Raw genomic sequence first — 71,499 nt, 5'->3', positions numbered from 1 at the left:
CTGGTGAGGGTGGCGGCGTGACAATAAGAGCTGCACTTTCATCTCCACTCCCAAAATAAAGGCAAACAACGGCAAAACGAAAACATCAGACGGCTCTTTCAGTCTGCGCTCCACAGAAAGTCCTACCCCGCTGTTAAGTATTATATGTAGTACATCCAGTATGATACCGTGGCCCCCGACCGCATCCCAGCGCACACACCGACACGCACGTCTTGTTGGGAGGCCTCCTGAAAATCCAGCTAAAAACTCTGTTTGTCGAGACTGACAACGTGGAGCCTGAACATGAAAAGTTTTCACTCTTGAGCCTCGGTGGTAAATGACTTAAAACTGTTCTATGAAAATACCAGCAAAGAACAGTGTTGTGTTTTTGGTCTAATTTTATTAGAACTTTGACTTTATTGAAAAATATACTTTGTCTCTTTGTGTCACTCGATTCACCAGAACCACTTGCTGCAAATTTTTAAATGTACAACTTTTTTATTCATTTATAATAGATTTTTTTTCACTTAAATATTGCTAAAATTTTGCTCTGTGGCTGAGCACAAGCAACCTGTTATTATTATTATTACTACCATTATTATTATTCTTCTTATTATTATTCAACCCATATCATTACATCACGGAAAAGCTACGGCTCCCAATCCTCTGCTAAAATATATAATTAAATGAATTAAAATTGCATATTGAAGCTGTTAGCAGCGACACAGTGGTTCTGCCTCATAGTGCCTGAACTGTTTAGGCTTAGGTTCGAATCCGGCTCAGTCTAAGGCGGAATTTGCATATCCTTCCCGTGCGTGAATTTCCTGTGGGTGCTCTAGTTTCCTCCCACAGTCCAAAGACATGCAGGACTGTGAACTAATAAAGGTTGTTGACGTGTACAGGAAGAGGACCGGTGGCCACTCCTCTGTAACAGTGGAGCTGCCAGCAAAAAGTTTCTTATATAATGTTTTCATGCAAATGAGCCTTGGGCTGTGTTTTTAATGTGTTCTTTAGTACTGCCAATGACGAATATACATTTATTTCTTTTATTAAATGAATTTTATTGAACCAATTTTAGATTATTCATGCCGGTTTTTATTTATTTCAGTTAAAGACAGTACTCCAAGAAAAAGCAAGTTCGTCCACGTACGTGGAGCGAGGGTTCAGGGTCAAAATGTTACAATTTGTCACAGGTATGATCATGCAGGACTTTCTAATACAGAGGCCCCTCGACTTACACAAATGGACCCTTTTCCAACCCCTCACGTAAGTCGAAAGATACGTATGTCGTATTCCACGCCTCCCCCCCCCCCATCATTCAACATAATAACATTAATATTTTCTCCATTTCAATTATTGCACCTTCATGTTTCTTCGTTATTATTGCTGTTTTAGCTGATTCTTTCACTGCTCCTTTATACGTGCAGCATCCTTCATTATCGTATTTATAGTCGATACGACTAAACCTGGTTCCCGTGTTATAGACCGCGATCTTTGTCCACCTTCATACTTCCTTATTATTTTCAATTTCATCCCCAAATTGATTGCTGGACGCTTGCGAGATGCTCCTCGTTTTCCTTCAAGTGCACGTTTATCACCAGGCATTGTGAATAATGGAAAGGGTAAAAAATATGGGAATAAAGCACTACACTAACGAGAGGAGATGTGTTCACAGCTCAAAACACACGGGAACTTGGTAGATGGAGCTCCCTCGCTTCTCTGGCTACGCCGATGTCATGCGGAACCGAGGGAGCCGAGACGGCTGGACCCAAGTGCAGAATCATTCGTCTGGAGTCAAGGGATCAGGCAAGTTGTTCTCGGCGTCGGGGACAGGCGAAGGGTCGGTCGATCGGCGGTCGGGGTCAGAGCGAAGATCCATGGGCATGGTCAGGGGATGAAGCGAAGGGTCGGTCGAGCGGCGGTCGGCATTGGAACGAGGATCCGTGGACGTGGTGAGGAAACAAAGCGAGGGGTCGATAACCGGAGAACGTGAACTGTGAACTGTGAACTAGAGATGCGTGTGAACGAAACGTCACGAGGATGGACGGTTGTCCCTGATGAGATTCCGCAAAGGTATGGGTGCCGAGGAGGGTCTTTTAAAGGGTGAGCAGTGAGTCGGGAACTGGAGTCTGGTGCTGTCAATTGGGTTGTGTTTGCGTTTTCAGATGTTTCTGTAAATAATGTGTATGCTGGGAATTTTTTTATGTAAATCCGAATTTGCGTAAGTAGAAGGGTGTCTGTAACTTCCGGAAGGGTCTCCCGACCTCCAGAGTTCCCTAGAATTGTCATGCAAATCAAATGTCAATGTTTCAAGTGGGAGAAATTTAAACACTTTTGTCATCCACATGTTTATAGAGTGAACTCCAGGTGTAGAGCACAGGATTAAAGCATATTTAAGAAAGAGTTTGAAACAGACTGAAGTGACAAGTGGAGCAGTTATAGGTTATAAGGACAGCTTGGTGATGCCAGATGCCTCCGCTGTCTTGATAAAAAAAAATACCTTGATACCTGAGTAGTTTTTTTGACTTGATACATTTTGTACTTTTAGCTGATTAACAGATATATCTTTTTAATTTTATTTATTTTTTAGCAGTACTTTCACTGCAGTGTTGTTTTCTACTGCTTTACCCACCTCTGCTTTTCAATGTTGTTTCTTTGATGACTGACATCAAATCAATGCTCTGTTTCCCTCTACTGGTCATTTCTTGAATTTATTCACTAAATTGATGCTAGCTACATGGACAAAATAATGGAAACACCACATGAAAAAGGAATTTACCTTCCGATTAACAGTCCCAGTTACGAAGACAGATGTAAAGGTGAGTTAGCTATAAATGAGCTCTGACTGGCAGCATTTTAATATGTGAGTTTTCAAAAGCAAAATGTGGCAGAGCTCTAAAGAGACCAAATATTTATTTTGATTTAATATTTGATTTGATTTGAAGTGTAGGTACATCAGTCACAAAACTGCAAAAAAAAAGAGAAGTTATTTAAGATGTTAATGTGGGGGCACAGTGGTGCAGCGGGTTCGGCCGGGTCCCCCTCTCTGGCGGGTCTGAGGTTTGAGTCTTGCTTGGGGTGCCTTGCGATGGACTGGTGTCCCCTCCCGGTTGAGTCCCCTCCCCCCTCGGTCTTGCACCCTGTGTTGCTGGGTTAGGCTCCGGTTCGACGCGACCCCACTTGGGACAAGCAGTTTCAGATGGTGTGTGTGTGTGTGTGTTAAGGTGTTAAATATTTAATGTTCTCCAAACCAACTTATAATGTTAAGCTACCTATAATTTTTTTACTTGGGTTTTTTTTTTACTGGAACAATTTAGGGTAAATACCTTGCTCAAGGCTACTACACCCAGAAGAGGGATTTGAACCTTCCACCTTTGGGTTGAAAGGCAGCAGCTCCAACCACAGCGCTACCAGGTATAATGAAGAAGGTCTTATGGTATAAGCTAAGATTTATCACTTTTTTTTTTTTTTTTAATTATTTGGACAAAAGCAGTGCCACTATATTTGGTGACGACAATATCTGAGCTGCTTCTCAGAACTAGTGTCTCAAAGGAAAAAAGTCAAGGATTGAGAGCAGACGGCTCCAGTGGGGGGTCTGTTTCTGCGGTAGGTGGCAGTGTACAACAAGGGGCCGCACACCACAAGGGCAAGAACTGCAGGGAGTGCAGGAAATACTGAAAGTGTACTACTTGTGTGTGTCTGTCCACATACTGACAGCTGTGTTACCGCAATGCAAAAGTACTTCTTGTTGGTCTCATTGTCTCACTGCTGGAAATGCAGGCATTCGGTGCACCGGGACACTCTTTTTTGCGAACACAATTTATGCAGAGGGAAGTTCTTTTCACATTTACAAAGCCATGAATTGTGCCTGCAAGATAAAATATGTGCATAATTTCTATGAATTCTCCTTGAAGAACGCAGTATTTTTGGGGGTTTTTTTCTCATATTCCCACCAAGTAAAACAGGATTTTTTCCGTTTCGGTATTTCTCATTGGCGTGAAGATGAATGTTACTGACTGTTTAAGACTGATGTGCAGGACGGTGTCTAATTTCGGGAGTGTGTAGGCATGAGATGCCCATGGCTACACTTTTGAGTTGAGTTTTCTCAATAAACAGCAGGACTTTGTGATAATAACAGCAAAATAACAGCAAAATAGCAAAGTAAAAGAGACATTCCATTTCACCAGGGGAAAAAGCAGAAACGCAGAAAGAGAAACATAAAATACACAAACCAAATGTCACCAGTGTTTTTCAACCCTATTTAATGAGCATCTCAATTAGAGACCCAATAAATTGTTCTGTCCCTTTAAGAGTTTGCCCGTGGGCAGCTGTCCGTCAAGGGAGAGGGGGTGTGGTTTCGGCTGCTGCCTGCCACACTGACTTACTGTACATTGTAAAAACTTAATACTTGCATGACCTTCATTTGTGCACTGACTGCATGGTTTTTTTTTTGTTGTTTTTTTTATTATTATTTTAGCCCTTCTCATGCAGTTGGACTGTTTACACTGGGCAGATGTTCATGGGATATTTTGCATCTTGAGCACAGTCCGAATCAACAGCAGGCATCAAAGGACAAACGTGCTGTGGAGTGCCAAAGCAATGGCCTGATGGACACGTCTTGCTGCCAGCGGAAGGGAAGCGGTGCCAAAAACACATCCGCTTCGAGTGACCTTTAAAACACTTTAAAACACTGGTGTCACACTTTCCAGCGCGGTGTATGAAAGTGTCCGAGATATTAAGGAAACGCTGTAATTGGGCACCTTCTGCGGTTCTTACAGGGAGAATCAGTGTGTCCTGAGGGCTCCTCAGACAGAGCTGAAGTTAAGCAGTTCACCGGGCGTCTCATAGAGAATATAAGTATATCCGTCTGACATATGCAATATGCAGTATATTTCATACCTATAAACAGCTTCACAGGAATTTAAATTCCTTTTTCAGTTCACAGTGCTGCCTGAAAGTGTGTGCAGCCCTTGTGTCCCTTAGTTTTACCACGGAATGGCTATCTGATGAGAATCAGTGTTTCTCATGTGACATAACAGGTGTGTGACGACCGATTCCAGATGTGGCTTAGAGGAAATCGCGTGCGTAGTAGAAACACGCAAGTAGTGTAAAGGTGTAAAAACAAGTGAATCCCGACTTGTATTGGTTACACTAAGTAGGTAAGTAGAGTCAGGGGTGTAAATCATAGTCATTTATTCATTTTATCAGTTTAACGTTTAGATTATCTCAGTGTATTTGAACATTTCATATAAGAATATTTACCATGCCTATGGGGTTCACATACTTCCAAACAGTACTGTATGTATTCTAGTTTTATTGAGACAAGTTAAAGGGGTCACTTAATTGTGAAATACACACATTTTCTGAACCGCTTGTCCCATACGGGGTTGCAGGGAACCAGAGCCTAACCCGGCAACACAGGGCGTAAGGGGGAGGGAACACATCCAGGACGGGACGCCAGTCCGCCGCAAGGCACCCCAAGCGGGACTCGAACCCCAGACCCACTAGAGAGCAGGACCCGGTCCAACCCACTGCACCACCGCACCCCCCATAATTGTGAAATAAATTTTTTAAATATAAAAGAACACGAGGAAGGCCTCATGTATATTTACAGTAGTTGAAGAAGTAATGAGGAAAGGCACAACTTCCGGTGGGTTTGTGGTCTCGCACCAGGGCTCACGTACGCAGCGGTCGGGCTTCAGCAGTAGGTATGTTGAGTAAGAATGAACCCCTGTGTACGCGAACTCTGGTCGTGTACAAGTCACAATCTGTGTTCATTCAAACACGTGTGTTCATGTGTGTTCATATGGTGATGTAGAGGTTGGCCCGGTAGTACAGAGAGTAGCACTGCTGTCTCACAGTGCCTGGGTGGTATGAAAGGATGTGGGTTTGATACCCACTCAGTCTGTGTGGAGTTCGCATGTTGTCTTCATGGTTTTCCTCTGGATGCTCTGGTTTCCTCCCACACTCCAAAGACATGCTGTTCAGGTTCACCTGTAATGTGTGAGTGACAGAGAGAGAGTGTGTGTGTTCCACTGATGTATGGATGAGTGACCCAGTGTAAGTAGTGTATCTAGCAGTGTAAGTCACCGCAGTGAATAAGGTGTGTGGGCTAATAACACTACATAGAGCTCATTGGAAGTTGCTTGGAGAAAAGTGTCTGCTGAAGAAATAAATGTAAGCAGCTGTCCTCCGCTAAATGCCCATATGTTTTTGTTGCTTTTCCCCCTTTGCACGTCAAAGGCTCGAACCCCATTGACACGGAGAAAAGTTGTCCATGGCATCATCGGCCTCTCAGGTGCAAATCTATAAAAGCAGAATGAAAAAGGCCGCAGGGCTCCACGGGCCGTCGGGTTCCACAGGACGTGTTCGGAGTCTTCATCTCGATGGGTTTGTCACGCTCGACGAAGGAGGGGCGGTCCGTCTCCGGTTGGCAGAGACGCAGGGCTGCAGGGCTCCGGGGCTGCGCCGCGCCTCTCCTTCTCTAGAGCTCAGCTCGGAAATACGGGTTTTGAGAAATTATGCCCAAGAGGCAGCTCGGGCGTGTCAGCGTAGCACTGCGGCAAGTTCCTCCTACACACCACCACCAGCTGAGGGAAGCTCTGGATGCTTGTGGCCGTCTCCGCAGTTCAGTGCTAGACGGCTCCGCCGCGAGCGCCGTGGAGAGTGCGACTAAGGAGCCGCCACCTGATTGGTCAGCCGCACGCCTACCCCCATCACGCTCCCTGCCTGCAGCTCTGTGCCTGATCCATAACACACACTCTCTCTGGTCTCAATCTTCAGAGATCGTGTGCTGTGTGTGATTCATGTACAGTGCTGCTTGAAAGTGTGCGCGGCCCTTGTGTCCCTTGGTTTTACCACGGAATGGGTATCCGATGAGAATCAGTGTTTCTCATGCGACATAACAGGTGTGTGACGACCGATTCCAGATGTGGCTTAGAGGAAATCGCGTGCGTAGTAGAAACACGCAAGTAGTGTAAAGGTGTAAAAACAAGTGAATCCTGAGTTGTACTGGTTACACCAAGTAGGTAAGTAGAGTCAGAGGTGTAAATCAAAGTCATTTATTCATTTTATATGTTTATTTTAAGATTTAACATTTAGATTTTACACAGGAATAGTGATCATCCCTACAGGGTTCACACACTTCCCAGCAGCTCCGTATGTCGAGTATCGTCTTACGCCGCTCAAGGGACGTTTCCCTCATCATTACGGCACATCGTTCGCCCAGAGCTGCTTAAATTACTTGTGCTCTCAGCTTTCACGTCATATTCAAACTTCATTAGAGTGATTTAATTTAATGCGGTAATTTAGAGTCATTTTTCTACGTTTTTCTTGTCTGAAGCATAAAGAGCCCGTACACACTTACCATGGAAGTCGCACAGAACCGGATTCACGGTAAGGATAAGGGTGACACCAACTAGAAATGGGGATCTCTGCTGACTCGTCCATTTCCATAATCCCGTTTTCCCGGGCAACCTGGGTATTTGTCACGCCACTTGGCCTTGTGGAAAGAGAGAGTGAATTTCAGCATTAAAAGCAGAAGCTGTATCTCACCGGGGCCACAGAGGCATGGAAAAATGTTCCGGTGACACCGCCTTTGTACCTGGGGATTAATTTAAGACCCGATTAGTTTATTCTGCCAGGGAAACTGAAGGCTGGAATATATACTGCGTGCCGAGCTCTTGGGGCTCGAGGCCGATTTACAAAATCCCAGTCTTTACAGCGGTGGGCTTTGAAAACAGGGTGAGGTGCTACCCAGAAAGCTATTTATATCTACCACAGTTTACTAGCGAGAATGTGGAATGAGAGCCGAGGGGAGACGGTGTGAGCAAAAGAGGAAAATATACTTTAATTGTTGGTCCTGCGGAGACTTAGCGTGTTATTAATAGTTATTTAGCTATCAGCTGCTTTGCTCCTCATGGTTTTCAGTGGCGCAATAGCAGCTTTACAGCGATGCACTCATTTATACTGCAGGCTGGATACCAGAGTAAAGGGCACTGTGGCAGAAGCAGGAGTTTGATTCCGGAACCTTCTGACTGCAAAGTTACAGCTTTAACCCCCAGATGTGCTTATATGCTTATATATCTTCATATGTATGTTGTATGTATGTCATATGTTGTTTTGCGGGGCGAATATATGTGCCCCCCCAAACCCCACCCTCCCATGGGAGAGCTCTTTCCACACGCGAGGTTTTGGTTCTGGCTCCAATGCGGTGGAATGATTTCCCCCTTTTTCTCAGGACTGCTGAATCCCTCTCTACATTTAAAAAGAGTCTCGAAACTCACCTCTTTCGGACTCACCGCTCCCCCGGTCTCCTAAGTTCTTGATAAACATGTAAATGTTTCTTTAATAATATTTAATAACAATTAGTTCAATAAAGGAAAACCCTATAGGCACCTACTTGTGTGATGTATACTGGTTTGTACGGGGTTATGCAGGGGGGTGTGGTGGCGCGGTGGCGCGGTGGCGCGGTGGCGCAGACCACAGTTCTGCTGTCTGGTGGGTCTGGGGTTCAAGTCCCGCTTGGGGTGCCTTGCAACACATTGGCGTCCTGTCCTGGGTGCATCCCCTCCCCCTCTGGCCTTATGCCCTGTGTTGCCAGGTAGGCTCCAGTTCCCCGTGACCCCGTATGGGACAAGCGGTTCTGAAAATGTGTGTGTGTGTACTGCGCTATGCGATAAATTGAGTTACTCTAGAATCGTGTCTTCATCTAAAACCCTCCTGTTGATGTCATGCACTCTTTGCATTTTTCTCTGAGATGGACTTCCCTTTGGAGAAAAGCGTCTGATAAACGAATCAATGTAAATGTAAATGCAGATTACAGGCAAGGTTCTTATCCTGAATTGCTTTAGTAAAAGTTACCCAGCTGTATAAATGGGTAAACACCCCTAAATAGGTGCACTTGGTAGCATAGTGGTTGGCACTAATACCTTTGAACCCATAAGTCATAGGTTCAAGTCCCAGCTCTAGTACACTTCAGTGAGGTACTTACCCTTGATTGCTACAGTAAAATTACCCTGTTGTTTCAATGGGTAAATAATATGAAGTGCTTTGGAGAAAAATATGAGATAAATGTATGTGTGCTTTACTGAAATGTCCCAGTGAATATGATTGACCTCTAGCCACTTTCCCAATGAACTTAAGTGGAGCGGGAAAACCTGCAGCAAGAGAGCAGAGGTCAATTCCGCAGGGCTTTTTCACCTGCCACTCAGGCTGGTGTTTGAATGCGGAGGACAAAAGAGAACGAGGGATTGATCCAGAGCGACTGATCGCTCGCTCACTGCCAGTACAGCGACGGAGGAACAGCTGCGTAACGCGGTAAAGGAGGGTATGTGTAACGTCACGCTGAAGGACGTCAGCTTTTTGGGCATTACGACTCCGTCATGCATACGTACATGTGTGGAGTAAGACAGCAGCTTCATATCATTTGCGGAGAAACATCAAATGTATGAATATAGAGGATATAAATAAATAAAAAAAGATTTATAAATTAATATGTATTATTATATGCATTTATGAAATCTATTTATAAAAATATATGTATAATTTAGAAATATTTCTATATATAGAAATAATTCGACTAATGTTATTGAGCAGAAAGGTATCTGTGAGACAGCGGAAAATGACTCCGCAGGACCAATAATAAAGGTGTTGGAGCAGAATTTCATAACTATAACCAGAAAGTCCCTCCCAGTGTTTTAGTTTTGGTGGAAATGATATTAATTGTCTAAGTTAGGTAGCCCAAACTCAGTTTTGCTTGTGTTTTAACCCAGCACGCTTCCCTAGTAGTGAGTGAAACTGTCGGCTTTTTCGAAATTCTTTATCCGGACCCCTCATCGACACGCAGGCAGATTGCTTACAAACGTTTCAGGAACGTTTGTGTCGTTGCAACGACCACAGAGTCACCTTGAAAACACGGTACTGCATGTTTTTACTCCCACAGCGAGTGGGACACTGAGTGACTCATCCAAACCCCTGCTTAAGAAAAACAACACATGAAATATGTAACAAGTATCATTCACCGCATTCCCAGTGTATTTATTTGTTCATAAACACCTCGTATAAATATAAACACCCCCCCACCACCCCCCTGCCAATAAGAGAACAAATCCACAGCAAAAGGAACAGTTAGAAAATATTATAAATTCACATTCATACAGGCAGGCATGCATCGAAATTGGCATAATGACACAGGGCCAAGAAGGGAGAAAACACAGCACGCACTCACACACTCTCACACGCACTCACACACACACACACACACACACACACACACACATATAAAACACCATCACTGTAGACCAGCATGCCCTATCGACACAGGAGTGCTCCCTCACTCCAAGCAGGCACAGTGGGAGAACTTAGGCTTGAGTGAGATAAAACTGCCGTTATTATTAATCATTCTCATCATGATAAATTCGGTTACGGAAATATAATAGCCGTCATGTCATTTCTGCTGTATTCACTTCGATATGCAGTATGTACATCAAAAGCAGTAAATAAACTGAAACCTGTCATCGGAACACTGATTGATCTCTTAAAATTAGTTGGCTCAATAAGTATTTACATGAATCCTTTAAACGGTAGTGCGAGCAGTTAGCACAGAGTGAAGGGTGAGTGATGATGCTGATGATGATGATGCTGATGATGATGATGGTAAGGGATGAGCCCGATAGCTTGTGCACACTATATTATTCTTCATGTTAATTCCGGCATTTCTCATTTAAGTGGTTTCCAACGGTGGCAACGATTTTTTCTTGTCTTATTCTCCTCTTGCCTTTATTTTGTACACTTTTTGTCTCGATCTTGAGAAACGGAACTTCTCCTCGACGGTTCAGCAGCCATCCATATTGGCAGGGGACTGCTACCGTGATAAGAGACACAAGGCATACAGGAAGTGCGTTCCGCCAGCAACGACACGGGATGGGGGGCGGGGGGGCAGAGCAGCAGGTCCTTTAAATATGCAAAGTTCTTTCGAGATTCGACATTATATACACACACACACACACACAAAAAAAAAAAAAAACTGTCCATGTGGAAGATCCAGATGCCAGAACCATTATTAATAAGAACATTACCAGTTCTGGCAGCCATGGTAAATGCCTTTATTAATAATATTTTTAAGACCACTTAGAATTGTAAGCGGAAGCATTGCTCAGTTGACGTTATTGCAAGAGAACCATGAGGGACCTGAAGAAACTGGGAAGGTTTTGAATAAAAATCAAACGAGAGGCGTAACGTAAATGAATGAATAATATGATGGAAATTGGTAAGAAAAAAGTCGGGATGAAATGAAGAAGAGCAATAAACTCGTTGCCTATACAGGAATTGTGAGTAAATTATATAGCTGTAAAACAACCCGAACAAGTGCGTTTTTACTGTACTTTGCATTCTGGAGTGTACAGCAGCTGCCGGTAACGCTCCGGAGGATGACGCTTCAGTCGTGGTATGTGGATCCTGGCAGGTCATTCGTTAAAGTGTGCCAGCGCTCTATTTTCTTGCCTTTATTCTTCAGACAGTCCACCCAGTGCCGGAGCGCGTCTCCCTGTGAGTGACAGCCGAGGGACACGCCCCCTGCCGCACACAGACAGTCCCATTGTGGTGAAAGCGAAATTACCTCTAGACCTTAAATGTGAATAAAGCCAACCAACTGTTAAGCCACAATTTACCCTAAAAAAATACTGTACACCTTTGAAGAGAAGGCCTAAGCATATTTCAAGTAATTTTACTTTGATTACACTGGAACCCGCTGCATCATCATACCGAGGTCCCAGTATAAGGGCCCATAGCAACTGTACGTGTAAAATAGCTTCCATAGCAACAGCACAGCAACTCACCAATAAAGTCATTGGACTTTCCAAGATCGTAGTCCCAGACGGTGACTTCTAGTGTCTTAGTGGAGAGCTCAGAGAAAGAGATCTCGTAGAAGAACTCCTGCGGGGAGTCGTGAGGCCACAGCAGGTAAAGGGAGGAAGTGTGACGAGTCGTGAAAACAAGAGAAGGAAACCGAAAATGATCGATAATCAGTCCCACGGTCAGCGATACCTGCGTGTTTCCCTGGTTTTAAAGCACAGTGCTGCTTGAAAGTGCGTGAACCCCCATGTGTCCTTTAGTTTTACCATGAATGGTTATTGAACGAGAATCAGCGTTTCTCATGTGATATAATAGGTGTGTGACGACCACTTCCGCATGTTGTTTAGAGGAAATCGTGTGTGTAGTAAAAACACACAAGTTGCGCAGGTGCAAAAATAAGTGAAGCTCAAGTTGGATTGATGAAACCAAGTTTGTAAGTAGAGTCAGGGGTATAAATCATAGCCATTTACTCATTTTGTCAGTCTAAGATTGAAGATTTAAATTTCATAAGTTTATTTTATTTTGCGTTGCAATGAAAAAATATAGAAGGAAGCTAATAAAAATTGCATTAGGATGTAAAATATTTGGATATACAGTAAGAGACTTGTTACAAATACCTGGTTTACCTTATAGTTTGCCAATTCTTCTGGCTACCTTGTTAAAGACTCCCTATTTCTCACTCCTCATCTCCTGCTGCATGTCCCATAATAAAAGTGTCTTCTGTTCTAGTGGTAGAATTATGATGTGTCAAGGTGTGTACGATGATGACGATGTTTGACCCAGAAGATCTGAATATCGTGTAGAAAAGGGGGAATATCCTGAAAAGTGGAAACATGTGAGTGTACAGGGGACAGACGGACCGAGCAGGAAGAAGTCCTCTCCTCGAGACCAACTGTACCTCGTTAAATTCGGGATTCAAAGTCTTCTTCATGACAGCGGTTTTGTGTTTGGATTTCTTGTGGAGGTCTGGCTTTAGGTACCTGAGATACAGAGAAGGGGGCGGAGACAAAGGGAATTAGGTTGCTGTCATCAGCAGAACAACACACACACACACACACACACACACTTGAACCCACACAAAGAGAGATTTGACTTTGTTGTCTCTGTCCTGACATCCCGCTGACTTCAATGAAATTCTGATTTCGCTGCGTTTAGCATGTACGCACGCACACACACACACACAAACACACACACACACACACACACACACAGAGCTCAGAGAGGGACATGGCTTTGATCAGGAGCTCAGTGTGTAAGAGGACAGGGAGAAAAAGACAGTGATGTGTGTGGGAGTTGGGGGTGGGGGTGGGGGTGCTGCTGTCTATTCGTATACCATCTCGGCTTTTTTTTACATAGCCTGGGGCGGAAATAACAGATTTGGAACATTTATCTAAAGAAGTGACAGGAGGGGGGGAGGGGCAAACGTGTGGTGCGCGTAGCTGTTGTTCTAACCCGTTGCAGGGACACCTCCAGGACCCCATTTTCGGCTCCATCGTCCGATTTCTGTCACCTCATATCACCGTGGCGCTCCTCGACCCCACCCCCACCCTTCGCACTGTTTCAAAAGCGGTCGTTGCAGGAGACGGACCGAGTTCACCCGGACTCCTCCCTTCCGTTAGTCCCTGCGTCACCGTCCGCTTTTCCAAACGCGCGGTGCTCTCGGCTCACTTCCATTTTTTTATCCCCTGTTCTCTTCCTCCCATCCTTCTTCCATTTTTGGCACCTTAAACCCAAGGTTTTATTAAGGAACGCCGCCTGCAACGACATTTGTGATGACATTATCGGGGGAAAGGCTCCATCTCGTCGCAAGAGCTATTTGGGGGGGAAGTCGTTTGGATTCCGTTTGGTCGACATGGCACTCGCTGCTTCTCCTGCTCCGGTCACCTACGCTGGGAGGCAGCTTTGGCCATGCTTTGCTTGTTGCCGTTGTGTCACTGTTCATTAAATTCTTCATACTTCACCTCACCCACCCTGGTGGTATTTTGAGTGCACTCTACTCGCAGACAGGTTGCCAGCTGACTCATGCCCAGCTTGTGCGGCTCATTTCGTTTGCTGGTTAACGGTCGACGCACGTGGCCCGAGACCCATCTCACGAAGGAATGGTCTACAGCCAACTTCCCCGTGGCGGTTTACGTGTTTCGGAACAACGAGAGCCGGACGGCGCCGAGGCGCAGTCTTGGAACGTCCTAGGAGAGCGGCTCGAGAAATAATCGATGCGCCCTAGCGTCTCCGTGGACCACCGCTCGTGGTTCTCGCTGCAGTGAAGACGAGTAAATAAACTCCAAACAAATATTTGCTTTGTAGACAAACACCAACCTTATTCAGTGTGTATTACATTTCTTTCTTGTGTTGGAGTTAATGGCCACAGACGTCTGCAGATCACAAATATAACCAAAGGAGAAGGCATCGAATGCTTGTTTAATCCTCGTTTTGTGGTATTTCCTGTGATGATTTCAGTAGTCATGCTTTGTACGGACCGTATAAACAATGTCCGCTTGTTTCGTGAACGCAGACTTATTTGCGTTCTTTTCATTAACTTCTTTTGTTTGTCTTGCTCTCCTCTCTTCTGTTCGGTTTCACTTCAAAGGTTGGAATCATACATAAACGCTGAATATCACATGTATGTATAGAGACCCCTCGACTTACTCAAATAGACTGTTCTTCAACCCTTTACGTAAGTCGAAAGTTACGTATGTCGGATTCCCCCTCCGCCCCCACCATTCAACATCATACCATTAATAATTTTTCCGCCTCAGTTATTGCACCTTGGCGTTTCTTCGTTATTATTGTTGTTTTCATGCTAGCTGTTCCTTCCGCTACTCCTTTATACGTGCAGCATCTTTCACCATCGTATTTATAGTCGATACGACTAAATCTGGTTCCCATGCTATAGACCGTAATCTTTGTCCACCTTCATACTTCCTTTTAATTTTCAATTTCCTCTCCAAATCGATTGTTGCACGCTTGCAAGACGGTTTTAGCGCTGTCCATAATGTGTATGCCGGGAATTTTTTATGTAAATCCGGATGTACCTAAGTCAAAGTTATGTAAGTAGAGGGGTGTCTGTATGTATGTTTTGTTTGCGAGCGTTTGTAACCGTAAGTATACAGTACGAAATAGCTACGACAGAGGTGAATCAGTGCAGGTAGGCTGCCATACAGCCACAGAGTAATTAATGAGGGGAAATGTTCCTGTTTTGTTGTTATTCTTTTAAACTCCTGAAGTTATTTTCTCCTTTTAATGGAATTTGCTTATATTTTACCATAAATTGGCGTTCTCGCAAAATCGCGATTATCCGGCCTTCGGTTATTTGGGGAGATCCGGAATATGCAACAAATGCCTGGCGTACCATGTAACATCATATATTTCAAGGCGCGAAGATTAGGTCTGATACTAAACCAACTGATACGAAGGATGAGATAACTGGATGATGAGACTGACTGCTTAACAATAGGGCATAACAAGGGCGTGAACGTCCAAGTCTCTTTTTTCCCCGCATACAACATTTCTGTATTAGCCGATGTTTTCGGATATCTGGCCTACCGTCGGTCTCGTTAAGTTGAGACTTTTCAACATTTGGAACAGTGTTTCATGAAAATCGACATTTGTTCAGAAGGAAATCACCGGACTGCACACATTACATATGTGTTTTCTGTTACTTGCAAGAATCCTCTACGCTGATTCCTAGGGTTAGGGATCCCTAGGGTAAAGGTAAGGGTTAAGGTTACGGTAAGAGTTTGGGTTAGGGTTTGGGTGAGGGTTTGGGTTAGGGTAAGGGTTGGGGTTAGATTGTCTGCTCCTGACCCTCCCTCACTCACGTCTTGACGTAAGGGTCGGAAAAGCCATTGACATCCATCGCAGCCAAGTGAGCGCAACGCCGCACCCCGACACACAGTCCGCTGCGGACCTTCTCCTTGGGCTGCCCGTCCCGCTCCCCTTCATTGGATGGGGACACAAACTGGAGGGAGAGTAGAATGCGGCCGCGCTCCTCCAGGCTCCTCTGCTGCTCATTCTCCCACTGCAAAACATGAGGAAGGACCAGGTGGCAGAGCCTTCGACACCTGAGAGCTCTTTGTTTTACAACTGATTCACGTTCAACTGCAGAGAACTGAATAGTGGCAAGGAGCAATTTTCTGAGTTTGCTGAAACTTCACAGCGAGAAGAAAATTGCTCGGGGGAATATTTAGACGAGACGGAATGCTCTTTCGCAGGTTGGCGCAGCCTGAATCGATCAAGACGACGCAAGGCTGCTAACTTCCAGCAAGAGTTACGGTCTACGGGGAAAAACGTAAAACGTAACGCAGAGACTCGGCTCGTGCGTATCAGTCATTTCAGCCTTTCCGCATCTCCTTGTTTATTTCTGCATCTCATATTCTTTCTTATCTTCAGTCAACCAGAAATGCTGTATGGAATGGAGACACCAGCACAGATGAATATGCTAATCCTTGCTTCCTTCTCCTCTCTCCGTTTTCAGATGTACATTTATATTTTTGGCCTTTATGAATCCTTCCCTTCCTGTATGCATCTGTCTTTCTTGCCAAGCGTTGCTTCGCACAGTGCCAGACTACCAATGAACCCCCTGTTGTGAAACTTTTTGCACAGACTTGCTGTCCTTGAACATCTGAAGCAGTTGCTTTGGATTTGATTTAGTGATCAAATATTAATACCCCCAGTGAGTCTTCTTACAGTCGGTATGTTCCTCAGTGTATCTGTTTAGCCTCTGCCTATTTGTTACCATCTAATTCATTGCATTCCTATTTTCCCTGAGTGTTTTCTTCACAGGTACAGTTACCACATGTGATTTACCCCAGAGAAACTGATCAACAGGTAAAAAAAGGCAAATATGCAGAGCAATGTGAACGTCAGCAGAACAAAAGCACAGCCTGAGAAGGACAGACAGTCAGAGGAGAAGAAAATTGGACCAGAAGGCACAAACGCAGAGACAAGAACGCATTCAGACATACAAATAAGTAGAGCTGGATGGAGGAAGATGCAGAGACGTGTACTGACAGTAAGCACAGACAGACACGGAAAAAGAGCGGGGCCACATGCGCTGAGCGCCGTCCCTCTGCTCAGAGACTAATTTAGCCTCAAAACCACGGTAATTGTTACTGTTGTTCCAGCAAAGTAAAACCGACAGCGTTACATCAACCCCCAGGGGGATTCATCTTAACACACAAGCACAGCGAACGTACCCTCGGGCCTGATTTACCACATCCGGCTTTACTGTACACTGCTTACAATCTAACGACCACATTAAATTCACACCTTTGTTTCAGAACTCCTTACCCTGCAAGGACAGTATTGCTTTTTGTGTTCAACTCATATCGCTGATAGTTAGCGTGTGAGATTTGACAGAGGGGCAGATTGCGGACCAGTCGGAGCTGGCAGAGTACCTCTCTCAGGTAGCAGGAAATCCCTCGGAGGGCCACGCTCATGGCGGAGGGCGAAGGAAGCTGGGAGAGAGAAAGAGGTGAAACAAGGTGAGCTGCTCGACCGTCCTTCTTCAGCAAGGTGCGAACTGCAGGTATCCGTGTTTCATATTTCTCACTGATGCACTATTGTTCACCCATTGCTTGCCCAAGTCAGGGACCCAGTGCTCAGGAGCCTGGAAACCCAGGGCGCTGGGCAAGTCAATGTACACCCTTTATGGCGTGCCAGTCCATTGCATCGAAATCACACACGCGCACTCATGCACTCACACACATTGTGGGCAACTTGGAGTGGCCAATTCCCCTGAAACACAGGAAAACCGTGAACACGAGAACCTGCAAACTCCCCACAGACTGAGCCAGATTCACACCTAGACACTCCGCACTGCACCATCATGCTGCCCTTTAATATTTCTTGATTTGTCAAATTCAAGGCACCCTATCATGATTTAGGGTCCCTCACAGGTCTTGGGGAAATAATGACTAGGAGGGTACAGTACTGCTGTTTTTACTACTGTATGTAGTGAAACACCACGGAACAGCACTGTTACCCCAGCGTAACCCTGGAGCCGTACACTCCTGACAAGGCTGACTGATAAATGAATTACTAATGACAGCAGATGAGAATATGACTACTCCTAAGGGGCCGTAATTTTACATTTCAACAGTTCAAGGTAAAACCTCCATTTCCGTTTACAGGGAGAGTCCAATATTACATGTGTCACTGAGTGTTGCTGTATTCCTTCCGCCGCGATGCTCAGTTTGTGCAGGACCATGACGCAATGTAGTCTAGGCCTGGATCGCAACCATATTCGTATCTCACGCAGTGGTCATTGCTTCATAATTCGGTCATCACAACACAGAGCCCAAACGCTACTGCAGCAATCGGACCATGCGGATATCATACCAGCCTTTCCGTGTAATCCTTATTTATGTATATATGTATATGTGTACATTCTGTATATACTGTATTTATACATTGTTGCCCCATCTGCTGCAAGATACCTTTGCTACTTGGCAAGATGATAATTATATCCACAGACAGATTCCCTTTCCAAATACTGCACCACAAATTTATTTAATGTTAGTTTGCAGCATGACAAATATTATTAGCTACAGTATGCCACATATTAACTGTGGCACATAAGTATTAGGCTCACTGTTCTTTATCAAGGTGTTACTACGGGTCACAGCGGCTCCTATTTTTCATCATAGCAATCCTCTCTTGTTTGACTATTATCCTTTTTTTCAGTTACAGAATGTGCACAGGACTATGTGACGAGTGAACAATAATAAAATAGTGATGCTCCGCCCACATTATGACTATGAGAAGAGAGCAGAGGGTGTGGGTTCTCCTCGCCAGCTGATGGTGTATCTTCCACCCATTTCGAACCCTCCCTCCCGAGGTCTCTCCTGTTTCCTCACCGGAGGGGGGTGCTCCAGGCAGATGTTGTAGTGTTTCGGCTGGTCCGGCTTGAGGCGCCGGAGCGCCACCCGCGACTCCCCTATGAACTCGTTGTGGCTCAGCTTGTCCTCGTCACACACTGACACCCTAGAAGGCCGAGAGAGGCGAGAGATGTAAAAGCAGCCGTCATCCTACGGTGATAAGGCTGGCCACCACTGGACGCTCAGCCGACACACACTCCGACCCACACTCCGACACGCACTCCGCTGTTTTCTCGGCGCCTCTGCGCTGTTCTGAAAGTGATTAAGTGCTACTATTATCTGTTAACTGCATAATGTCAACGAATGGTGTTGAAACTCTGATACTGGCAGCAACCAGGCTGCAACAACAAGAATCACTATTTGGAAACAATGCGTGGAAAGTGTGTCACGAAAGTGCTTTATATTGATTTAATATTTATTTAGTGCTGGGGTATAGATAGAGGCCGATGGCAGAGGTTAGGATGTGCGGGAACCGATTCTCCAGTAAGGACAACTGCTCACATCCTCTCCATCGGCCGATCGTCACGAGCTCCTTCAGTCACCAGATTATTCAGCTGCGGTGCGCAAATCGGTGACTTTGGGGTCTTTCTTACCAAAAGCCATCCATCTCCACGAAGCCACTCTAGAGTCAATTAGCTCCTCAACACAGAGATGCAGGGATGTGCCTAGCGACCTTATTCAGTTCAATTTATTTTTTATTTCACTTCTCACACGGTGACATGGCTCTGAACATCAAGGACCAAGAGACATAGTAGTTACACATATATCAGGTATAAAGTGAACCTGTAGGTAGACGGTTATAATTTTAGTGTCTATAAGAAATATTCTTGCTAATAAAGCTATGAAGTAACCCAGTTGGCAGCTGAGGAAAGGAAAACAAAAAACTACCAAAAGGCAAGGGAGAAATAAACCTCTGGGGGTCCAAGCACCAGTAGCTGCCCCCCCACCCCCCAACTGTCCTGGGCATTCTAAGTGGAAAAAAGTATCAGTAGTAACAGCAAAGAAAAGGAAGAAGCGAATAACTTGACATCCAGATGTGGGGATCCTGCTCTCATCCATCACCTGTGGGGTCTTGCACTTGTTTAATTGTCGAGCGTAATTTGCAAATTGCCTGTTTCCTATCCTATCTTATCCTATCCTATCATTTCTTTTATCATTTGTACAATATTAACCAAATGCCTTAGGCATCAAAACACGTTTTACTTCCGAACTGTCAAATTGGTTTTTTGATCATCATGCAGCTACAGGAAATTCCAAGAATACAGACTATAAACTAGTGCTACAGGCCATGAATAACAATAATAAGCCACCTGATAGGTAATACATGCTGAATATCAGTGTCCCATGAAGATCAGTATGCCATAAGTATTAGTCCACCGTAAACATGAGGACTCCAGCAATGGATTTGTCAAGTGAGAAAGTCAAAAGGAAGGAAATGAATCCAGAACAGTGCGATGATGATCAAGCGTCAGGCTGGAGCTTTCGTCTCTCTCCGGTGCGCTGGCGTTACTGCGGGACGAGCAGCTTGTCCTCGGGGGGCGCACACTCTCTCCATGCCAACAGCCTCATTGCGAATGCACGACCAAGGAGCTAAATAACCAGATTACATCTTGTCCGCTGTCCCTTGCATGTCTCAAAATGAAGACAAAGCACGGGGAGTCAATACTGCCGTTGCCCTGGGAAACTACTCCGCAGGTGTTTAGGGACCAAGGTAATTTACCTTGCGCGGTCTTGTCAAACTACAGCGCGATGGTGCCATTACTACGTCAAGGGGCATTGGAGCAGCCGAACTTCCGCAAGACGTGGGGCCGTGAGCGCTGGGAGGCGGCTGGAAGGGGCCAGGGGCCTCTTACGCTTATAGTTCTCGCTGCATGCGTGGGAAGTACTGAAGGGGACGTGTAAGTGCACTATTCACGCGGTACCTTCGAAGCTGACAAGGCTCGTTGGACCGGAAAAGGAACGTTAGCGTGAGACGTAACGCGGTAAAACGCAGCGAGAGGTGGGGCACAGCAATTCCAATCTGAGCAGCAAACGGCTCGTATTCCGTTCTTAGAGACGGCAGAGAAATTATAAGGATGCTTTTTGTTGGGGTGCTGTTTACGTTGCGCTCCACGCTACGAGCGGGTCACCTTGCGTGCGGCTGCGCTCTTTCTGGGTGCGTCTGGGAATGTATGCTTGCCATCGGTGGCCGAGCTGATACCCTCCCTGGCATTGCCGATTCCCTTTCATTCTCTTCTATTCCCTCATTCCCACACATGTGGGGAGAGCTTCACCCACACACATACAAATAGATGGTGATATTTTACCTCTGGGGGGTCAATAGAATTAAATACCCCCTGGAAGTGACTCTGACCTCAATCTGTCACTCCAGCTGGGAGAGAGAAAGAGAAAAAGAGAGGGAGTGATGGGGGGACATGGGGGGTGGTGGGGAGTGGGGGGGGGGGGGGGGGGGGGCGGCACACAGAGCTGACGAGATGGGGCGACACCATGACGGCGGTCACATTGAGGACCTCAGAGTCTTCCTGTACATGTCCTCCTCGGTGATGCCGCAATAGGTGAGGGTCTCGTTCCACACGGGGTTCAGCGTGTTGCGCACGGTTCTGGTTTTCAGCTTGTTCGCCTGGGAACACGGTAAAAGCACCACAGTACAGTGAGGCCCTGCTGACGAAGCGCCGACCGAGCTCACCCACGTCTCTTTAAAGCGGACGCTCACCTTGCAGGCTCCAGGAAGCAGGTGCAGCTTCACGTACGGATCTGCTAGTCCGTTGAAATCCATTGGCTTCAGACCCTGTGAGATGTTTTGAGAAAGAGACTGGGTGTTGGGCAACATCTCTTGATGCACAATATTATATTCCCGTGAATAAAGTGCTTTGCGATGCCATTAGTGTCTGACAATCAGTGTTCATCAGATCAGAACTGGGAATAATCAGTAACAGTTACATATATTTATTTATCGTGCACCTTCAGAATCAAAGCGTCGAAGCGGCTTTATTGTTATTTGAACCATATACAGCCGGTACAGTACGCAGTGAAACGATACAGTATTCCTCCAGGGCCTTGGTGCTGCATAAAAGAACTGTATATTACAATATCTTAGACAATATATTACAATATGTTATAATATATACAATAAAAAACAGTATATTACAATGTAACAATAAATGCTGTAAAGAATGTAAACATAATTACAAAAAAAAATTTCAAAGGGAATGGAATGGTGTTCAGTTGAATACAGGTGTGTGTGTGTTTCTCCCCAATGACTTAGGATACTAAGCTATCTATAACGATATATGCCATATATAGCTGCTTGAGAGTATATGAAGTATATCGATTATTCTGGCAGAGACTGTTTTAGGCAGCTGGTATTGTAGTTGTTAGAGCTGCTGTCTTTTCACCCACAGGTTCAAGTCCCAACTCCAACAATAGGACCTTTGAGCAAGGTGCTTACCCTCAATTGCTCCGCTAATAAAGAAGTACTCAGCAGTTTGAATGAGAGTATAACTGTAGGCAACTTAAAATTTTGAAGTTGCTTTGGAGAAAAGCATCGGCTTGATGATTACATGATAACGTATGTATGTAAACTGGTATAGAAATACCAATTTCTATGCAAATCTGAATCTTAAAATGAATAAATAACTATGATTTACACCCCTGACTCTACTTACCCACTTGGTTTAACCAATGATACTTGGGCTTCACTTATTTTTACACCTTTACACTACTTGTGTGTTTCTACTACACACATAATTTCCTCTAAACAACACATGGAATTGATCATTACAGACTTATCATGTCACATGAGAAACACTGATTCTCATTAAATAACCATGTCATGGTAAAACTGAGGGACACAAGGGTAGTGATGTAATCATTGTTTTACGGCATTGCCTAATAGCACTGCCGAATATGATATATTTATACATATGATACATAGAGACACACACACATATATATATATATATATATATATGAATGATATATATGAATGATATATAAAGGCTGGTTTTCGGGTTATTCACCAAGGAATGAATGAATGACCGAAGACAAAGTGCTGTGAGCCCAGACGAGTGCGGTGACCAATGAGACAGAGTGAGTACTGGAAAGCAGAAATGAAACGAACGAAGGGGGCTGAGCGGTCCTGGGTCCTGGGTTCGGGGGCAGGGCAGGGATTGACGCATACCTTGGCTCTGAGCACAGTGCAGCGCAATGAGCTGGTGGCTCTTTCGTACAGCAGGTCGAACTCCAGGGTGCCCAGCGATGCTGCAACACAAGGACGCTAATATTATTCACCGTCGGCACGCGCACACACACACACGCACACACACGCACACACACACGCACCAGGGTTGTCCATCTGGGCCGCAATCCCATGACACGTTGCATGTCAACTCTTCTTGGATTCATGTTCATTAAAAATTCTGCGCCTTCCATCCTCGTGTACCTTGATCACACAGTTAATATGTCTTGTTCTTTACTTTTACAATTTATTTCTACCATTAATTTGATCAAAAAAAAAGACGTGAAGTTTAACGCTGTTTTCCACAAGATGACTCAGTAGAAGTGGTGTCACGGAGGCCTTCTGAGAGCCCAAATGGGGCCATTTTGCAGTGTGAGGCCCCTCACTGTGGTGTAAATTTTTAAAAAAGTATATTTTTACAGTGCAAGGAACTGTAATTTATGGTCACGTTGGCTTTAGGCGCTCTGCCTCCACTGGTCTGTACGTCGCACCGTACTCGGATCCTTGGATGAGGTGTGGCCCCCCATATGGGGGGACCCTCCTCCTCCATAGGGCCTGGTGTTATGGGTTCAAATCCCTGCAACACTGGAGTGGGGGAGGTCATTAACCTTGAGTGCATCAGTAAATATTCAATAAGAAATGCATTTATGTAAATGAACACAAACAGGTGGCTGCGAAGATTGTTTCTGACAGACACAAATTATCTCTGTTTGTTTCTCGTGGTTATTAAAGCATAAAGGAGAGTATCGTGTGTGACGAAAGCTCGGTAATTTACCCTACTGTCTAGGGGGAAAGCGCATTATTTGTCACCGTTATAATAACAAAACATAGATATATTAGGGTAAATCAACAAGCTAGAAGAGTTATGAATGAGAGGGGATTGAGCTTGTTTCTCACAGTGTGCACAGTTTGCCCCCCCCCCACACCCCGCCCCCCCAACGGCTTGTGAGGAAGTGATTAACAGTGTTTATTCAGTGTTTATTTTTCATTTTCTCATTTTTTCCCGGGACGCCAAAAGCCGCTAGCGGGAAAAGCATCCGTAACTGAGACTTACTGCTGTCATCGCTGTCACAGCTGTCAATCTCAATGGACGTGTCCATGCTACTCATTGCGGACAGGGACCCTCCTCCTCCGCTGCTGCCTCCTGCTGCCCCGGGAAGCACAGGAGACAGCAGACCGCCGGTTCCAGCCCCGGAGGCTCCGCTTCCGGGGCTGAGCACTGACGGGAAGCCAGCTGGGTTCGGGGACAGGGGTTCGGAGATGGAGGAGGTGGGGGAGAGGCGCGGGAAGTAGGCGGAGATCTGTCTGATGGGACGGATGGGGCCGGGGCACACGTCGATGGCCATGTGTTCCTGGATGGAGATGGTCAGCTTCTTTCCCTTGCGCACCGTCATAGAGCTGCGGGGACGAGCGAAACGAAGATCCGGAGTGAGAGCGCCAGCCTCATACCAATAAATCTCGAGTAACAAGACAGGGCAGAAAAGCAAAGAATGGAAAATGAGCATCAGTTGCTAAAAAAAAAAAAAAATTAAATAAATAAATCAAAGAAAAAATCTGATGTCTGAATGAAGCCCCAGACAGGACCGTGTCTCCAGATCATATTTTGTGCCGCTCCTTCTAATAAAGCCAAACACACTCCCCTGGGACTATTGCCTGTCCTGTAAAGTGCTCATCAAACAGTACGAGCTGCTGCCTGTGGACTCGATGAGTTGAGGGTTGCGGGTTCAAATCCTGCTTCCTGCTGTAGAACCCAGTTCTCTATCCGTGCAAATGAAGCTTTTCGACACCGTAAGCCGTTTTCGAGAAAAGCATCAGCTAAACGAAATGTGTTGAAATGAAAAAACGTCGATCTGCTGAGCATTTTGGGAAGCAGTGATTGTGCACCATTCCGGTGAACCCCCCCCACCACCCGCCAAACTGGAGCTGCTAGTTTCCCACCGCTGTTTCTTTTAAACTTGGAGATCCCTGTACGAAGGCTCATCTTCTACCAGGTTATACGGGGTTAGTTCGATTTTCACGAAGAACTGATGCAGATTTCCGTTTCTCGCATTTTTCCCCACGTCTTCAGTGTCTGTCCTGATTTTACCTTTAGAAATAAACTTTAACTCTCATCTTTATTCTTCAGTGTTCATTCACCGAAACACTTCCAACTCTAACATCTGTGCTTCGTAAACTGAGTGGCCGAAAACATTTACTATAAATTTCACGGCAAATTAAGGTTAAATCAAGCTGTTCTACCCTTCTACCCCACTGTGCATGTATATGAGAAATATATAAATTCTGAAATCATTTGTAACAACTGTTTCTTTATTTGAAAAACCAAGACACTGGAGACGGAGGATGACGCATATTTGGAAAAAAACTCTTATTGTTATATTATTGATCAACCTCAGATTTGAAGCTATGCAGCACAGTAACAAGTGAGAGAAAAGGACGGGGGGGTGGGGGGGTGATCACATTCAGCTTTCAAATTCACCTTCCGCAGAGCCAAACCCAACAAGCGGAACGCCGCCGGTGCTCACGTTCACATCTTTGAACCCGTTACCCACAGACTGCGACATGTGCGACTGCCAGGACGTGAGTGCAAATGTCATCATATAAAGTCAAATGAGATATTTGCATTCGTTCTCACGCCGCATAAATTGTGCAGGAATGGAGCAAAAATCCGGAAACGTCAAAGCATCCTTTTATAGATTTTTTTTTTTTCCAAGACATTGGACTCCCTCTTCAAATCATCTCAAGCCTCACCTTTGGAGACGTATAAAATACACATGGAAAAGGACTGCGGGCAAACCGGCCGCTCGCTGGGCAGTAAGGCGACGTGTATAATGTACAACTTTTATTCCCTCCATCAGTTCCCATCCCATTAAGTCAATCATTTATGTGTCTCCCGCTGCCGCCTGTCCCCCCATTCTCCCTCACTGCCGCCCGTGTCCCCGTCCCCCTCATTACTCCACATTAGTCCACTGCCGCTCTCTTTCTACTCCCTCTTATCTTCTCCTTCCTTTGCGTCTCCATCGATCTCCGCTCCTCTTACTTGGCCAAGAGAGAATGTTCAGATGCCCCAAACTACGAGGATCTCATTCCTTCGCATTCTGCATGTTCTGTGACATTTTTCCAACATATTTTTCATTATATATATATTTTATTATAATATATTACATATATATATATATTTAAATGCCCTGTAAGAATAATAAGTTAAAATGACCTTATAAAAAGGGAGATGACTGAGCTGAGCGACATGTCATCGACAGGACTGGCTGGACACGGCGACCGTAACCCCGTGGGACGCATGGGGGGACGCGGCACTCCGACACACTGTGGACACTACAGACGTGGAGACAGACAGATGGACGCAGAGAGAGGAGGACTGAGAGGGAGGGGAAGAGACAGGTGCCGTAGAGTGGAAGAGCGAGGAGGAAATGTCAACTGGGCACTTGGAGAAAATAGGGACGGAGGATCGTGAGAAGGAAGGATGAAAAGTGAACGGTTCGATTTGTGGGTCTTACCTTGGCGATTGCTTGAGCGCACAAGTCCCTCATAAACAGGTGAATCCCCGGCAAACAGGTGGCGAGGAGGAGAGGGGAAGAGAGAGAGGGACGGAGGGAGGGCGGGGGGGTGCCTCTTAAATATCCATGCAGAAAAATCTCTAGTGTCACAAGCAGAAAGTTCAAGTGGGGAGGAAGAGAGAGGGAAATGAAAGAGGGAGGGAGGAAGGAGGGAGAGAGATGAGCGGCGGGAGAGACACGCGAAGAGGCGGCGGAGGGATGGAGATCATTCCTTGGGAGTCTGTTCCATGGCTCTGACTGTCTTTCCTCTCTCTCTCTCTCCCTCTCTCTCCCTCTCTCTCTCTCTCATTCTCTCTCTCTCTCTTTTCTCATCCCCCTCCCCATTCCCGCACCCCCCACCCCCCACCGCTCTCCTCTCCACTCTCTCCCTCTCTTCTCAATGCAGTATTTTAATTTTTTCAACATCCTCTTTCTAAACAGTGCCAATGAACTGTTGTGTCCTTGCAGTCTATGTATTTATGTTGTAGTAAGACACCCCCCCCCACACACACACACACACACACACACACACACACAGTGCCTCTTCTGAGCCCGTGCTCATGTAGTGTAACGTTCCAGGAGCCAGTATTAGCATCTCGCTCCGTCTCCCTCGTTCTCTGTATAATTAGTCTAATGACACCTCTCGCCGTGATAGACAGACCCCACACACCCTTTCCAGGGAAAGAATCGCTCTGTGTCTCACTGTTGTGTCCCTGCCTCCATCCATCTTTGCCTTTTCCTGCTAACACTTTCCCCAAGACACACGCACACACACACAATTCTTTCGCTTGCAAGTTTAACACCGACGGAGTTGACATTCTCCCGGAGAATTTAAACTTGTGCTTTGTTTCGCCACAATTGCTTCAGTCCCCCGCTTCTTGGCCCACCCACACACACACACACAAACACTTTGTGTGTGTGTGTGTGGGGGTGGGCCAAGAAGCGGGGGACTGAAGCAATTCTCTCTCTTTTCGATCCAAAAGGATTTCATCAATGTTCTTTCTCTGCCACCCTACCACCCCCTCCCCCCACCCACCCACCCCGCTCACCCCAGCACCGCCACCATTCACTCCCCCCCGAGGAAATTTTTAATTGTTTCAACGCCACACGTGTCCCTTTTCATGACAGCACTTCACATACGTAAAGAATTAATCAACAGATCCCTTTGCATATGTACCGTGAAACAAAACATAACGGTAGTGATTATATTGGTTTATTGTGTGTGTGTGTGTTTATATTGGTTTGTCTATATTGGTTATTATTGACTATATGGGCACAAAGGTGTGAATCTAACAGGGATGCGTTCGGACAATTGCCTTCCTCAACGTGTCATGTGACGTGCGTGTACACGATATATGTAGCGCAGGATGTATCGCTCAGGTGAGAATTGTTTTACGGGCTGGTGATATTCTGCAGGGGCCTGCTGCGGTGTGGGTCTGGGGTTCGAGTCCCGCTTGGGGTGCCTTGAGGTGGACTGACGTCCCGTTCTAGGTGTGCCCCCTCCTCCTTTGGCCTTGCGCGCTGTGTTGTCGGGTGAGGCTCCGGTTCGCCGCGATCCACCTCGGGACAAGTGGTTGTAGGCATTGTGTGTGTGTGTATTCTGCAGGGAATAAAAAATACAGCACGAACATTGACGACATCCATACAGGGGAAAACTGGAGACAAGAGTTATCATGTGAGAGCAATATGCAGTGGTGTCACTAGGGTTGGTGGCACCCAGTGCGGTAACTCATGGTGCCCCCCTCGTGCTGCGTACCACCCGACTCATGGACCTCCTCCCGTACCAGACCATACAGAATCCTAGGTACAGGTGGTCCCCGACTTACGACTGGGTTACGCTCTGCGAAACCATCGTAAGTCGAAAACATCAGAAGTCAAAAATGCATTTAATACACCTAACCTATCATAGCCCAGCATACTGCGATGGCCATTATGGGTTTGCTGTCTTCATTCGGAGCAGTTATCTTGAGTTTCTCCTAAAGCATCATTGCTTTCTTCTTCTTCTTCTTCTTCTTTTTCTTCTTCTTCCCACCAGTAGCAGGAGACACAGATGGGTGATTCTGTGACATTATGGATGCTGAAAACACAACACAGATACATAGGGGTATCTGTATAGCGACCGGGTGGTAGACTGAGAGATGCGGATCGTTGCTGCTGCCCAGCATCGCGAGAGAGTATCGCACCGCATATCACTTGCCCGGGAAAAAATCAAAATTCAAAATTCGAAGTACAGTTTCTGCTGAATGTCTATCACCAGCTCACCATCGTAAAGTCGAAAAATCGTAAGTTGAACCATCGTAAGCCGAGTAGCACCTGTAATGTTTTTTTTACTATCGTTACTCATAAATCGTAACTCCTGTATATCACTGAATGTAATGGCAATGATAGTGGCATAAAAAACTAGCAAAGTTAAAATTACAGCTTTAAATTACAATATCACACACGGCCTAAATCTATTTATATTTACATAGTTGTGGTTAAAGTAAAAATTCAGTAAGAAGGCAACAGGATTAAAATAAAAATGTTTAAGAACTACATCAAAATTATGTTTATTTTAATGTTATTGATAGAGGTTCACAAATAATAATGACCACAATATTATAGCTAAAACACCAGAAAATGCGACAAAATCAGCGACTATAAAAGCAGCAGTGGTGACGAAAAAAGAGCGTGGCGACGAATCCACCTGATTTGAAGCGTCACTGTAATTGTAATTGTAATTGTATTGTAATTGTAATTGGGTAATAATGAGAGCTCTGAGCGAAGTGCATTGGAAGGTTCAAAAAGTGAATGAGCACAGAGTTTTATCCTTGTAGGTTTATTGATACATGTAAACTGGGCTTTATTACGAAAAATTTTTTTGTTCTTATAACTACAGAAAGGGATATTATTATAAAAAATAATACATTTCTGCTGAAACACTGCACAAGAATTTTATAGACAGTCATTTTGGTGTCACTCGGTGAGCTCCGCATCCCCCGCACCGGCAATATGATTTTTTGTGGTGTCCGTGGTCTCCTGGGGTGTGACCTGTTGCCACTTATCCACACAGCAGTGTGACAGAAGACCTTTTCATTGTGGCACATGTATGACAAATGTTGTTCATATGATAAGCCTCAGCTTTAATGTTTCAGACGGTCGGCAGATCCTCTGCCAGTAACTGTTCTCCATGTGGAGCCCAACAACCATGAACAAAAATAGACTGCAGGAGAGGTGCTGTCTCATGTGGATGGAATGAAGTACTTATATGAAACACCTTCTTCTAAAACTTAAAGTAAACTAATAAAATTAGAAAAAAAGGAATGATAATAAAAATGTTAGTATTTATTTTAAGGGGGGGTGATGCGTGGCGGGTTCACCAGTGCCCGCTGTGTGGCCGGTCTGGGGTTCGAGCCCTGCTTGGGGTGCCTTGCGATGGACTGGCGTCCCGTACTGGGTGTGTCCCCTCCCCCTCCAGCCTTACGCCCTGAGTTGCCGGGTTAGGCTCCGGCTCACTGCAACCCTGCTCAGGACAAGTGGTTGTTGACAATGGATGGATGGATGGATGGATGGATGGATGGATGGACGTATATTCGTTTTTAAAATATTATTTAGAAATGAAACTCTACACAATGTTCAGTATGATCGCTGACACATGGCCTGCACCCTTTTCTGATGAAACATTTCTTTCTCCACTGCTGTGTTTACTATGAGTCAGGGTTTCTCACCCAGCTCTGCACTTCGCAAGAGCTAAAAAGGGCTGGTTTCAGATGTGCCGTGAAATTTTCTAACCCCTTCTGGATTTCTGCTGAAATATAACACCTGCTTCATGTCAGCCCAACCTGTAGGACGTGTACGTACACACCGCGCTCTCACAAGCCTGCATCACACAGCAGCTTCTTCCCTTCTCTTCACTGCAGTCCTGATGGCTGAGTAAACACCGCATCTCAATGCGGTAAAACTCAAAATGATTCTGTAGAATTGCCTTCTTCTCAACCAATAGGCTTTGCAGAGTTTTTCTTTTAAATAATTAAGTACCACGGCAAAGCTCCCTGGCACAATGATTTTGAAAGTAAGATAATCAAAACTCATTATATGGTATAGAGTAATGCTGTCCATATTAAAGAAATCACTCTCCTGGGATATGGTCTTTTAGAGGAAACTGATTCCATCAGTAATTTACCGCAGTAAATGCAGACCGCGGCATAAATCACAGTTCGAACATCAGGAAACAACAATAATACAACTGAGCCGAAATATATATCGAAATATGGACTGGACTGAAACTAAAACCTCCTCTTTTTTATTTTATGTGCTTAGAAACATTTTTTTTCATCAGAAAAAATTCTCTCGTCCATCATTTTAATGTGACAGCTTCTACTGCCATTACAAAAAAAATTTCCATTTGCTTCATAAACATACATTGTATTACATTTCATTTACATATATATATGCACACTGTATATATACACACACTTGTTTCTGGGGGTGTTTATTTATGGTTTATTTCAAACTCGTGTCACTTCTCACTGATTTTTTTCTTGCAGTAACAACTGCTGCCGAGATTGATTTGGTTTAGTATGACTGCAGGTTTGCAGTGTGATTTATCAATATTTTGTTCTAGTTACCCTGCGGAGACTTTGACTTGCAGGGAAAAAACATTTCGGGAGCGAAAGGGCGAAAGAGGAGGCGTCACGCTGTGGAGAACAGCAGTGACACTGAGCTAAACAGACAACAAAATGGTCACATCACATTCATGTTTTTTTTCCCAGCGACAGTGTTGTTATACAAGATTTCTGCAACATTATCCATTCGTCTACAGCGCTTTGTTCTACTTAATGAGCCTGCATGAGTAATATGTTAAGGGGAACTGTACGAAAGTGGGCTTTTGCGGAAGTGCTCTTTGCATAAGGGTTTGTGGCTGTGTGTCACTTTGCAAAAACACACTAGTTTACTCCTTTTATTTTGGGATTGCTGGAAAATTGCATTATTTGCTGTAATTTAATTGCACGAGGAAGAGAAACATTTACCTTCAGCTAATGGAAGTCAATGAGGAGAGGAGAACAGGATGAAGGTGGATGCCAGTAGTGCTCAGAACAGTAGTCTGGAAGGTGAAGTAGGCGTCATGTGTATGAGGTGGGAACATACTTGTGACAACGGGATTGAACCGAGAGACGAAACATCACGTATATTTCATCAATAATAATAACATCTAATAATACAAATGTCAACAAAGCCGTCCTGCAAACTCAGTTAAGAGGGATTATGAATAATAAATAAGATAACAATTCCTAGATACTGTTTAACTGATTTTTTTGGAGGAACTGACTCTTTATCCTTACAATAAAAACTGATTTGCAAGCAGCAAATGAGCAGCAAGAATTCAGGAAAAGTAAATAAATCAGATTATACCAATAATGTATATTACACATGAACCGTACATAGTACAGCCATGTACTTTGTTTTGTCCTCAGGAAACTCTGTTGTGCCATTTCACTGTGAGCTGTTTTCATTATAAATAGCCAAAGGTTTTAGGTTTTAAACAATGACTATAAATTCACAAAGCGGGCTTCACGTTATTGGTGACACTATTTGGGCCAAAAATACACAGACACATATGGACACACATAACCACAAAAAAGTATTAGAGCTGCATGGTCTCTTTCGGAATTCTCTTGTTTGGTTGCTAGGCAACAACAAAGTGGCAACATAACGGCAGAGATGAGAGTGCATTACTTCCAGTGATACTAAGAATGAGAAAGGCTAAAACAATAGTTTTATTTGGAGAATTTCCATTGCAGTGATGACGACTGAAGAATGCGATCTGTCTTTTAAATGATCCACAGGAGTGCTCCGTAATAGCTCATCATTTCAGAAGTAATAAGGAATAACAATGCAGCCACTGTAACTATAGATTCTTCCAACAAAAGTGCCGTAATTCCATATACAGCCTCCAAAATGTATCACATCTGGTTTGTACATTTCATTGTAATCTCTTAATATTTGCTTATAAAATGAAAAAAAATTGTCACGAGTCGCTGCTGTGCGCATATTTCCTTTAAAACATGTGGGAAAATGAATTATCCAGCACGGCTAATCCGTTTGTGTATGAATTTATGTTTTCTCAGGGAGGCGAGTATACAGAGGTAATTTATTTAAATCCATTACCCTCTGTTATGGTATGCTGAGTGAGACAGCAAAACAGCAATATAAGGTGGGCAGAAAAGGAGAAAGAGGGGTGGGAGGTTAAGAAGGTGTCACGGTTGTTTTTTTAGTTTTAAATCACAGCTCTTCTCTTGAAAAAAACTGCTCTGGTGCCCAATAAGAAGGGAGGCGTGAAGGAAGATGATCTTACATACAGTCCTGCTACACAATAATAGCTAATGCATAGCTGTACTAACTAATTATTACCTACTATTAATAATGATTAATAACTGACATGTCTGTGGTGTTTATGTGCAAAGCACCAGACTCTGAGGGTCCGAGGTTAACTTTCATATCTTTCTTTTTTTTTTACTTCATTAAAAAAATGTGCACTGCCATGTTCATTTTAATTTGGTCTGTTAGTTGCTATGTCTCAAGGCACGGTCAGCCAAAACAAGTTAAGAAAAGTCTAAGATCATTTCGAAGAGACCGCATTAACTGGGCACATGAGTGAATTTATTCCTGGGGATTTGTTGCCAAACACGAAATGACTGCAAGCAGACTTGCTTTGCGCATACATTTGAACAGGGCATGGTTATTTTTATAACGAAAACACATTACGGTATCGCTAACAATGTAACATTGCCCTCTGTGGCGCAGCACAAGTACAGCAAAGAAACATTACATTTATTTATTTATCAGACACTTTCTCCAAAGCAACTTCCAATGAACACGGTGTAGTGTTATCAGCCCACACGTTATACACCAAGGTGACTTACACTGCTAGACTATACACTACTTACACTGGGTCACTCATCCATACATCAGTGGAACACACACACACTATGGGTGAACCTGAACAGCATGTCTTTGGATTGTGGGAGGAAACCAGAGCACCCGGAGGAAACCCACACAGACATGGGGAGAAAATGCAAAGTCCACACAAACTGAGCAAGGATCAAACCCACATCCTCTCACACCACCCAGGCGCTATGAGATAGCAGCGCTACTCACTGTACCATCAGGCCACCAAACAGCATCTCCCAACCAACACAGTCCTTTACATAAAATAAATCAGTAAAATATGATCAGACCACTAAACACATTATTAAATTAACCCATAAATGAAGACACTTTTTTCCTCTACTTCTCATTTGAACATTGAAATTAAGTACATTTTCTGTGGGCATAAAATTACGTAAACATTAAGGCGTTAAATGACATAAATAATGCGAAAGGTAAATAATAAAGAGGGGGAGTTATGTGGGTGACACTGAACAAAAAACACTGGCAGTAAAGGCTCTGGACCTTATAATTAAGTTCAGTTCCTGTTTAATTCAGTTTGTTTCTGCACAGCCTCCTTCCAAATAGGTTGCCTCAGATCACTTAACAGAGAACAATGGGAAAAGTGCAAACAAACATACCACTGTGTCCAATGGATGTGACAGCTTCAGAGACATGTAAATGTAAATGTAAGAGTAAATGGAAAGGTAAAAACAAAAGTAGATGTGTGTAAATGCAAATGTGAAATGTAAAAGTGAAAGCAAAAGTAACTGTAAATGTAAAAGTACATTTAAAGGCAAATGTAAAAACACAGACATGTGCACAGATTTTATAATCCCAGTGTGACGTGACAAGGGGGGGGTGTGTCCCCCCCATAGTCCCACTGAGCACTATTGGCCCTGTTTTTGGTGTCCCAGTGGCTGACGAGGCGCTACAGTTCTAACCAGCACTGGTGTACAAACATGGTTTTTACCACGGTGAATGGGCTCGTCTCTTCAGATAGGCTGGATGGAGACCGATATTCTTGTGAGTAATTTATAGACTTGATCGCACTCTATTACCAAACAAACGATCGACACCCCCCCCCCCCCCCCCCCACTTTGTGTCACCACCTTCTTTCAACTCGTTTCCACAGTGTTTACACTTTGTTTCTGGTGTTTCTGAGTGTCGCTGACCAATGACAACATGACGAACTTTACCTGTATTTTTCGGATGAATCGGTAAAAAATCGGCATTAAATTAATTGCTGTGTAAGGAGGGGTGGCCTTGTAAATTGGGTTGGTTTAAGTTTGTGGAGTGAGGTGTTTGTAGCTTTTGTTGGCATGTATGGAGGTGTGGAATTGCTTAAGTGGGGTGACTGAGTTCGTGGAATTGCTGCATTTGTTGAGGGTGAAGAGTATCTGACGGATGGATGGGGGGGGTCTGGAACACCACACTGCACTGTTGACCCTTCCTGAGGTGTCGTGGGCTTAACTCATCGAAGCACTGACGAAAGGAGGTGCCCAGTTGACAACCTCAATGAATTTTTACATATTTTTAGCTTCATGTAACACTTCTACAGAACGGACCTTGTGAACAAATCCAGGCACTTCTTTATGATTAAGTTTTGTTTAATAAAGAAAGTTGAAAGCGACCGGAAGCTGACAAACACCTGAGATGCTTACGGGAAGAATCCATTAACTGCGGAAATGATTTAGAAGATTGTGGAAATTACAGATAATTTCCAATTATTTTCCACACACACACACACACACACACACACACACACACACTTTCTGAACCGCTTGTCCCATACGGGGTTGTGGGAACCGGAGCCTAACCCGGCAACACGGGCACAAGGCTGGAGGGAGAGGGGATACGCTCAGAATGGGACGCCAGTCCGTCACAAGGCACCCCAAGCGGGATTTGAGCTCTAGACCCACCGGAGAGCAGGACCCGGTCCAACCCACTGCGCCACCGCGCCCCCCTTAATCATAAAATATTATATTAAATATTACAATTTCCGTGTAGTTAGAATGTAACGAAAATAGCAAAAGCTTGACAGATTTCAGTTACGTGAGGATTTTATTGAATCTACAGCAACAAGAGACCTCTACATTGTTAAGCTTTTATTGATTATGACTTAGTGGCAAAAGCAGCTTTTGAGTTACAAACAGATCAAGTTATGAACAGACTTTCAGTCCCATCCACACAGGTCCAACAGTCTTCCTTTCCCCCTCACACGGATTTACATTTATCTGACACTTTCATCCAAAGGTACTTACCATTTTTTACCCATTTACAGTATGCAGTTGGGTCATTTTACTGGTGCACTGTAGGGTAAGCACCTTGCTCAAGGGTACTACAGCTGGCATGCGAACCTGCAACTCCTGGGCCCAAAGGCAGCAGCTCTAACCACTACACTACGAGCTGTCCCTGATGACAGGAAGACGCACACATTAACAAGTGAAACACGACAAGTGTTAATGATCACACTTCACACTGGGAGGACAGAAGTGAGCGTGCAGATGTTGCCACATGGCAGTCTCGCACCCGTCCCTCACGCTTGGCCTTTCTTCTCGCCATTGCGCAGTTTGATGGCGATCTTCCGCTCGTGGCCTGCCGGGTTTGGTCGATTCGTGTCGCTGCTCGCTTCGCGCTTCATCCTCCCCTTACGACTGGCACCACCTACGGCCACGATACCACCTTACATGACTTCTTTAAAGATAAAATTGAGCTGCAGCCCTCCAGGGATGCTCAGTTCCCTAAATCCAATGAAATAATAATCCACTGCATATGATAGTCCAATGCATTGCATAATCCAATGCAATATCCAACTTTTCCAGTGTAATGCATCAAAATAATATACATGAAAAACTAATCGAAATATATAAAAGCTGACTCAAAAATTTTTTTTTACCGCAAAACCTGTCGGTCAGGTTGTAATATTCGCATTCGTCGTAGTGGCGCTCTTCAAACGGTGGGCTCTATGTTTTTCACTTCCGTGAAGCTCGTCCTCTTTTCACCATCAGGGTCGGAGCCTGTAACCCACCTGATGAAATTCTGGAATTCAAAGGGGACTTTTCCTAATAAAAGCAGAATTTATTGCACACCTATTGCTTTGGTGTGATGAAAGAGCCTTTTCTGAGTTTTGCCCTCTTTATGACTTTCTCGCTGCGTTTTTATAGTCTGCTCCACCCGCCCCTCCTATTCCTCGCACCCTTCTCCCTGCAGATTAATGATGGGCCAAGACAGGAGTGCGGCTCACACACAAAATGTGATTATGTTTAGTGCTTCGCTGTCATTCTGATTTTTTCACTTGTGCAGTTCCTCTCATTGCCAACACAGGTATCTTATTCCCCTTGTTCCCGAAAACCTGCAAGAAGTTCCTTTAATTTCTATATTCATGACTATATTAAGATGTTGCATATATATTTTCCTTCTTATCAATTTTAGCTCAGGTTATGGTTTCGGGTGAGCAGTGGTCAGATAATGAATGTTTTTTACGCAACCATTGCAAGGTTTTGCTCACCAACTCACACTCTCCACCCGTACATTAATTTTTAAAGCATTTCAGTATTTGCCTGTTTTACACCTTTGCACACACTTTGTCTCTCTTTAAATGATGGCCTTTAATAGTTCCGTTGTGATCCAGGTATGTTATTTATAGTTGGTTCATTAATGTTTAGCAGGTTTCGCCTTCTGCTAAGTGTTTATAGGTCAGGGGTGTAGGAATTTATCAGATGTTGGCATTAAATAATGAAAGGTGCAACAGTGACACCTCACCCTTCCTGGGCTTTAGGGTTGGATGTGGGATTTGAATCCAGCTCTAGCTCTTCAAGAGCTTGTAGGTTCTATCCATGTTTCTGGGTTAATCCCTCCATCCAAAGACATGTGCAGAAGAAGGCCGTGATAAATCACCTCTAATACCTTCCTGAGCCATAAAAATCACTCCGGTGAAATATAAGCACTGACTCACACATAAATACTGGGGGAAAACACGTCGTTTGCTTGGAGATGGCTTCACCTCCGTTACTGAGGGACCACAGTGAGAAGTACAATGGTTGGGGCAGAATATGGTACAGGGGATTGAGTTGTCACTCTTGAGTGAAAGGACCCAAGTTTGTACCCCTGCACATACTGTAGTACCCTTTACAAGGTACTAACCCTGAACTGATTCAGTAAAAACTACATAAGTGTCTAAAGAGCTAAAGAATTATAAATAGCTAGTACAGAATTCTAGTAATGTAATTTGCATTGAAAAAAATAGTGTGAAATAAATAATAACTTTATTTGGCCTCTGGTACTGTCTGGGGTGTCCTGTGGCAGACTGGCGGCATGCCTCGCACCGGGCTCTTGCTCACCGTGACCATGCTCGAGACAAGTGGTTATAGACACTGTGTGTGTGTGTGTGTGTGTGTGTGTGTGTGTGTGTGTGTGTGTGTGTGATTTGGCATCTGGGGAAATGCACCTGGTTTTTGGTACTGTTTGTTTCTCCTATATTCAGTGACAGAGAAACATAAGGAGGACTTTCACACACTTCTCCCATCTGCCAAACCCACTTGTACTGTTCTAAGCGCATATTTTAACATGTGTAAATATGCTGATGCCACAACTATTTGACATGGGGCTACTCATAATCACACATTCCAGTGTTTCTTCATGGTGTTCATTGATGTTTCTAGCCGTCTGTTCAACATTAATTGCACCTCCTCTTTGTACTTAGCCCCACACTTTCATTTATTTATTTAGCAGACACTTTTCTCTAAAGCCACTTCCAATGAACTCTATGTAGTGTCATCAGCCCACACACCTTATTCACCACAGTGACTTACACTGCTAGATACACTACTTAGACTCTATCACTCATCCATACATCAGGGGAACACACACTCACTTTGTCACTCACACACTATGGGGGAACCTGAACAGCATGTCTTTGGACTGTGGGAGGAAACCAGAGCACCCGAAGAAAACCCACACAGACACGGGGAGAACATGCAAACTCCACACAGACTGAGCGGGGATCAAACCCGCATCCTCTTGCACCACCCAGGCGCTGTGAGACAGCAGCGCTACTCGCTTTGCCACTGTGTTGCCAATATTGAATATCAACTTTCAATACGAATTTCACGTTCGGGGAAATTCCTTTGTTTTCAACTTTCTCTTTCCGTTTTCAAATGGCACTTTCATTCCTCAAATAAAGCTGTTATAGCTACAGGCTTGACTGTGTAGTTAGGCGTGAGCTTTAAAGAAAATCTGTAACCGGAAAAGTGCCGATGAACATCATTACAATACATGAAAAGACCACACTACAAAAAAAAGGCGTTTAGCCCGCCAGGTACAAAATGCGAAGTCGGGGAGCGGGAAAGAGCGCGCGGTACGGTGTGTCCATCACAGCGACCCGTACCCGAGCCTCAAGTGTCGTTTCTAATTTAATTATTCGCTGATAAGACCGTATAATAGATATCCAAATAATGTAAATCAATGTGTACTTACATATTTTATTTATATATATTTTTTTACAAATACTTAAGCCATACGACTGCGTGTTTTACATATGGAAATTTGTACACGACATTGCTCGTCTTCGGCCCGGAGACACGTGTCACCCAGGAGAGGAGACCCACGTGGTGCCTGAACGGGGTTGCGGGTCCGGATCGCTCTCCAAACATATGGTGCATCATCATGAAATACAGTTTATTCGGTATTCTGCTTTCCATGACACCAGTTACACCAACTACATTAGTGTTGGAGCCTTTTGTTTAATCAAATAGTTGTTGTTGCCATTGATCTTTGACCTCTGACCTTTCACGTGGCCAGGTGTACCTTTTAACATAGGAGGGGAGCTCTGGGCCCTGGGATGAACTGCTCTGTTGTGAATAAAGATGAGCGACTGTGGCCTGGATTTAGGAACTGTGGAGTGACACATAAGTGATGAAAAGTGATACTTCATTTGGACAGTGTCCATATGTCCATGGACACACTGAGGCCCTAGAATGGACACACGCCAGCACTTCATAGTTTCTCCCTGGAGCCTCTTCTGCATGCACATTTTTGCAAATACAACAGAAAACACCCAAAATGAGCTTGGATAATTTTCCAGGACAAATCAATGTTAAAAGAAATCAGTCGTCAAGAACTGAAACACATTGATTGATTGATTGATTGTTATTTGTTACCACTGACAAGTCCATTTGTCTCAACTAATTGAAAAAGCCCGGTGTTAAATGTCAATTAATTTTACCACTCTAGTGTGAGTTAATTAACCCAGTAGAACTAAATAATGCATTAATTATAAATTGCACAATTATGTCAATTTACTAAAATAGCACTTACTGTTTATTTACAGTTAGAGGTTATTATTTAGAGGCGGTGATCATACTTTAAGTTGTTTGTGACTGCAGTGACCTTCCTGCTCAAGTGTTCATTTTTAATTACCACGATTTTACCCCAGGTTTTCCTTATTTGATGGATTGTGTCTAAATTTGGGGTACATTGCTTCTGGGGGGACCATATTAAAACAACTTAGCTTGCAGGTGATGAGGGCAAATAAAATTATGTGTTCTGTAATTTGAAGGACGTTGTTTTACCCTGACCCGCCTAAGGGCCTGTAAAAAATTTAACAAGATTTCTAAAGCATTTAATGACACCTTTTCCGGAAATTACTGCAGGATGCCTGAAAATTAAGTGTTCCTCCAAATGATGCTGTATATAATGTATTTTGGGATACCTGAAATTCATTTCCACTATCTTTTTAATTTCAAATGAGATTTAAATATTTATCTAAAGATAAGATAATTATTTAAATATGAGATGTCTTATTTAGACATCATATCAAAAATATCTTTAAACCTGAAAATTACAGATTTGCACACCATACAAAGTGGTGAATGAAAAAAAATTGCCATTAAGTATCTTTTAGGAATGAGCTATAATTTTTAAAGTGAAATACTGTGGATTTGCACCAAGCCCCGGATACCCTTTTCTTTTCCCTGAGCATCGCTCTTGCAGTGGACAAAACATACTGAACGTCTGGAAGATATGTGGACAGAAAATAGAAAGAGAAAACAAAAGTTAGTGTCTGTTGTGTTCCCTGTACTACAAGCCACTGTCTTTCTGTTTTTTTTTTTTTTTTAAATTAATGCAAATGTGAAGATGAAGTACAAGGAACTGGGAACCTGGAGGGCAAGGTGTGTGTACATCGCTGAAGGGTCAACAGGACAACACACACAAAGGCCCACAGCCCTTCTCCACTGGGCTAGAATCAGAATGTCCGGTGTGTTTTTAATCACTGTCCAAAAAATAACCTGTGAGGAAGATGAAAATCATACATGATAGTGTGACCTGTTCTTATGGATTAGAACAAAAAAACTGTACACACACACACACACACACACACACACACACATTTTCAGAACCGCTTGTCCCTTACGGGGTCATGGAGAACCGGAGCCTACCCGGCAACACAGGGCGTAAGGCCGGAGGAGGAAGGGGACACACCCAGGACGGGACGCCAGTCCGCCACAAGGCACCCCAAGCGGGACTTGAACCCCAGACCCACCGGAGAGCAGGACTGCGGTCCAACCCACTGCGCCACCGCACCCCCTTTAAAAAACTGTACATCCACCTTGAATTTTGTATCATAGCAATTTCATGATGCTTCACATGAGTAATTTATTTTTATTGTCCAGCTATTAGGGGGTGGGTGGTGCAGTGGGTTGGACCGGGTCCTGCTCTCCATTGGGTCCGGGGTTTGCGTCCCGCCTGGGGTGCCTTGTGATGGACTGGCGTCCCGTCCTGGGTGTGTCTCCTCCCCCTACGGCCTTTCGTCCTGTGTTGCCGGGTTAGGCTCCGGCTCCCCGCGGCCCCGTAGGGGACAAGCTATTTGACTAAAGTGTTATTTTAGATGTGCAAATAAAGCAATTTGTGACACCATTTGCAATATTTTCCCTCTTGCTTCGACATGCAGCATTTCAATTAAAAACATCATGCACTTTACCACACTGATATCTAGAAGTGTATCACATGCCTTTGTCCCTCTTTGTCTTTGTGGTTAAACTGAACGTGCATAACCACGGCCATGAGTTTGCCTCCTTGCTGCTTTCAGATTCGTCACATAATTTTATTTTGGAAGGAGATAATTGGATGTATTTATAAAGCATCGCCAGACTTTTTCACCTCTCTCACCTCTTGCTTCCCAGCTGCCAGAATGGCGGGGTGTACAGTGACAGAGACCCGTGCAGGAAGACCACGCAGAGCACTGTGCTGATGACTCTCCTTCAGCAACCTGCCTTAACACTGCCCCATGGGACAGGTACGTACCCATCTTCTGCTCTCTGCACACTCACAATACATGTACATCACATATATAGTATATACCCAGTACATATACAGCATATATATATATATATATATATATAGTATATTCACAGTACATATATACAAAAATACAGTCCATATACAATAAATATACAGTGTGCGTATATATATATATATATAGAGAGAGAGAGAGAGAAAGTGCATTCACTGTAGATGTACAGTACATACATTGCAGATATATAGCATATATACAGTTTATAGACAGCATATATACACAGTATATTCACAGTATATATACAGTAAATATATGGTACATATACAGTACATATGTAGCACATATACAGTCCTTGAAGCAAAAAAGAGAAAGAACAGTACAGAAAAGAGAGCCACAAGATGAAAAAAAAAATTGAGTGTTCCAAGTATGAAATTGTATTGTTTTCATACCACTTTGGACAAATGCATCAGCTTGTGCCATGACCACTGCAGTAATTAATGAATCAGCACTTTCATGGACCTGGAGGATGGAGGTACAAGCAGGAGAAGCTGGCAGATGTATTAGCTGCCATCTCTGAGCCAAAGAGAAATAAAATGGCTTTATTTAAATAAACAACTTAATCATCGGGGTCAATGGAAGGAGGGAGATAATGAAGTCCCAGTCTGAAAAGAGAATGAATTATTCATTAGTCAGATTTTGTCTGCTCCCTTTACGTGTGTCCACTGCTTAGAGCTGCTGTTGGCCACGGAGCAGGAGATCGGGCTGCGGTGGGCAAAGGGCAAGTGCGGTAAATGTACATGTAAATGCTGAATTTTTCATACTTTGCATTCATATTTTTGTCTTGTGGATTTTTGTGATTTTTTTTTTTTTTGGGACTGTACAGCCGTGGTGAATGGTCAAACGTTTTACCAGTTGAATTTTTAAATCAAGTGACAACTCTTATGCCGTATTTCCTCTTGTAAAGCACATCCAACAAATACAACAGAGTAATGCAGTGTTGAGAGTGATGGAAACACTTTCAGTCACACTGAGATGCATCTATTTGACTTACAACAATTGGACTTCACAAGGAGTGTCATTTAATACCCCTACTTCATATATCCAATCAACTGTATCCATTTTAATGGTATTTGATGGTAATTTACATTCATTCATTTTAACTGACACTTCTCTCCTAGGAGACTTACTATTAAGTTACCTACAATTGTTTACCCATTCATACAGCTCAGTAATTTTACTGGAGCAATTTAGGGTAAGTACCTTGCTCAAGGGTACTGCAGCTGAGGGGGATTCGAACCTGCGACCTTGGGGGCCCAAAGGTAACAACTCTAACCACTGCACTACCTGCTGCCCCGATTTTAGCATGAATGGGTGTCATTTCTGGGGTCAATGGAAGAACACAGCAATTTGGTAATTACCATTGGAAATTCTGGTAATTACATGTGCAGGTTATGAGAATTCACCTACATGAAGGATTTTTCAGGAACGCATGACTTTGTTTTGGGGGGGGCTTTGAAACCTGTCATGAAACCTCAGAAATGAATGTGTGCTCCATAAAGACTCAACGCAAATGGGACGTTTTGTCGTTTTCAGTTTTTAACACAAGTCTTCAGTCGCTTTAATGAAGCGGAATGACGCATCTCGAATCGTGGACCTGGACAGAGCTCAGATGTGGATGGAATTCAAACACGACGCCAAATATGGGTGTCTTGGACATGTGTGTGGACAGGTTTTACATGGATTTTTCTTTGGATCTCTGGAAACCCTGATGTGTTTCTTGGGCCTAGTTGCCGCAACAGGTCTTGAATTGTCGTCCAAGTGAAGACGTTCGGCTGATGAAGGACGAATTCGGGAATTTCGTGCCTCGTTGGCCTCACCTGTGGCTGGAGTCAGAAAGCAGCCGCTGATCCGGGGTGTCGAGTTCTGTCCAGTCCGCTGGACACGGGTCCAGATCTGACCTCTTCGCAGGTGAGCGTGGGTTGCGTGGCGCAGTGAGCAGGAGGAGAATCACGCATCCACCACAGTGGACAGCGAACCCAGAGACGCACCCCGAGGCTGTTCAGCAGGGACCAGCTGGTGCTGGTCCTCCATCTCCAGACCACCTGCTTCTGCAGAACACTCATCGACACCCCCCCCCGCATCAATCAGGCTCAAGTGCAGGCAGGGAGGGACATGTCTCGCAGCTAATGTAGGACGGAGACCGTAGATGTGTTTGGCATGCTGTTCATTCTGTTACTATGAGTACACGCCAGGTACGCCCCATGATCAGAATGTGTTCCCAGCAGGGTAACAGGGAGACACGTCCGCTGCACGGAACACGTTATTGTGGACATGTGGCCTTTTTGGCATAAATATCCCTCTTAAGGGGGCGTTTGCCCCGGAAGCACTTTGTGACTCCTCACTGCTGGTGGTACCGTGTCGCGCTTTGGCTGAGCCAGTAAAGCGTTTCATTTGATTGGCTGCAGGAGTTATTGCTTCCGCTCCCATGTGGGAATATTCCCCTGCGGAACGGTGTCGGCGAACACCTCCACCTCGGTGTAAAATGCATCGACCACTTGCACAGTTCTGCTGGAAAGTATGTGAACCCCCAGTGTCCCTTAGTTTTACCATGAAATGGTTATTTAATGAGAATCAGTGTTCCTCGTGTGACATAATAGTCGTGTAATTATTATACATAATACACACATTGTCTGAGCCGCTTGTCCCATACGGGGTTGCGGGGAACCGGAGCCTAACCCGGCAACTCAGGGTGTAAGGCTGGAGGGGGAGGGGACGCACCCAGGACAGGACGCCAGTCTGTTGCAAGGCACCCCAAGTGGGACTCGAACCCCAGACCCACCGGAGAGCAGGACCCTGTCCAACCCATTGCGCCACCACACCGCTTTATACATAATAATATATCATATATATTTAATATATTATTATTAGTAATACTACTGCTACTACTACTGATACTAATAATAATAATAATAATAATAATAATTAGTAGGAGCTCCTGTCATAATAGGTGTGTAATGACCAGTTCCGCGTGTTGTTTAGAGGAAGTTGTGTAGCAAAAACACACAAGTAGTATAAAGGTGTAAAAATAAGTGAAGTCCAACTGTAATTGGTTAAACTAGGTAGGTAAGTACAGTCAGCGGTGTAAATCATAGTCATTTATCCATTTTATCGGTTTAATATTTAACATTTAGATTTTATACATTTACATTAATATTTTATACTGGGAAAAATGACCACCCTTGCCGGGTTCACATACTTTCAGGCACCAGTGTAAGTGTACGGCTGGTTTGTGTTTTTTCCAACCTACATTTTTACATCGGACCACTGATTTCAGAATGAAAACAGTGTCATTGCATTATTTAGTCCCTGGCACACTTAGAATGCAGGAGGAGGTTCGGGAGCACAGATGGTGAACAAAGAGGGACACGAGATACATGCGCCATGACTGATGTAACAGTGAAATAAAACAGGGCCTTTCACATAGTGAGCATTTCAATTTGGCCAGATTGTTTTACCCCACGATGGAATGATGTGCCATCCGTGCTGCACCCTGACAAGCCTGGCGCCCTGTGCTTCCGGGCTGAGCTCCGGACCACCAGGACCCCAATTTGGGCAAGAGCTTAATACTAATTGTGAATGAGAATGGTATTACTTTTACATTTTTTTATTTAGCAGACACTTTTCTCCAAAGCAACTTACAATGGCTACTACGTAGTGTTACCAGCCCACACACCTTATTCACCGTGGTGACTTACACTGCTAGATACACTACTTACGATGGGTCACTCATCCAAACATCAGCAGAACACACTCTGTGTCACTCACACACTATGGGTGAACTTGAACAGCATGTCTTTGGACTGTGGAGGGAAACCAGAGCACCCGGAGGAAACCCATGCAGAGAACATGCCAACTCCACACAGACTGAGCAGGGATCAAACCCACGTCCTCTCGCCCACCCAGGCACTGTGAGACAGCAGCGCTACTCACTGTGCCACCGTGTTTCCCAAAAAATATTATTTTATTAATATAGTATTAATATACAGTAGTATTAAAGTAATAGTATAGTATTTAGTATTAAAATATTTCTGATTTGTATTCTTAAAAGATCTTCACCTCTCACAGTTTGGTAAACTGCACTTAGAATACATACATACATACACTTTCTGAACCGCTTGTCCCATATGGGGTCACAGGGAACCGGAGCCTAACCCGGCAACCCAGGCCATAAGGCTGGAGGGGGAGGGGACACACCCAGGATGGGACGCCAGTCCATCACAAGGCACCCCAAGCAGGACTCGAACCCCAGACCCACCGGAGAGCAGGACCCGGTCCAACCCACTGCACCACCACACCCCCCTGTACTTAGAATAAGTGCCTTTAAACACTGAGCTTCAAGATTACCGCGGTGTTACTTGTTTTGGCTGAACCCTGGCTGATGTCCACTCTGGTAGACAAGGAACACGCAGAGCTCTGTTTACCGCTTGTTATATTAGATACTCCTGCAAATTATTTCATCCTCTTTGTAATATTAAAAAAAATAACTTTATTTCATACTTAAAGGAAAGTGTGTACAGCATTTGTGAGGCCCCAGCAATGATTTCTGGAACTGATTCTGTTTTGACGAGAAGAAAAAAATTGTTTGACATAATCGCCCAACATCTTGGACAAGGGAGTTAATTTGAATAACTTTGGGGGAAAAAAAAAAACATACAGTAGTTTATATTGCTCTGTTAAAAGAAAACTGGACAAAGCCACACCTTCTCCTGCCCTTCTTGAACATTTAGTCAGAGGCTCTTTACCACGGTGTTTCAACCACGATGACCGATAGTTTGGCCAATATGACTCAGCAGAGTCTATTACTGTCTCCTTCAGCCAAGAGGACTTCATTTCCATCATGTTAAACTGTCTTTCTCCTTCCACCATGATCTTCCCATTGCCCCCCCCCCGCCCCTCTAGGACAGGCTGACAAAGGTAGGTGCACATTATCTAAGTGCCAGTTGGAAAAGTGAGACATTTTCGAGATACAGCTCCCCCACCCCCCATGGAACCACTCAGCTCAGCTCAAGCTTTGGCGTCACCCTGTGGTGAGGTACAAATACTACCGCACTTACATTTAGATTGAGGGTAAAAACGGTAGGTTTCTGAGGCTTCTGGTCCAGACCATGGTGATATCCTGGTCTCTATGAACTACTGCACCTGCCTCCTATCTGGTCTTCTGCTCTCAAACCTCTCCAGCTAGTACAAAATGTTGAGTTTGACCTGCCAGAGTGTGTCCATGTACCACCCTCCGCCAACTCTCTTCTTTGGCTTCCTGTAGCTGCCCGTGTAAGTTCAAGACCCTTGGTAGGTTACGACCTGCAGGACCATCCATGGCTCTTCTCCTCAATACCTACAGGGCCTGATCAATCCCTACAGATATATATTTACATTTATTCATTTAGCTGACACTTTTCTCCAAAGCAACTCACAATGTTAAGATTACAATTATTTACCCATTTATACAGCTGGGTAATTTTACTGGAGCAATTTAGGGTGAGTACCTTGCTCAAGGGTACTACGGCCAGAGGTGGGGATCAAACCTGTGACTGCTGATCGGATATATAAACATGGACATAGCTGGATATATAAGCTATAAATACATTTATGTAGCAGGGTGGTCTTCCATTTTCAGTTCAAGGTAAATGTTGATCAAGGGCACTACAGCAGGGGTGGGATTTGAACCCAGGACCTACAGAGCACAAGTTGATGACACTACCTGCTACCCCCCTGTGTAACATATTATGGGATACCGGTGTATTTCATTTAAAATCAAACTACAGTATATCTGTGTACTATAGGTAATACAGTAGGGCTGTGGTTCGCATTGAAAGGAACGAAACCTGAACACTATTATCTGGTTTCCAAATTAGTGTAGATGCGCGTGTGGATTGAGAAAAATTAAGCCTAAATGGTAAATGCAGGACTGTGTAGGGTGTATTGCTTTTGTAAATTTTTTGGCAACTTATTAAACTTGCATATTATCTGTATATCTGTACATTGTATTATATTAATACTGTACAGATACTGTAGGCTACACTACAGCCTGTGTTTATTCATTATAATTATTGTGTATATGGGGTGCGGTGGCGCAGTGGGTTGGACTGCAGTCCTGCTCTCCGGTGGGTCTGGGGTTCGAGTCCCGCTTGGGGTGCCTTGCGACGGACTGGCGTCCCGTCCTGGGTGTGTCCCTTCCCCCTCTGGCCTTACGCCCTGTGTTACCGGGTAGGCTCCGGTTCCCCGTGACCCCGTATGGGACAAGCGGTTCTGAAAATGTGTGTGTGTGTGTGTATACTTGCAATTTATGCTGCGCAGAACGCGCCAAAGATTTTCACCACTTTTACGATGGTGGATTATGGTGAAGTTACGATAAAGTGATTTTGATTTTTTATTTTTTTTTTTATATTTTCTAAATCTTGCCGATGCTGCGACCGCACGCGCGCCGCCGATCGGTGGAAAATAGCTGGCGCGAGCCCGCGGCACGAGCCCACATTAGGCAGCGGTCGCCGGTGCGCGGCAGCGCATTGGCTCAGGCCGTCTCGCGCGCGGCGGTGACGGAGTCGCGGGAACCACCCCGTGGCGCGCGCGCTTAGCACTGCTCGGCCATGGGAGAGCGGTGGAAAACGCTGGAAATTTCTGGAAAGACCGTTTCGCTGTTCGGGGCTTTCGGGCGACATGGAGCCGTACGTTCAGACCCAGCGAGGGCCGCTTTAAACTGCGCTTTCTGCTCCCACGACTCTGTATAAAAGTGAATTATAATTGTGGCAGCGAAACTGTATTTAGCACTTACTCGACGCCGCTAGCCGTTGCGCACAACTGAGTTTGAACTTAGTGCAGTAAAAAAGTGTGGTGAAAAAGCCGAGAGAGCGGTGCCTAGTTTGTAAAGCTGACGCAGCGCTGACGGAACGTTTTAAAATTTATTTATTCAACCTCTTATCTGTATTGTTTGTTGAATTTATTTTTTGTATGTGCTGTTTTCACTGACTGTGTGTGTGACGTGTTTGTACTCTATCTCTGTGGTAATATTTCCATAACTTTGCTAGTAAATTACTTTATGATCACACATTTTATTTATTCAGTCAGTGTGTTTCTCGACCCCAACACCTGTGCCTACAGTAAATCCATGTGAAAACATGGGACAGCTGGTAGTGTATTGGTTACAGTTGCTGCCTTTGGCTCCAAAAGGTCACAGGTTCAAATCCTACCTCTGGCTGTACTACCCCTGAGTAGTAAGGTTCCTTAAATTACTCCAGTGAAGGTATCCAGCAGTATAAATGGGTAACTAATTGTTGGTAATTTACCAACGTAAGTTGCTTTAGAGAAAAATGTCAAGTAAATGAAGAGGCAGTTAGGATGGTGTTTTGCACTGAAGCTCATGGGTTCAATTCTCATTCCTGCTGTAGTACCTGTATCATACAGGTACAATTTGCAGGAGCTGGTTTAGAAGGAAATTCTAAGTAGAACCACACTGCTATGTTACACTAGTGGGGCATTACATTTACTCATATATTTAGTGCTCTTCTCCAAAGCAACTTAGAATTATTTTCACAACTGGGTAAATTTACTGGACCAATTTAGAGTAAGTACCTTGCTCAAGGGTACTACAGTCAACAGTGGGAACTGAGCTTGCAACGTCTGGATCCAAGGTGGTAGCTCTAACCACCACTCTGCCAGATTTCCCCCGAAATCCAAAGGTTGCAGGTTCTACTCGTACTGTAATTAAGGCTGTTGAAGGTCTGAAGATTCTGGGTTCAAGTCCCGCTCAGGGTTCTTTAACTGATCCAGTAGGAACACTGTGCAGCATGAATGTGTAAATAAGCAGTTCCAGCACCGTGTGTCACCTTGGACAGCGATGTCAGGAAAAACACCTGTGTGTTTCAGAAGTGCCTCCCTCCAGCACTACAGAGCTGCCATGGTGCTGAGTGGTGCAGGGGATGCCCTTGGTTACAGAAACCAGCTGTGGGAGTACAACGAGTCGGGACCTGCAATCCATCAGGTCTGTCCATCTCTAACTCGCTGGAATGCACATCAAGGGAGACACGGGACAGTGTTTCTTCACAGCCGTATTTTTTTCATAAGGTTCACTTTGCATTCGTAGTACGGGTGGTCCTCGACTTACCGCATATGTAACTTACAACCACCAGGACTTAGGACCATTGACCTGTTAAAAGTTCTTTTATTTTCAAGTCCCAATTTCTAAGAAACGCTCTTATCTGCCGTACGAGAACATCGGCTGGCCACGCTCTCGTTGTTTGGGTGTCACTCAGCGTTTAGTCGCGTAGTGGTTGTGTTTGGTCACATCTTTTCGTTTGTGATTCCTTGTCACTTACATTTTATTAAAAATGGCAAGGTGCTGAAAAGAAAAAGCAGAAGATGCATTTAAAAATTAAAAGTAAAACTGCAATATGAAAATATAATACTGTACTGGATTAATGCTATACTAAATGGGTAATATTTTAATATGATTAGCATTTAATTCAATTTATTTTTATAGAGCTCTTCTTACACAGTGACACAGAGTGCTGAACAAAGGCAGAAGACAAACAAGACAGTTGACTGTATATTAGAGAAATACATTATCCGTGCAATTATTAAAGCTATAAGTGAGTTTGCCTTCTGGCCATGGAGGAAAGGAACAAAAAAAACTGCCAACCAAAAGGCAGAGGAGGAAAAAAACCTCTGGGGGTCCAAGTGCCAGTGGCTGCTAGACTAAAAGGCTTTTAAGTCGGTTTACCACTAATAACAACATTGTAGTTGAGTATTAACTTGATGTCTCAATTCATGTTGCTACATCTCGTCCATCATGGCAGGCGCTTATCACCCTCAGTCAGCATGGGGTGCTGGTATCACAACCAGATACTGGTATCACAATAGCATGCGGAAATGAGTGAAGAAATATAACAAAGTCCATAATATGGTGTGGTATTCGTGCGTATTGATCGTTTATATATTCCTATGGCTCTTGTAAGGGGGTTTTCAACTTAAAATAAAGTCGACTTACAACGGGGTCCTTGGAGCAGAACTGTGCAGTAAGTGGAGGACCACCTGTTCACAGTTTAGACACACTGTTCCTCCAAACTTTATGAACACGACTGTTCACTCTGACTGGGTTGGTCACAGATTACTTTGAGCATCACATGCTGGACATTAAGATGGTTTAGGCAGAGCACCGCATATGTTATAATGCAGGGTGGCTAGGATTGGTGATTTATAGTATTATAATAGAAATGGTAAATTGGAATTCACATAATATTATGCATGATGGTTTTATGAAAATGCATTTCTCCTCTGCTTATACGATCTCTGTGGAGCTTTTGTGGTAAAGAGACAATGGTGATGTCCTCAGGAGCTGCAGGAACTTGGTGGAATTGAGAACATCTGCACTGAGCTTCCAGACTGGCCGGTGAGTGATGACACCGTCCTGCACCTTGCCACAGCCGAGGCCCTTGCCACAGGTGAGCAAAGGACACCATCCACTACAGCTCGCTGTGCTTATGCGAGCACAAAATACTGCATTTTTCACAAACATATCTGTTCGCTTGTGCTCGTTTTCAGGAAAGGAGGGCGAAGACCTCCTACATGAAGTGACGTTTCGTTATGTAGAAGGAATGAAGGATATGGAGGGTAGAAAGCCAGGCCCTTCGAGCATCTGGGGTAAGAGGAAAAAATAGTGCTTTCTTGTGCAAGTTCTGCAGCTCTGATAGTGAGTCCTTTCAACACTAGTAATACTGTCTAAAATGACTGTACGCGATACACTGTGTTAATAACCATCCTCGTTTCTGCGTGTCCTTCAGGAGTGTCTCACCTGAGGCCAGGTTCTGAAGGGGGCTACAGGGTGCCCTACAACCCGGAGGGGACAGGCTGTGGAGCTGCCATGAGGTCCATGTGCATTGGACTGAGGTAACAGAAAAAGTCTCTTTTTTTTGGTTTCTTTTTTCTAATTATTTTAATGTTTTAATTAAAAGTAATGGGTGATGGCAGCATAGAGACAAACAGTACACTGAGAATTGCAAGTAGATTCACATACATAAGACAGGGAAAAGATGACAGTACAGGTGGTCCTCCACTTACAAAGGGGTTTCGTTGCAACGACCGTCACAAGTTGACTGTTGTACAGTACTGTGTTACAGTATATGCTCAATGAAGATATGACAACATGCATGAAAGCTGCTGTTGTGTTTTGTTATGTTTTTCACTAATTTCAGACATTTATGTTAAAATAATATTAATATAGAATAATTATATAAAGGTAATTATAAAATGAAATAAAGCACTGGTGTAGTTAATACTTGAGGGGGCGCGGTGGCGCAATGGGTTGGACCAGGTCCTGCTCTCCGGTGGGTCTGGGGTTCAAGTCCTGCTTGGGGTGCCCTGCGACGGACTAGCGTCCCGCCCTGGGTGTGTCCCCTCCCCCTCTGGCCTTACGCCCTGAGTTGCCGGGTTAGGCTCCAGTTCCCCGCAACCCCGTATGGGACAAGCGGTTCAGAAAATGTGTGTGTGTGTGTGGTTAATACTGTACTGTACTCATGAATTCTCATGTTTTTGCTTGCTTGCCATTTTACAAAAAAGTAACTTGAAGTGAATTATAAAGGGAAAGTTTGTAAACAAAATGCATTTGCTGGTAAACACCAAAACATTGACTGAGATGCGAACAATAAGAAATAATGTGCTTTGCGGCAGCGCAGCCAGTGAATATTACCATGCAGCAGACGGTCTGCTAGCACTCAAAAATAATGTAATATGGCCGATGGGATTCCTGTTAAGTCCTACTGTTGTAAGTCGCACATGTTGTAACTTGAGGACTACTTTTATTTCAAAGGTATGATCCCAGGCCACTGTCTGAGGTCTGCAGCCCAAAAAGGGGTGTAGACTTTTCAGAACTTGTCCAAGTCATTATGTTACTGTTAATTTTCCTAGCAGGAAAAATGTTAAACACTTGTCTTCCATTTCCTCTTTACAGAGAGAACTTCAGATGTTGACCATAACTGTAAAATATATTTCCTTCCCAAGTATGTAAGAGTAATCAGCCTATATTCTGTATCCTTGACAGTCAAGCATATAGAACGACATTTCTCTGCACAGTGTTCCCTCCGCCTTGTTTCCTTGGTGTCCGTAGGTACCCGTGGCCGGAACAGCTGGCCACCTTGGTGAGCGTTGCTGTGGAAACAGGCAGGATGACCCACCCTCATCCCACAGGCTTCCTGGGTGCCGTGGCAGCCGCCCTGTTCACATCATACGCTGTCCAGCGCAGGCCACTGCTGACCTGGGGACTGGGGCTGCTGAAGGAGGCCTGTCCAGTTGCTCGCAACTACATCAGATCCCAAAACTATGCCGTAGAAGAGACCGAGAGAGACTGGGGATATTTCCCCGAAAAGTGGGAATGGTGAGAGGACTGATGAGGCGTGTGCTGTACACTTTATGTTATATTACATTGCACTGACCTCGCTCTGTCATTCCTGCACCACGTTGGTTCGCTTTCTCCCAGGTACCTGGCGGAGAGAGGTCTGTCCACAGGTGAGGGCCCAGTGCAGTGGCCACACCCATACAGCCCGGCTGAGAGGGACGCGGCCTATAAGACCTTCAGCCTGGCCGGGTGGGCAGGCCGCAGCGGGCACGACGCTCCGATGATCGCCCTGGATTCCCTGCTAGGGGCAGGGTCTGACTGGGCCGAGCTGATGAGCCGCGCAGCTTTCCATGGAGGTGAGACTTCAGTTGGTTTTTTCCCTCACCTTTGAAACTAGAGGTTTCAGACCAGACTTCTGCACAGTGGTGCAGCAGGTAGTGCTGGTGCCTCAACCGCGTGATCGGACATAGGCTGGATCCCCATTTGGTCTGTGTGGAGTTTGTATCTTCTCCACATGTTCGTGTGTTTCCTCCTGAAGTCCAAAGATGTATTTCAGGGAACTGGTGACTCTAAATTGGCCATAGAGTGAGTAGTGGGTTACATTACTCTGCTGTATAAGTGGGTAAAAGATTGTAGAGACACAAGTGACAGCTAAATACTACTGAATAATCACTATGTCACTTTGGAGGCAAACATCTTCTTAATGAATGAAGGAATACAAATACCCAGAACGTGCTGATAAAGTTACTCCATGTATCGCCAATAACATATTGAATGAGAAATCTTTACATTTGTCTGACACTTTTCTCCCAAGTGACCTACATTTATTTACTCCTTTTTTTTTTACAGCTGGATAATTTTAAACTGCACCAGTTCAGGGTTAGGAGCTTGACCAAGGGTACTATAGCAGAAAATGAGATTTGAACCTGCAACCTCCAAGTCTTACAGCAGCAGCACTAACAACTACGCTGCCCCTTTATCACCTGAAACATGGTTAATAGTGTGCAAAAAGCCATTATGTTGATATGCAACAACTGCACATTATTTCTGCTAGTTAGAGCACTGTAAGGGCAAAGGTCAGCTGTACTGTGGTTATTAATAATTTTGCGTTGCTTCGGAGAAGTGTTTGCCGAACGAGCAGATGTGGAGCAGAAAAGAGGTGTACGAACACTGCAGCGTCCTGCCATCGCCTTCTTTCCGCAGGTGACAGTGACAGCACGGCTGTGATCGCGTGCTGCTGCTGGGGTCTGCTCTATGGTACCAGGGGGGTCCCTGAGTGCAACTACTCAAATCTGGAATACAGGGACAGGCTGGAGCACTGCGCTGACAAACTGTACACACTGTCTCACTGAGAGCAAAAGGGGCAGAGTGCCTACTATAATTCACTCACAAAATTTACAGCTGAACTAATGTATCAGTAACCATCAATAAATTAATTTCAGCAAAGTGAAAGACAGTGAGTGCTCTTGATGGGAATTGCAGAAAATGAGTGACATACAAGATTAAGCGGTCTGCTCTGACTACACACCTTACTGTATAAATAGTTGCCATGACAACTGGACTCTGCAGCAATAAGGTATTTGAAGGGTGGAGACCCCACCACTGGCTATTTTAGCAAACTATAGTTCAGGTGGGGCCAAAGCAAAACATCTTCCCAATACATACATGCTGGTATTAGTTTGGATGTTAATAAAACTAGCAGACTGCTCTAGGACATGGACCTCAAACCTCCGAACAATTATTGCATTTGTACTCCTGCCCCCCCCAAGACCTTGCCAGACCCTCCTTAGAATCACTGTGACCCAACCCACAAATAACCCAGTTTATTGCATTAATGGCTCAGAGCCAAGTATCACTTTTGTTGTCCAAGTTCAATTTCTAGGGTTCCCGCTGTCCGAATGTTCCTCCGCTCCAGAACCGAGCGGCACTGCACGGCTCCTGGTTGGGATCACTTTTCTCAGTCTGTTCCTGTGCCTCCCCAACAGTCCAGCCAAAACCTAAGAATTTAAAAGCTCCTGTAGTCAGTACTGAAGGAATTTAAATAGTAGCCAAGTGAAGAATAAATAGTACACCATAGTTTAGTTTTGTTAAAACTTTTATTTTTTTGGGTGATTTTTTTTTTTATATTTTTTTGTATTTTTTTTATTTTTTTGTTTTACCTACAAGAGAGGAAATGGAGAATGAAAAAGAAAGACATTCTTTATTCCTGCAATGATTCTTCCCTTCCATCTCCGTCTTCCTCCCCTTTACACGCTGATCAGCACGACTCGTTTCTCTCACGAAAATCTCTGACAGAGATGTGTGTTCCCTCTCAAGGAGAGACCATGTCCGCATCTGTCCTCCGTCAGGTCTCCTATCCATCGATGGTTAAAAGAAATGAATGCACTTTGATTCAGTGTTTACCACCAGCTAAAATCCGTCAATCCTGTGACCTTTCCATCCCTCTCTTGTCTAAAATAACTATTTCTGCCGCCTTAAAAACATGATTTGGAAGATGTGGGGTAGTTGTCGTGGATGCCAGACGGCACGTTTCATCCTAGACAGTGAACAGCGGACGCTGCAGAGAGACGAGTTCGGACACGAGGGAAGGACGTGTCCTCTCCCTTCCCGGCTCTTCATCCACCTTCACTTTCCCGTCTCCCCCTCGCTGCTGATGCTCAGTTCCCAGTGGGGTGGAAGGGGAGCTGCTGGGATGGGTGCGCCTGGACCGGAACTGCTGCACGAAGAGGGTGGTGGGGGGAGAAAGACACAGGAAGTCCTCATCAGTGTCCACTCCAAGTGCTGGATCGCTCAGCTAAACAGCACTGCCTGGAACGCTTTCTTCTGCCACACGGTACTCACCCTGGGGATGGGAGATGGTGTAGGCATAGTGCTGATGGGTGCCCTGCTGGGGAGGTGGTCCATGCTGGGGGTGCTGGGGGCCAGACCCAGGTCCCTGCTGGGGAGGTGGTGCATGCAGCAGCATCACTGGAGGGGGGGCATGTGTGCCCGTGTGGTGGGGGGCTGACAGAGTGCCTGGTACGTGGGCCTGAGGAGCACCAAAGAAACCGCTTAGTATGACTTGGGCGCACACACACGTGTACAGAGAGAAACAGAGAGAGAGCACATACCTGCGCTAGCTGGCCAATCGATGGATAGGTGTGTGGAATAGGCTGGGGTCCGTGCAGACTGTAGCCCTGAAGGGGATAGGAGCCCTGGGGGGAGCTGTGACCCGGGGGCATGGTGGGAGGGGTCGTAGCAGATAGCTGGCCAGAGTGGTACAGAGACTGAGTCTGGGGGCCCGACTGCGCAGACTGCAAAGCAAAAAATGGAAAGAAAAACGTGAGCAGCAGGTGTATATATATGTGTGTGTGTGTGTGTGTGTAAAATTCACCGGTGTGTCAGCAACAAGCCACTGTATTTTGGCTTTTTTTTTTATATATATATATATATATAGCAATGACACAAAGTCAACAAGATGAGACGATAAGCACAAGTCAAATGGGATACCTGGCCGGGGCTGGGGGCCGTGTGCTGGGGGGGTGGCTGGCTGCCTGTGGGGGTGCTGGAGGGCTGTGGAGGGTGCATGGTTCCAGAGTGATGTGGGAACGTCTGAGGAGCTGAGGAAGACGGGTGGACACCAAGTTAACGAGGTCCCTCGTCTACTGGACATACACACAGGTCACATCTAAAACTCCAGTACAGCTCTAGGAAAAGCCCCTTTTTACCCTGTTTATACCACATACCATACAGTCCCTGCTGTGGTCCTTGAGGTCCCTCTGCCTGTCCTGGGAACTGAGGGCCACCAGGGGGTGCCAGGGCCTGGGGGTGCGCACCCCCCGAGCCCAGCATGCGAGCACCAGCCTGTAGCACCGAGTACATCGGCTGGGAAGGAGAGAGAGTGCAGTTAGCATGAGACACGCCTCCCAGGTACGAGAGGAAACGCACAGCTTGCTTCCCAGGGGGAGGGGGGTGGGTTACCTGTCCTGGGTATGGCGTCATGGGCTGCAGGACCTGCTGGCTGTACTGCTGTGGGTTGTATTGCAGGTAGGATTGTGGGTAAGGAGAGGCGACCAAGGGGGGACCAGCTGCCGAGGCCGCCGCTTGAAGCATGGGAGGTGCGGAGGAGCTATGGTCCGAGCGGGGGGCCACCACCGATCCTGACACGCATTACAGCGGTAAAAATCAGGACTACAGTTACCACACTGAGCGCAGGACACTGACTCACCCAGTGTGACCCACTGTCGTCTCACCTTTTGCTCTGGAGTACTTCCCCTGATTAACTGCAGACATGGTGTACTGGTACATGGGAGGGGCCTTGACAAAAAAAAAAAAAAGTCAGTACTGGCCTGGATCTGAATTTAACGCTGTCTTAAACTCCCACTTACAGTAAAACACCAACGAGTAAATGGTGCAAAAATAAAATAATTCAGACCAAACAAATGTTCTTAGATTGTGGTGCAAATTTTGCCAAAATGCTCTGTACCTGAACGGGATGCATCTGGGGAACGTAGGACACGTAGGTGGTGGAGTTGTAGATGGGTCCCTGCCCTGGAGGTGGTGGCAGGACCACCGAGGGACTCTGGGGGGTGGGGCGCGGTGGGGTGGGGGCTGAGGTAGGTTTCGACTGCCAGGACAAGAGCGAATCACACAAATGTTCCTCACAATCTATGTACACAGGGCTGTCGGACGTTCAAGTGCTCGACATCTTCCACGCTTTCAGTCACTGCGATCACTGGTGTTTGAGTATCGAGTCCAACCCCCCCGGCTTGCTGGGACAAAACACTCCTTGACATGAAACCTTGTCCAGGTGGCCATCACTGTAACACACACACAACTGCAGGAGAATAACACGGACAAAAGCCTCACCAGTGTCAGGGGGGGTTTGTTGGGGTTGAACTCCTTGGCGTTGGGGTTCAGGGTTGATTTCTTCACTTGGCTGCGATGGACAAAAAGTGTCACTCGTTCAGTCTCCATTAAATACACGTCACCTTCAACACTCAGGCAGATCGCCCATCCCCACGATCACGACTCATTCCTCCACTCACTCAGTCACACCCTCCACCCTGTCCGCAGCGTCGGGCTTGGCTTCTTCGCCGCCCGGGGTCCTGGCCGGCTGCGGTGCTCCCGGAGACTGCCTCTCTGAAGCTGCTGCTGCTGCTTGGGCTGCTGGCACAGCACCGCTGGTCGCCCCCTCCGGCTCCTTGTCTCTGGGCCGATCCTCAGGGGAGGAGGGCGGTGCAGGGGACTGGGAGGGATTCTGGCTTGCGGCGTGTTTGGATTCAGGGGCAGACGTAGGCTCTGCCGGAGAAGGCTTGGCTGGACCGGACTGTGGAGGTTCCGTGGATGCTGCCGCTGCGGTGCTGCTGTTGCCGGAGCTTCCTCCGCTGGGCTGAAGCTGGTAACGAGATACGGGGCCATTAGGGCTGAACCCCAGAGAGCGTCGATCTTCACAGAAAGATCTTCACTTTATCATGGTTCACAGACCATTTTGTGCGGTGCATTAATGTCCTGTTCTCACCAATAGGTACCTTTACTTACATTTCGCATTTTTATGGAACTGTTTTTAAAAACAATTGGTTTTGTTAATACTTGATGTTTAACCCATTCATGCTGCAATAGTACCGAATCACGTCTTCTGTTGATCTGACTGTATTTGGCTTTTATTCACTTGCACAGCAGGAGGCGTCACTCTCCAGTGTCACAGGTCTAAGTGCACCGTTTTACATGTTTGCAGCTTCTAAACATAACTTGTACATGCAAACATCACTGCAGGTCTGCCTTCAATCCCTTCAGACACACTGATTTGAGTCAAGACAGAGCAGGAGCTGAAGGTAAAGGCAGAAAGTGTGCGTGTGTGTCAGAGAGACAAGTGAAATGCACGCATGTACTGCACATGTTCATCACTGGTTCTGGGTTCAAAGTGAACATGCAAGACATGAGTCAAGCCGTTAAGCACAGGATAAAATTCTTACCCTGAATTCTTTCCCAAATTTCCGAAGCTCTTCGATTTGTGAGCGCTGTTGAACCGAGGGAACTGAAAGATTGAAAGTTAAATATGTTTGAATTAACACGATTTAAAGTTAAATAGCTGCATTGTTTATATGCACTCAGAGTTAAGAGATCAACAAATGCAGAACAAACCTTTGCAGCCTTTTCCATCCTGTGGACTGACTGCGTTCTCGGTTGGCCTTTCCTTGACTGCAGAGCCAAGGATCTCATTCACTACGAGAGGCAAAAAAAAAAGAAAAAAAAAAAATTATACACACACACACAAACACAACCACATGGTAATGACTAATTTTTACTAACGACTGGGTCCTGCATCAGCAAAAAGAGCTGTACACAACGTGTTCTCCAAAAATGGCATTTTTCTTCTGGATCAGAATAGAACATCATGTCTGCACTTTCACGTACAATACCTTGAAAATTAATAGAAAGTGGGCAAAGACTAATGGGACATTGAATGACACAGAAAGACCTTATACAAACAATCTCATGCAAAGTGCTGCTGACACCAGTGAACAGTCAACGGAACAAAGATAATCCACCAATGAAACAATGAGGTCTCACCATCTACAGGGAAAAGAGGAGCTGGGCCAGTTTGTTTCTGTGTTGTCATGGAGACCTGTACATTGTCTTGGAACTGAGAAGCAGCAAGAGGGGCATCCGCTGAGGAAACCCCCGATTTTGGTGGGCGAGACACTGAGGGAAAAACAAGAGTTCTTATTCCAGTTGGGTGTCGTAGAAAAACGCAAACAGTAAATATTGTACGAGGATTTAGTAGAGAGCAGCAGAACCGAAGCGAGTCTCGAAAAAAGAACAAGGCGCCAGCGTGCTGCGCCACTGCTTTGAACCACTACTCCTGTACCTCAGTTCAAAAGCAAAGCGGCGCTAGTAATGCTACTAATTACCAGCCGACGTGGTGTGGGAACTGGCCGTCCGGGCAGGTCTGTTTTGTACCGACCTCTGCGATTTAGGAGAGGTTCTGGACGGCACTGGGAAAGTGAGAAAAAAGCGTAAATGCCGAGAAACGTGCCACGTTACAGCTACAGTATTACAACATGCACGCACGCACACGCACGCACACGCACACGCACGCACACGCACGCACACGCACGCACACGCACGCACACGCACGCACACGCACACCTACCTCCATTGACCGAACGACCTGCTTCGGACAGAGAGTGAGGGTGGGACAACGAATGTGACACGGGCTGCCCATGAGGGGCAGGTGGGCTGCTGGGAGACACCGTCGAGGGCACTGTAGCCGCTACAGAGGGCTCACTGGGGCGAGACAACGCTCCGCCGAAGTTGCCGCCACTATTGGTACTCAGAGAAGCGGGAGGGGTGTATGCAGCAGTCGCACCAGGGCTGTTCTGCGGATGATGCGGAGAGTACCCTCCTCTGCTGGAAAGAGGGCTACTCCTTTCTGACGTCGATGTCGACTGGCTGCTGGAGGAGGACAGAGCCGGCCTGGGGGAGGAGCTTGAAGGCGTGGGTCTGTTGGAATGGTAGCCCCCCATTCTGTTGGGGTGAGAAGCTGAGCCAGACGCGGCACCCCCTCGTTCTCCTCTCTCTCCTCTCATGCCCGACACTCCCATGTCTCTGGCTCTTTGTGGCGGAATGTATTTTCCCTCCCTGAGACAGAGAAAAAAAATACACACACACACACACACACACACACACACACACACACACACACACACACACACACATTGAATGTGGGAATAAAAGCATGAAAGCTGTTGTACTTCTGCGGGCAGCTCCCCAAAGCACCCAATTCCCCAAACGCTACTCGTGTTCACCTGCTGCCGCAGTTCGGACTGTCTCTGCCCCTCTCCCGAGGGCTCTCCGTGCCCCTCTCCCGATCGACCCCATCTCGATCTCGGACAACGGCACTGAAACGCTCTTCCTCCGTCTTCCCATCGTCATTTTCCAGGGCAACGCGATGCCGGTACTGCGGGCTTGATTCGATCTCGCTGGCCAGACGCGCTGCACGGGCCTCTCTTTGGCGGAAGCCCTCTGAGCTGCCTCTCTCTAGAGGCACACTAGCGCACAAGGAAGACCAAGTCTTCGTTTAGCTCATGTCTTTGGCCAGAGCTGCTTACAACGTTAAGATGCTTACAATACATTCTTGCTTAATACAACAGTCAGGAAGCAAAATTTGGGCAGGCAGTGTCATTTACTCTGGACAGGACTGCAAACTCATGATTAACAAAAAAGCATTTCAAATAACATTTTCCCCAGATGTTTATGAAAGATCCATGTGAGTCGTTTGATTTGGCTCAAGCGACAGTGATGGGAAATTTATTCACATCAAAACCACTGAGCTACATTACGATTAGAAAGAATGATGCATTTTGGCAGCGTTACAGCGACAGGAACTGCCCTGCGGAAATAAAGGTGTCTTTCGATGAAAATGTAGTTTTCATAGAAGAAATGAAAAAGGGAGACTCACGTATATAACGAGAGGCTGGAGTCGTATGTTGACTTGACACCATAGTTCTCTTCATTGAAGCGAAACATCTCATTGGCGTCCCAGCCATTGGACTGCGAGCAAAAACACAAAACGTGAGACCACCACCGTTGTACTGAAACAGGACTGATCCTGACCTTAAAGCCCTAATGACTCTTAACAAAACGTTCTATGTTACATCACCACATAGAGAACACAAACCAAACAAGCCAAGGGGGGGGGGGAACTGGCATTTAAGTGAAATATTTATGAAATCTAAAACCAAACAAAGAGAAACATGCACATGTGGGCAGCGAGAAAGACTGACCGCGTCTGTGTCCAGGTCGTAACTTTCGCCGTTGCTATCTCCTCCCTCCCATCTCTGCAGCACCTTCTCTTTGTGTTCCCCGTTCACCCGAGAAGAGCTGATTGCTGTGTCCGTGAAGTTGTCTGTTCAGACACAAACTCCATAATCAGAATGTCCACAAACACTACTTTTACGCAATTTCACACATACAACTTGTTACTGAGACTAATCATAGTTTCGTCACATCACACACGCAAGTGGTTTAAACTCCAGAAGACAGACAGACATTTCGGAATCAGGTATGGTTCGACTTCCGGCTCACGGAAGTTCACTGTTGACATCTTGGTTGCTCAGTGTCAAGAGAACGCTGCCCTGTTTAATTTATCTTATATGACATCACAAAGTCTAAAGTGGCTACATTTAACAAATGAGCATGTGCCATGTAAAAATAAATAAAGCTTGCCATACAAACCGTGGCCGCCTGGAAGTACAAAATAACTCTCTCAGCTCTGACAATGTTTTTGAAGAACAACCTTAATTGTCGATAAGCTGATGCTGAAGACCAGGACGGCTACTCTCATTGAACAGAAAGACCAATTTCAGATCTACATGAAGCGTTGAGTGGAAGCATAATACTCTAAATGGAGCTGAACTACATTTATTCTTTTTAGCAGACGCTTTTCTCCAAAGCGACGCATGTCTCCAAACACAAAGTGTGTCACGTGAACAGAAGATGCCCTCCTTGCAATACAGTTAATTTGTCACATACCACCATATAAACCAGTATATATTCTAGTGCGATGTACTTAGGCAATATAAGCTTTCCTATTATACAAACTGCCATTAAAAATTAAACACATATTTATCAAGCACTTACGAGGTCCAGGGAAAAGTGGGTTTGAAAGAGTTGAAACTTCTTAAATGTAGAGAAATTCAGCAGTTCTGAGTGAGAGCAGGAAGTCATTCCACCACATCACAGCCAGAACCAAAAACCATTGTCCTTTTTATTTTGGACCTTTCATGTGCAGGACAACCAAGCAGGTAGAGGTGGAGGAGCATAGCAGTCTGGTTGGGGTGTAGCGAGTGATCAGGTCTTGTAAGCAGTCTTGAATCTGAAGGCCAGACAGGACAGCGCTGCAATAGTCCAGGTGGGATATCACCATGGTCTGGGCTAGGAGTTGCGTAGAGTTCGTCGTGAAATAAGGATGGATCATACCAAAGTTACGCAGGATGCATCTGCAGGACTAGGCTGTGGCTTTGATATGTTGAGAGAAGGACATACTGGAGTTGATCGTTACTCCCAGGCTCTTAGTCGACAAGGCAGGTGAAATGAGCGAGTGGTCAAAGCTGACACTTCGACAGGAAGACAGGCCAGGTGGAAGGTGACGGATCTCCGTTTTGGAGAGGTTGAGCTGTAGGTGGTGATCAGACATCCAAGCTACAATGTGTGAGGAAATGTCTGTAGCTCAAGAAAAGAATGAGAAGAGCTGGGTATCACTGGCATAGTAGTACAGGTAGGAGAATCTGTGGGAGGTGATAACAGGGCCAAGAGAAGAGGTGTAGACAGTAGCAGGGGGGCCAGTACTGAGCCCTGAGGAACACCAGTCGAGAATGGCTGAGGGGATGATCGAGAGCCCCGCCAGACCACGTGGCATGATTTACCGGAAACGTAGGGGTCAAACCATTTCAGTACAGCTCCAAGAGAAGACAGTGTGGAATCCAGTAGTTGACGGTGTCAAATGCTGAGTTGCTTCATGAAATCACTGATCTGCTGATTTCTTCCATGAAATCACACCATTAGGCAAGTTCCCATTGTGAAGGATTATTTGAGGGAAATTTGTGGCAGCTAAATTAAAACATGTAAACTGTCTTCTGTAAGTCACTGTAAGACAAGGACAACAAAAAATTTCAAGCTTGCCCATTTTCATTCACTCACTCATCAATAACCACTTGTCCACCGCAGTATGGCGGTGATCTGCATCAATCCCACAAGCCCAGGATGTGTGACACTGCACACCAGACAGATATTGTGGCTCACAGATGAGATTTACAACATTAAGAAATATCCAACACATTGCTCAAGATATTTCCCAAGGTCTTTTCCCACGTCACTCAAAAGCATGCAGATACTGCGATGACAGAGGTATTGTGTAGCACTACTAACAAATACCAGACCCAGAAGATGATTGAGATTAAGGCTTTATTCATATTTTGCTAAGGGTATTCCATGTTACATGTACTAACGGGGGGGCACGATGGCACAGTGAGTAGCGCTACTGTCTCACAGCAGCCTGGGTGATGCGAGAGGACATGAGTGTGATCCCCAATCAGTCTATGTGGAGTTTGCAATGTTCTCCTGTGTTTGTGTTGGTTTCTTCGGAGTGCACCGGTTTCTTCCAAAACTTCAAAGGCATGTTGTTCAGGTAGACTGGTGATTCTAAGTCACCCTTAGTGTAAGTGACAGCGAAAGTGTGTTTCATTGGTGTATGGATGAGTGACTCAATGTAAGTCGTGTATCTAGCAGTGTAAGTCACACTGGTGAATAAGGTGTGGGCTGGTGACACTACAGAGTTCATTGGCTTTGGAGAAAAGTGTCTTGTTAAATGAGTAAACGTAAACCTACTAAAGACACTTATATAACTGTGGCTATGTATGTGCAGCAGCATGAGGGGAGTAGGGACAATATACATCACTCTTCCTTTAACCCTTGTGTTCTGCTGGAGACAGCTTTCTATTTTTGGGGTCCCTGTCCCAAACTGACCAACTCATTACTGATATTTGTAAAGATTTATAAAATATGAATGATGCCCTAATATTTTTCTTCGCCTTTTAACCATCTTTAATTCCTAGTCATTTTCACAAGTTCTACACTTCTTTTGGGAATGTATGGTCTATAGACCTCATTTACACTTGTGCCTGAACTCCTGAATTCGGCATTTTGTACTCCTTGCCCTTTATTATAGTCTCACCCATTCAACGTCTGCGAAGGGCCAGCTCCAGCCACACACACACCACCTTAAACCACGGACATGTAAAATGCTGCAAAACCAGCTATCATTAATTCTGTGTTGAAATGCCACATTCGGAGAACGTCACAAAGACTCACTGACATTCAGATTATAGAAACCATATTTGCTGTAGAGAAAAGTTGCAAATGGGTCAGATTTGAACGGAACACAACCTGGGGGTTAGAAGTTCTCGGGCAGAAGTGTAAACATCAAATCTTTCACGTAAAGATGGTCGAAGTTCAGTGAGGGAAAGCTGACCGTTTGTACCTCGAGTGGCGTAATTGAGGTCCACGTCCCTGCAGGTCATTGTGACCAGGTCCGATGGGCTGAAGATCATGGTGTCCGTGATGTCTTCTCTCCTGGGAGGAGCCGACGGGCCACCGCCCTCTTCACTGCGACGATGCACCGCATCCACGGCCAGCTCGCACTGAAGAGAACAGCGAATGCATAGCAGCATGAAGCGCACACATGGGAAACTGTGCTGTGATGCAACTCAAAAGTAGAAAAATGACACACTGGAATGGGAGAGTTATACAGTAAAATGTGAATTACCCGTGAACTTAAGGTCTTGAAGATGCCCTCGTATACACTGCCGTTCTTCACCCTGATATCACAAGTTGAGCCCTACAAACGAGAGATGGAAAAGCCAGATTTCCTCAACGCAATATGACCCATCTGCCTACACTGAACATAACTGAATATTTCCAATTAATTCCTTTAAATAAAACTGCAATCATGAGGGTTAAATATTTTTCTACAAAGCACAACTGAAGAAATCGACCTGCAATTTCATTATGCTGCCATTCAAACAGTAATGGAACAAAGATGTAGTTTAGCATATTAAAATACTAAATTATTTTGGGACTGGGCTTATTAAAAACACATAATCTGCCTTGTTAAGTGTAATTTCCATGCATGTCAAAACAGCATCACAATTAAAAGGGATTTAAATGCCTGCATTTTCTGTCCAGTTAATGGGCAACATACAACTCAACTGTAGGTCGCTTAATTCTGTAAAATTTAACAGTGAGTGTGTTTATTACTAATTACAGAAACAAATTTTAATCAGGTCATATGTTTATGGTGAGAGGAAAGGTATTCACTTGCATAACTGATAAGAAATTATCTGCATTTTGGCTAAATTGTGTTGGTAACTCAAGCTCCAGTATCCTTTGTCATAACATGTTACAATTGAAAATGTCTATCATCACACACTGACATGTAATTTTGCATTTTTATTCCAGAATTTACACCAGTTTTGCCATTAATCCACTGCATTTGTTTGCTAAACATGGCAAGTAGGTGCTAGCCGAAAACAACAACTGCCTTCTTCCTTCCTTTTAATATGTAAAAAATACTCTTACGACTAAGTCGGTTACACTACCTCAAAATTAAACATGTCCCATGGACATGTAAAAAAAAAAAATTAAGTATAGAGAGCAACAGCAGCTCAACATCTGGATTCAACAATCCTTTCTAGATGCTTTCAGTGGCTACATGTCAGAATACTATGTTTAATACACATTTTTCACTGTGTACCACCAAGGCTTGTGGTATCTAGGAGATTCTTGTGTTCAATACATCCAATATATCCATGGCAACTACTCACCAAGTGACCATGAACACCACAAATCTTTCAGATTCACTTCTCCACTGATGTCTTAAGTGCTCGATAAATGTGTACGTGTTTGTTTTCTCTTTAATTTGTATAATTTTTGAAAAGCCTATATGCAGATCTTCATGTAATGTACATAGGTTTATACTATGGAATGTGACAAAGAAAAAAAGCCACAAAAAAAGCTACAGAAGTCCCTAACAGGGTAACACTGCCTACTATACAAGGAAAGCAAAAACCGGCAAGTATTGCAAAGTGGATAGAAACTCACCACCACAGCTGTAAGGTAGTGCAGCATCCTAGCATTATTGTACACTCCTTCATATACCTTTAAGATAAAAAAGTAACAAAAAGCCTGAAAACATTTTAAAAATGAAGAAAACTAGACTTGTTAGTTTTCACAGATTTTTTTTTTTTTTTAAACAAACCATCCCCTAGTAAACAAGGACCACTAAATAAGGCAACTGAAAATGTACACAAATGTACTCAGAAAATAGCAGAATTTTTGATGCGGCTAAAATGTTAGCAAAATATTATGTTCTTTCAAAGGAAAGAAAGCAAACACTTCTACAGGTGCAAAGCTATGCACAAATGCATGATCTCAGGAAGAAAATACAACTTCTACAGGTGCAAATAAAAAAAACGTTGCAATTTCAAAGAAATTTTCTAACAAGGATAAAATAATTGTAATTATTTACAACAGTGTAAAACAGCCCAGGCACCTCAAAACAAAAGGAAAGGGGGAAATAAAACAGAAGAAAGCATATTTTTCTATTTTTTTTCCAAAAAGCCCAAAAGGCCAAAAGGAAGAGGACCAATTCAAAACCCATTTTGAAACCTGTCTTGATTATATCACAATGACCAACATTATTCAAGTGAATATAAACAGTGCTTGAGTTGTACATGAACCTTTTTAGGTAACAATACACTGATTTACTTATTTCAAAGTAAATACACATGACTACTTGCAACCAAAATCCATGAGAAAAAGTTGAAAGGAAAGGAATGCAGCCTTGACCGTGGGTGTCCTCTACGCTCATCGAAAGCGGCCGGGGGGTGAGAAACGCTTCTCGCCCAGCAATTGTCATACAATGTAGGATGATAAGCCTGGTATAACCTTGAGCACTTCAGAAGTCTTACATATTTACAAGCAGGGCAGAGACTATTCAAGGGGTGAGCTCACAGACAATGTGATACAAATTACCCACATTTTGCATACCAAAAAGACACGGTGCTTCTTTCCAAAGCTTGTGATTGCATTACACTATGGGTGTAGTAACTTGTCAGTTACAGGGTAGCACCTACATATATTCACTAGAGCTCTCAAAGGAGTTATTCACAAATATGAGGGGCAAACTGGGCTGCTGGAAGACTGGGGGTGGGGGGCAGGAGCACACCCCCCCTTGTCACACATATGCCTTACACTCGTATATTTGTGTTAATGCAGCACTAAGCTCCTGGCAGAGTAAGATGACTGCATTCATTGTGTACACACAAATACCGCTTTTGAATAATCCCCAGGGACACGTTCCATTTACGCTCTTCTTAAAATGGCTACAAAGCGTACAGCATTTCCAAAAAAACAATCACTTGTTTTTACGGTCAAGAACTGTCAATGTCCACAGGTTGAGAGTTTTACCGGGCACTCTACTAGGTGTACTTACAGGCGACTGGGACGGCGGCTTCGCAGAGTTTCGGCTCCTGAGGGCAAGAGAAACATTAATAACTAGGGGAAAAAATGGAAACAAATCAGTGCTTTCGAAACACTCTTTGCATCCATACGGTGCCACACATCCCAGGCTGTGTCACCTACACGAAGATCACACAAACAGCACGGAGCAACTTTACCACAACAATCACACAGGGATTTTCTTCATGTTATTTTACTCTGGCTTTTATAAATATCCTCTGGGCCACTGGCTTCCCACAGATTTCTGAAATAACGAGTTATACCTCCTTACTTTGGGTTCCATTTTGATCATGGACTGGAATTCAGTGTGTAACTTTGTAATCCAGCAGAACACGCTGCTCACCAGAAATTGTTCATTGCCGCACAATAATAATAATAAACGTTTTTACGTGTAAAACGTGACGTACAAGAGCGAACCGTGCACGTGACGTTCACCCGAAAAATCATTTCCGCGAACTTTCACACCAACCCCCAGTTTATTTAAACAGCACGTGTACTGTTGCCTTTGAGAAACAACCCGGGAAATTAAGAAAATAATCTACGTTTTCTTCTCTCCAGCACAGTGACAATTTTGATCCCGCAACTCGTTACATCAGTTCATCGGAAATATTACGATATTTCAGCATTTGCCATAAATTACGTCAGTCTACAATCTGCGACGTGATTGGCTAAGGCAACCAGTCACTCATAAAGCAAATCCTCTTATAGGACGATCAAGCAGAACTCTCGCCTCTCGTGGAACACGCCCACTCAGCCTCGCAGCATTGACCGGTAGGCCCCGAGAAGGGACAGAATCCCCGGCCTTGCTTAGTCTGCGCCACCCGGCTCTCGCTTACCTTCCACTCGCTGTCCTGTTGCTCATGCCCGAAGCAGAGGAAGGCATGCTGTTCTGGCCCATGATCCCATTGGAGGTTTTTCGCCCGCCGGAACCGGGCTGTTGCTGCTTCAACATGGCCGAGTTCTGTTGCTTCTCCTCAGTCAAAATGATCTTCCTAATCCTCCTTCGTCCGCGCTAGCTAGCTAGTTGTTTAACTGTTACCAACACGAGCTGTTTTATCTAGGTATAGCTGAAGAGAGTAACTATTAATAATAGCTACTAATGAAACAAGATCCCTCTGAAAAACACGCCTGAACCCCCTGCCTGTTAGCTGAGAATCTCGTGAATCCACGCAGACCACCTGTGCTGGCCCGCAAATTAGCTCGTTACCCTCTACGGTTTCCTTCTGCTTTTGTGGGTCCTTTCATCGGGGGTTTGTTCTTCCTTTTCGATGCTTCCAGCTTCGAACTCAACTTATTCCGTTAATGTCAGCGACATTAACCAAAAATAAGCAGTACCTCCGCTTCCGAGGTGAACGCTGTCACCGCGTCTCAAGGTATGCGTAGCTCTCGCTCCGCGCGCCACTGAAAGTGAAAAGGAGAGAAGGGAGAGCGTGTGCGTGATGACGTATGCATGCCGCCGCACGTCAGGACACGCCCACCTTCTTCACGTGCTGACCAAGGTTCAGTTTTTTTCTGCTATTACCTGGAAAGAGAAAAAAACAAAGGGTACGCATCGTTCCGTCCTAAGATACATAAATCGCACCGACGTTACGACTGAGAAAGTGCGACGACCAAAAAACATTATTAACAGTAGTACGCAATTGAGTATCGGGGAGGTCACAACAGGCGTATTTCAACAATGTGGGGGACACGTGCCCCGCCCCCCTGTTATACTTATGATTATTAGATATACAGTAACGCCCTACGTGGGAAGACAATAAACATTAGTGGAATTTAAACAAGGAAAATATTATTACCTTTTACTAGACATAATTACAATAAAACGGAATGAGGCAAAACTGCAATAATTATACATACAGACTATGTGTGTATGTATGCATTTATTTTACTGTACATCTTTGATTCTATATGTTTATGCATAAACCAAGTTCTAACGTTTTCATTTTCTCATAATTATTAATTTTTCTTATGTTTACAAAATGTAACATTGTGCACAAAAACGGATTCTCGTTTGTCTCTTTCGACCTTGATACTTGTAGCTCCGCTGTGTTCTCATCCACAAATCTGTGCTCCGCGTCTTTCCCTCGTGCCACAGCCTGCGGACGGAGCAAATTTTTTTTATTTTTTTTTTTTTCAGATTCCGGATCAGAATGGATCACCAGCCAAGGGTGCCGGCTCCACACACTGTCTTACTCGACAGGAATAAATTTGTCCATTCATCGGACGGAGCAAATAATAATAGACCGGAATTTACTGTATTGAATGAAACCATGTCATCTGCCTCTTTTCTTTAAGTAGTCCTAAAAAAAAATCACTGAAAGCTTCACAACGTTTAACATATGCAGATTCCCTGTCTGTCACATTTACACCGCCCATACGTGGTAAAACGTGGTAAAAATTACCAGGGACTACTTACCAGGACGCAGGAGACCCCCCGCAAAGATGGGCGTGCAAATCGCGAGGTGACAAATCAATGAACGATTTCTCCACAAAGATGTTTTTGCGTCTCATCCTGTATACAGCAACAACGCTGAAAATTAAACATGTCTTGTCTTAAATCATCCTATTATTATTATTATTATTATTATTACTAGACTACACTACTATTAATACCACTACTACACTACTGCTTTAATAATGATAATTTACTAAGTAATTATTAACTTAGTAATTAGTAACTTTAATAAGTACTATTATTATTTTTGATATACACTACACTACTATTAATACTACTACTACACTAGTGCTTTAATAATAATAATAATAATAATCATCATCATCATCATCATCTCAGCAATCCTTGTTTTCCAGGTTGCCCAGAGCAGAATACAGACTGGAACATGCCGCTTCACGTGAGACTTGGAAGGAATGTTCTCTCTGATCTGAACCTGTGCATTCGAGATAATTCAGAAGTGTACTTGCTACCAAAACACCTTAGGCCAAAGGTTCATGATTGACTTTGTTGTTGTGTCACCTGACCTGAGGCCGTCTGTTCTGGGTACTCAAGAGATGAGGTGTGCAAAGCTCTCAGCTGGTCACCAACTGGTGTTGAACTGAATAAGGATAGAGTCCCAAAGGAGTAGTAAAGTCTTGGAAAGGTCTGGTCGAACCTTCAGTTTGTGTTGAGTTCAACCTGCATCCTGGTGCAGGTCTTGACTGCTGTTATCGAAGATGCTGCTGTTTGGAAGGTTGTAAGTGCCAGTAATGGTGGCAGATCAGGAACCCCTTAGCAAGTACCATTGGTGAAAGAAGTCAATAGGTTAAAAAGGGAGAGCTGCCACAAGTTACTAGAACTCTGGAGACATCTGGGTTGGACACAGTGAAATTAGCAGGCTATGAAGGTTATGGCAGCAGGG

The 71,499-nt window shown here is 44.7% G+C and overlaps 3 protein-coding genes and 1 pseudogene across 8 annotated transcripts; 1 reads left to right on the top strand and 3 right to left on the bottom strand.

Moving 5' to 3' along the window:
* Positions 1-9,984: 9,984 nt before the first annotated feature.
* On the bottom strand, positions 9,985-26,805 carry LOC108933026 (double C2-like domain-containing protein alpha). The gene is made up of 11 exons (XM_018749814.2): positions 26,460-26,805; positions 24,002-24,345; positions 22,891-22,970; positions 21,424-21,498; positions 21,221-21,330; positions 18,690-18,816; positions 17,229-17,288; positions 15,651-15,850; positions 12,731-12,812; positions 11,817-11,913; positions 9,985-11,553 (listed from the first exon to the last, which is right to left on the bottom strand). Exons 2-11 carry the CDS (start codon positions 24,339-24,341, stop codon positions 11,417-11,419), a joined length of 1,308 nt encoding a protein of 435 aa, XP_018605330.1. The 5' UTR covers positions 24,342-24,345; positions 26,460-26,805; the 3' UTR covers positions 9,985-11,416.
* Positions 26,806-35,943: 9,138 nt separating this feature from the next.
* Positions 35,944-37,756, bottom strand: LOC114909216 (nuclear protein 1-like; annotated as a pseudogene).
* Positions 37,757-48,280: 10,524 nt separating this feature from the next.
* Positions 48,281-54,535, top strand: adprh (ADP-ribosylarginine hydrolase). Of its 3 annotated transcripts, none has more exons than XM_018749810.2 (8): positions 48,281-48,422; positions 49,624-49,735; positions 51,086-51,194; positions 51,295-51,393; positions 51,534-51,639; positions 52,856-53,122; positions 53,225-53,439; positions 54,287-54,535. In XM_018749810.2, the coding sequence occupies exons 1-8, from the start codon at positions 48,415-48,417 to the stop codon at positions 54,433-54,435; spliced, it is 1,065 nt and encodes a 354-aa protein (XP_018605326.2). In that variant the 5' UTR covers positions 48,281-48,414; the 3' UTR covers positions 54,436-54,535. The 3 variants fall into 3 exon arrangements, with proteins under 3 accessions (XP_018605326.2, XP_018605325.2, XP_018605327.2); XM_018749809.2 differs by having other exon boundaries at positions 48,282-48,422; positions 49,621-49,735; XM_018749811.2 differs by lacking the exon at positions 54,287-54,535 and adding an exon at positions 53,933-53,952 and having other exon boundaries at positions 48,282-48,422; positions 49,621-49,735.
* An 88-nt stretch (positions 54,536-54,623) lies between these two features.
* LOC108933008 (ataxin-2-like protein) lies at positions 54,624-69,576 on the bottom strand. 4 transcript variants are annotated; one of them, XM_029246731.1, is made up of 23 exons: positions 68,980-69,576; positions 68,118-68,154; positions 66,725-66,781; positions 65,391-65,462; positions 65,106-65,265; positions 61,852-61,973; positions 61,527-61,618; positions 60,874-61,116; positions 60,219-60,706; positions 59,977-60,060; positions 59,636-59,767; positions 59,207-59,287; positions 59,038-59,099; positions 58,111-58,460; positions 57,932-58,001; positions 57,549-57,689; positions 57,316-57,379; positions 57,044-57,222; positions 56,809-56,947; positions 56,573-56,682; positions 56,194-56,376; positions 55,925-56,111; positions 54,624-55,799 (listed from the first exon to the last, which is right to left on the bottom strand). In XM_029246731.1, exons 1-23 carry the CDS (start codon positions 69,093-69,095, stop codon positions 55,741-55,743), a joined length of 3,228 nt encoding a protein of 1,075 aa, XP_029102564.1. In that variant the 5' UTR covers positions 69,096-69,576; the 3' UTR covers positions 54,624-55,740. The 4 variants fall into 4 exon arrangements, with proteins under 4 accessions (XP_029102564.1, XP_029102565.1, XP_029102562.1 ...); XM_029246732.1 differs by having other exon boundaries at positions 54,624-55,796; XM_029246729.1 differs by having other exon boundaries at positions 54,624-55,796; positions 56,809-57,222.
* Positions 69,577-71,499: the final 1,923 nt, after the last annotated feature.

This window comes from Scleropages formosus, chromosome 20 (genome assembly GCF_900964775.1).
Source record: "Scleropages formosus chromosome 20, fSclFor1.1, whole genome shotgun sequence".
In the NCBI taxonomy this organism is placed as follows: domain Eukaryota; kingdom Metazoa; phylum Chordata; class Actinopteri; order Osteoglossiformes; family Osteoglossidae; genus Scleropages; species Scleropages formosus.
Note: the sequence above shows the minus strand (reverse complement) of the source record. Positions and strands in the feature narration are given on the sequence as shown.

Coding starts and splice junctions, on each gene's coding strand:
- LOC108933008 (XM_029246729.1), bottom strand. CDS start 69,095: ATGTTGAAGCAGCAACAGCCCGGTTCCGGCGGGCGAAAAACCTCCAAT. Junction 59,768..59,976: donor TTCCCACACCACGTCGGCTG/GTAATTAGTAGC, acceptor TTTTTCCCTCAG/TGTCTCGCCCACCAAAATCG. Junction 56,112..56,193: donor CGATTGGCCAGCTAGCGCAG/GTATGTGCTCTC, acceptor GGTGCTCCTCAG/GCCCACGTACCAGGCACTCT.
- adprh (XM_018749809.2), top strand. Junction 49,736..51,085: donor CGGGACCTGCAATCCATCAG/GTCTGTCCATCT, acceptor TGATGTCCTCAG/GAGCTGCAGGAACTTGGTGG. Junction 51,195..51,294: donor AGCCGAGGCCCTTGCCACAG/GTGAGCAAAGGA, acceptor GCTCGTTTTCAG/GAAAGGAGGGCGAAGACCTC.
- LOC108933026 (XM_018749814.2), bottom strand. CDS start 24,341: ATGACGGTGCGCAAGGGAAAGAAGCTGACCATCTCCATCCAGGAACAC. Junction 18,817..21,220: donor ATGTACAGGAAGACTCTGAG/GTCCTCAATGTG, acceptor TCGGCCTTCTAG/GGTGTCAGTGTGTGACGAGG. Junction 17,289..18,689: donor GCCTGGAGCACCCCCCTCCG/GTGAGGAAACAG, acceptor TCTCTCTCCCAG/CTTCCTTCGCCCTCCGCCAT.